Source organism: Panicum virgatum, chromosome 7K (genome assembly GCF_016808335.1).
Source record: "Panicum virgatum strain AP13 chromosome 7K, P.virgatum_v5, whole genome shotgun sequence".
Taxonomy (NCBI): domain Eukaryota; kingdom Viridiplantae; phylum Streptophyta; class Magnoliopsida; order Poales; family Poaceae; genus Panicum; species Panicum virgatum.
In genome coordinates, this window is record NC_053142.1 from 17,217,034 (window position 1) to 17,288,897 (window position 71,864).

A 71,864-nucleotide genomic window follows, 5' to 3' on the forward strand; every position below is an offset into this window, starting at 1 on the left:
GGAAGCACCGCCCGGTGGGGGCGGCAGGAGGCCTCGCCCGGCGCGGACCGCAGGCCTCGCCTGTAGCGGATGAGGGCGGCGGCGGCCGTAGGCCGCGCAAGGGCGCGGATGACGGGATGAGGGGTGCGGCCGCTGGAGTCCGCGCCCGGCGAGGATGAGGGCGGCGGCGGTCTGAGTCGGCGGTGCGGATGACGGCGGGCGCGGCCGGGGGCCGCCCCGGTGCGATTGATGGCGGCGGCGGCCGCACCTGTGCTCCCGGCTCGATTCACGCCGGCGGGTCGCGGGGCTCCGCGCTGGGGCTGGGCGGGTTTCCCGTTTGGTGGGACTCGCGCGGGAGGCGGCGGTCGATTTTCAGGAGCAGAAGAACGACATTTTTTGGAGGAAATTGAGAGTTGGAGTCGGCCGCTGAGTTTCGAACGCGCGCCGCGGGGTGCGCGGGAGTGGGGAAGCGTCGCGGGGTGGAGGGCCGAAGGGGTATCACGCGTTGAAGCGCATGATCCTTAAAACGTGGGTTGTCGGATCGGGTTGAATCCGGTTAGTAGTATTCTGAGCCGTTGATTTTTACAGAGGTGAGATTGTGGGTACGGAATTTTGGGTGCACACCTTGGTGAGGCTCTCAGCGGGGGGAGATTTTCTGTGTGGCCGTAGATTTATTTGCATCGGTGCTTTAGGGGTAGGGAAAATCAAGTTGTGTATTTACTTCTACAAATGCCAGTCCTCCCTTTTTTCTCTCAAATAGTCTCCCTTGTTCAATGAACGAGTGCACGATGATACTTTAGTCCCCCTTGTTCATTGCACAATTGTGCACAATGAAAATTTCTTTCTAGTCATGCAGGCTTCCATTGCTAAATGGTACAATATGTTATTGGAGTAATGTCTACTTGTATATCTCACCTCCTGTACCTTTTAGATGTGCAATATAAATATAATGATTCTAGATGTCTAGCTTACTGGTTGCTTTGTGTAGAGTGTAAACCTCATGCCTATATGTTCCTTGCGGGTGTGAGCACTCAGAGTCTCAGACGCAGCACTGAAATTGATTTATTTACCTATGGGTTCACAGCTGCTATCTTTGCTGGTGTGCTTTTACAGTTGTTTCCCCTTTCTGATAGCTTCTCTTTGCAGATATGGAGTATGAAGCAAGATAAATGTGTATTTGATTTTAAGGAGCATACCAAGGTATGGCAAATCTTCCTCTGCTTTTATGATTCCTTGAACCTATAACTATCTATAATCTGCTGAACTATATTTTGCAGGAAATATATACCATTCGGTGGAGCCCAACAGGCCCAGGAACAAACAATCCTAATCAGCAGTTGCTTTTGGCTAGGTAAGCAGCTGCTTTTGGCTTGGTGAACAGCTGCTTTTCGCTAGGTCAACAGTTGCAGAGATGTAATGTACCCCTGGTACAATGAATACAGTGTTTGTGTATTGTGAAGTTGTTTGTACAAAGTTGGTTATTAGTGATTCTCATTATTTGCTACAATCAATTATCATGCATCTTATGCGTGGCCCACATAAGAATGGTCTGTGGTAACAAAATTTGGCGAGTTTAATTTGGGAAGTTCGGCACTATGTCTAGTTTCAGCCAGTTTAGCATTTGGAACATTGTCTGGTATTGCCACTGATAGCTAATGTACAGAGATAAGATGACTGTTATTGATGTAAGTAGGGTTATGCAGTTGCCTTGAGTTGGTTTCTTGCATGTTACCCCTGCATCGCAGCATTGATTGACTTTTGTTTCATGTGCAGCGCATCTTTTGATTCTACTATCAAGCTTTGGGAAGTTGAGCAAGGACGCCTTCTGTACAGCTTGTCTGGCCATAGGTATTGATACCATGAAAAATGAAGCATTCTGATACTTTATTGTGCTTGTTACAATATTGAACATAGCTTTCACATGGCTGCAGGCAGCCCGTGTATTCTGTTGCATTTAGCCCTGATGGTGAATACTTAGCTAGTGGGTCCCTGGATCAGTGCCTACACATCTGGTCTGTGAAAGAAGGCAGGATCCTCAAGACCTACAGAGGGACTGGTGGCATCTTTGAAGTTTGCTGGAATAAGGAAGGCAGCAAGATTGCAGCCTGTTTCTCGAACAACACAGTCTGCGTGATGGATTTCAGGATGTAGTCCAACCAGTATGTTAGTGCATAACAGGCCTAAAAACAGGGCTATATCTGGGAGGAGCGGCATTGTTAGCTTAATGTACATCTTAGGTGGCTTTAATTTCTCCATCCATGTACAGGTTTCTTCTCGGTTATATTGACCATAGAGTAGCTATGTTGTAATGCAGGTCTTAAAAAGGTTTAGTCTTATGGAAATGTTTTGGTGGCAAAAATGCTCGTCATCCTTCTGACCGCACTTGATTAACTGGCCTAATCTCACTGACGGAGTCAGTTTTGCCCGCCATAGTGGCAAATAACATGAGATAGATTTTGCATGAATATGTTTATGTATTGTGAGATTCTGGGTAAGTTTAGCTTTCTAGTTCAGGAATTAGGATAGACCCACTGGTAGTTCGGGTAACTCTTTTGTCCGGTGCACTTTCTGCTCTGGTCTATCATCTATAGCAAATCCTACTAGAACTGGTCTTTAGCATCCTGTGATTGCATCTTGTATACTAAGTCAATGGTGCAGATAAAACACCATTTTTTGTTATGAAAGTGGAGGGCTGATCCTCTACTGGTTATATATATATATATATATATATATATATATATATATATATATATATATATATATATATATATATATATATATATATATATATATATATATATATATATATAAGACAAGTTTTATAGCAAGACCAACAAGAAAGGAAAGAGAGTTACAACACAATGTTTAGCCATTCTACAATAGAAGGCTGATACTTATTTGCTATGTGGTTAACCATAGCAAATTCGTACTTGAAAGAGGCAGCGGCTAAAGACACTGATGGGACTTTTTGCTAAAGATAAAATCATTTTTTGTTATCCAGATAGCCGAGGACATGATAACAATAATCTCCATGAAGAAAGGCTTGCCAACTAGTCATTTGAGGATCTCAAGTATTTGTACTGGAGAAGTTAGGATATACCTGCAGAGAAATCTTCCGCCAACATTGCTTGCGAAAGTGCAGTGGAGGAAGAAATGTTCAGTTGCCTTTATCTTCAGTGGAAGTATAGAAGATGCAGCTGTAATCTTCTGAGGCCATATTTTTTCCTTTTAGCATTACCCTTGTGTTAAGCCTATCGTTTAACAGCAGCCAAAAAATGACTTTGTGCTTGAGTTGACATGTACTATTCTATAACCATTCCATAACCATTTGTAGGATGCATGTATCTCCTATAATTGTTTTGTATGTTTTCTATAAGCTGTATGTAGCTGACCCCCAAATATATGTCCAGACATCATTGTGACAGAACCGCCCAAATTAAACCGGCTTAAGTGCGCTAACTATCATCTTAATTGTTAATCAAGTTGCCACGCACTTAAAATGGTGTAATCCGGTCGTCTGTCGGGTTAAGGATCGAAAAACACTGGAAGTCTCGCACGAAGACAAGTACAGATGATTACAAACAGACAAAATTTCTCAAATTTAATTTACAAAGAAGAGCTTTACAAAATGAGTTTTAAAAGAAATTATCAGAGTTCAACATGCAGCGAAATTTAAATAGAAGTTTAGTTTAGAAAAAAAACAACAGTAGCTACGATGACGTGAGGACGTCACATTGAGCCCACCGATGTGGATCCTGGTTAGCTCCAACCAGCAGCAGTTACTTGAAAACAGGGTGACAACAAACCCTGAGTATACTAATACTCAACAAGACTTACCCGACACGGGTATACTTAGCCCACTATCTAGACATGCAAAGCTTTTTGGCTCTGGAGTTTGTTTTGCTGAAAAACTACTAATATTGGATCCTTACTTTCAATGTTTTAGCTCAATTTAAGTTTATCAAGTACCAACTAGATTTGCCTGAACATCTAAAACAAGCATGGTTGATCACATTAATCTTTACAGAGTACCACAAACATATCTCATCATACTTCTCTTCCCATTTTCACTTCTTTACTACGATGTGACACAGTGACCAAGGTTCTCTTAACCGAGAGAGATGGCGAATCGATCCGATTTAACCTTGCAAGGTGGACCTAACTCACACGACACGTGCAGCCACGCCGGACCACATATGTCAACCGTTCCCATCATTACCCGAATCACGCCTACCAAAACCCGGGTGAAGGGCCCCTCACAGCGAACTCCCAGAGAACTAGGAGGCGACATACACTCCAACACCCGCCATCATTCCACTCCCAGAGTAGCAGGTCGTGATTCAAAGTATCGCTGCAAATCAGGTATTTAGCTTACCGGTTTCGACTACCTCATACTTCCGGCATATGGTTAATACTGTTCAAACTCGGTCAGCAATTCCAACAACGGTACGGTCCTCAATTGACACAGGCGGAGGCTTACTTTCCATCCATTTCATATCCAGAACCAATTCATCTCCGCCCGGTCTTCATTTCTCTTTCCTCATTGATTCATTCTCAAACCACATTGCCACAAGTAACAAGATCTTAAATCTCGTGAGTGACAGGAATCACTCGACTTCTACCGAGATCCTACTTAGCAGAGCATTTTAACGACATCTGCATACTAGTATAGACCCTCGGGTACCTAGGGAGAACATGCATACTAGAGTTCCATACAACTCCTAGAACGTAAATGCACAAAATACTTAAATAAACATTGAATACTTAAAATTAGGATTATGCTCCGGGGCTTGCCTGGGGTAACACTAAGTGTAGCGAAAATGACCTCTCATGCCATATTTCAATATAATATTTTGGTGATTGATATAGACAACACAACACATGGACTAATATGATTGTCAAGATGATCATTCTCAGGCTTTTAGGTTTAAGTGATGACAAAGAGAAGATAGGCGTAGCTAGGCCCGAAGGGCCGCCCCTACGGTGGTTCCGCTAGCCGATTAGCGGACGGGGGTCGAGGGGGAGCCACCCCTCGCGGGTCTCAGGGCAGCCCCCTGAAACCTCTTCGGTCCAAGGGACAAAGAATTGAAGAGACCGTGAAGAAATCAAGTCAAAACGAACAAGACAGAGACAATTTACTATCACCGGTTGAACCGACAATAGACAAATTGTACTCATCGGTGCAATGGAGTGGAGACCAAGTTAGCAGAGTGCACCGGATGAATCGACGATGGGAAAAATGAAGGCATCGGTGCAATGGACCCAGAAGCTGAGGCTAAGGTTTAGCACCGGTTAAACCGACGATGCTCAAAATTGAGTGTCGGTGCAGTTGTCCAGAGACTCCATTTTTCGGGGGTTTCTGAGCTTGCACTCACCGGTTAAACCGACGGTGATTTCAAGAGCGTCGGTCGATTGATCAAGTAGCCGTTGGAAGACTGTAACGGCTAGAAGAAGGGAAAGTACACTCACTAGTTGAACCGGTGTTGGCAAAACTGGAGCGTCGGTTTAACCGGCGTTAAGGAATTTTGTCAGCCTTTCCCAACGACTCTTTTGGGGTGTGTGGGCTATATATACCCCCAAGGCCGGGTCATTTGAGGGTGCTGAAGTTGCTGAAGCATACTACACTTGGAGAACATCTCCAACCACCATAGAGCTTCATTGTACATCATATAGGCTTAAGCACACTTGTGAGAGTGCTTAGTGCTTGTTTAGGCTTAGTTCTTGAGAGAACTAGCTTGAGAGAAAGTCTTGCTGTGGCAAGCATCTTGTGTACTCGTCGTGTGACCCTCCGACTTGGTGTGGAGCGGCAACGACACTTTGTGCGGGGAAGGAGACCCCTCTTGGTGAGAAGCTCCAATAGTGAAGACGGTGCCGTTGGTGACGCTTCAAGAGAGACGGTGGCGGTGGCCTTGTCTTGGTGACTTGGGGTCACTTAGCCTTTGCTTGCCGGGAGCCTTGGTGGCGAACGCAAGACGGTGATCAAGCGAAGAGACTCGGCATCACACTTGTTCGTGTTGGACAAGTGGCCGTGGACGTAGGGAGGGACTTGGTGTCCTAACCGAACCACATTAAATCGTGTGTCTTGGTGTCTTCACGGGAGTTTGCATATTCTCTCCCTTACCTCTTTACTTACCATATTACGTTTCCGCATTCACTCTATCTTGTGTGCCTTTACTTTCCTAGTTAGTTTGATTAGGATTGGCTATAGGTTGCAAGTCTTTTAGGGGTAAGTAGAGAGTAGCATAGATAAACCTTAGTCATAACTAGCATGTATAGTACATGTTAGGTTTATCTTATGCAAATAGATTGAGCCCTATGATAGAAAGCGATTAGCGATCCTATTCACCCCCTCCCCCTCTAGGGTCGGACACCCCGGTGATCCTTACACTAAGTCAGTGTTAGTTAGATGATACTCGCTTAGCGAGCATCGGCCTTTAGTCAGGCACGTCGGGATCCATCCATCCGTCTTCTGATATATCCACCAAACATCGTCTTCGGGTTCGGCTCCAACAGCACGTCCTTCACATGGTTCACCTATCGTACCTAAATTAGATGCAACAATGCAAGAGCATGAATTTAAGGAGAACAACACATGATGCATGAGTGCTCATGATGCAACACAACACAATGCAATTGAAAAGAAAATATGACTGGGCAATCATTTATCGAGTAAACACAATCAACAAGCTCAAAAAACAAAAGGGTTGGTACTGCAATACGAGAGTTCATTCAATTTATTTTAGCTTGAAGTATTTCCTATACAAAGTATTACTAAACTTGTTTAGAAAAGACCAAGCAGATGCAATAAGCAAACTAAGTGACTAATGAATTAGTTAACTAATAAGCAACCAGAACCAAGCTTAGCAAAAACCATCCACGTCCTAGTTCTAGTGTTAGAGCATGAAAAATAATTGAAATAAGAACCCCGCTGGAAACATACACATGCAGAAAGGAATTCCTTTAGCAATAACAGCAAAGAGAGAGAGCTATAACTAGCAACTAAACAAAAACAAACATTTAACTTGCAACCATAATTTAGCACACCAATTAACTGGCATGACAAGAGATTGGTAAACGGTGTAACAAAAACTTACGAACCCTTGATTATAACAGAAAGCATTTAAATTGGCCTCAACAAGACAATTTGAACCATTAAAGATATACAAACATGCATAGAACTTATGGGCCTGGAAATTTTTACAGCGAGATACACATGCAATTATGGAGCCACTACACTAATTTCATAATTTTTTGACTTCCAGAACTGTAGATATTAAATAAACAAGCTAAAACAAGCATTACTCATGATTAAATCAATAAAACATATAAGCATTAAACAAACAGCAGGTTAAATATTTTTTCTGAAGTTCTACATGCCAAAATAAAACTAACCCAACTGGTTTTATATTTTTACCATTTTTCTACTATTTACTATGCATTTTCAAAGCTTGCAACCACTTAAACTAACATTTAAACTAGAGCAAAAACTATTTAGAAACTGAAGATCAACCTGTAAGGAAAGTTGTATATATTAGAACAAGGAATCCAACAAATTTTAGTTTGTATTTTTCTGATTTTTCTATGATTTACTATATTTTTTCAAAGTTTCAGTCAAATTTATTATAAAAGAACCCTTCGCAGCACTATTCATATGAGTCATAGACTTCGCAGAAAACCCCCTGGAATTCTATCTATTCTTGCACGAGGCCCTTGGGTGGAAATTGAAACAGAGGAAGCTCATGGGGAGCTCGATTCCGGCGAGGTGGTGGCCGGCCGGCGGCAAGGGAGGGGTGGGTGAGCATGAGGGCGATGAGAGCTACCTGTGGGTGGTCCCGGTGCGGCAGGAGGCGGTCGGAGGCGGGCTGTCCGCGGTGGCCGTGGCCTGGCAGCCGTAGTGGCAGCGCACGGCGGTGCTCCGGCGATGGAGGACGAGCGGGTTCAGGCTGGGAAGCTTCAGCGCGACGAGAGGAACCTGTTCAGAGGCTTGGCTTGGGTGGGGGATGGTCGGAGGTGGGGGCGCGGCGGTGAGCAGGAGCTTCGGGCGGCCATGGCGGGCGGCGCGTGGCTCTGCAAGGCCGGCGGAGCCGGCACGCTTGGCGGCCAGCACTGGACGGCGCTCCCGCGGCCCGTGACGGCAGTGGCGGTGGCGAGCTCGGCCGGCGCGGCGGCGGCACAGCTCGAGCGCAGGCAGGCGGCCATGGTGCACGCATAGGCGGGCAGCGGCGCGGCGATGGCGTTCGCGCGAGCAGAGCTCGGCTCGGGGAGAGAGCGAGAGTGGAGAGGGAAAAAGCGAGTTGGGATGGCACGAACGCCGTGGAAGGCCGTAGAAGTGAGCGTCCTCGGGCGGCTGGTGCGTGGAGGTCGCCGGCGACGACGTGTGGGCGTGCGGCATGAGCGCCGGGAGCAGTGAACAGAGAGAAAATGATTCAACGAAACTTAGCTCAATTTTGACCGTCCAAAACTCAAAATTTCATATAGAAACTCGAAAAATTCCAAGAATGAAAGTTGTTCAAAATTTGATTTCCTCCAACTTTTGTTTTAGGCAAAACTTCATTTGAAAATCAAATCATGGTTTAAAATTTGAAATGTTAAAACCAAAGCATTAATGTCCTATTCAAAGCAAAATTAAAAGTTTTCTTCAAATTTTGTGCTGAAACTTAAAAACAACCATAAACACAAAAGTTTTTCACCACTCCAAACTCTACAAGTTTGTTTTTAGGCAAAAGTTTATTTGAGCAAGAATTTAAAAATTATTTTAAAACATGTTTCATTGGATTTGAAAAATAGTCATCATTTCATGTGTTAACAAGCTAGCAAAAATATAATTAAAAATATTTTATGCATGCACGGTTAGTGTTAATGACGATACCAAATACATGATTAACCTTAACTACAGGTGATTAACACCTGGGGTGTTACAATCATTGGCCTCATTTAAGTCACAATGGTCAAGTCTGCTGTTAAGCTAGTGAAACTGATCAAAGGCCTGATTTTTTTTTTGATAAGGATCAAAGGCCTGAGTTGATAAAGTCAGATGGAACAATGAATGGAATTGATCCATCATGAATGCTGAGTGCAGAGAGATAACTTTTTGTCTAGTGAAAGAGTATAATTCAAGAAATTCCAATTTAGGTTCTGAATTGGCCCAAAGAGGAAACAAATTTGCCATTATGTGGGATTTGAGCGGCTAAACCTTTATACTGAGTGAGCAGTTTAAGAAGACTTTTACAGCAGAAAGATTCTTTATTCCCTTATCCAGGGAGCTTGCCATTTGAATAAGATTAGGTTCACCTAGGTTAAATTGTCATGGTTGAAAAATTTATGGATATTGTTCATTAGCAGTGCATCATTCTGAGCAGTGAGGTCAAGTACTCTTAAACCCCCTTCTTCCTTAGACAGACATACCATCTGCAAGGCTGCTTTTGGAGGCTTTTTATCTTCTAGACTAGAACCACTCCATAGAAGGTGCTTTCTGTTTTTGTCTAACTGTTCAATAATAGCAGTACAATGAATTTTCATTGGTACACATCAGGAATGTTGGGAAGGAGGATCACCGTGTTTACTAGAATTAGCTTGCCTTCTTAGGATAGAAGATTAGAAGTTACCAATATTTTATTTTCACATCTTTTCACAAGAGGGCATGAAGTCTTGAACAGTTGGCCTCTTAAGACTTAGTGGCATTCCCAGCATGAAGTCTTGAAAAGTAAAGAAACATCACATACACAATAAATGATGAAAAACTGGAAAATAACAAGAAACATAAATAATGGGGCATGATAATTCCATGAATTAACTGCAAAAGAAAGAAGTCTTCAAGAGGTTCAGAGAAAGGAAAGATGATGAAACTGTTTAGGATTAGACATAACATTGTTTAGAAAAAATAACGATAATAGATATGGACGTGCACAGCCCCTCTGGTAGAGGGCTTATTGCTTGGAGTCATCCTCATCAGAGTTTTTTGCTTTCTTAGCTCCGCCTTCTTCATCAAGGACTGCTGGTTTGGCTTCTTGTCTGTTGAAAGTATTTTTCTTCACCTTGGTGCTCTTCATGATTGTTGCATCATTAACTTTCTCTAAGCTCATGTTGCCGAAGGTGATGCCTAAGTTTTTCACCACTGGTGAAAGTGTGTGTGTGTGTGGGGGGGGGGGGGGGGGGGGGGTCCCTCACTGCAGGCACACAGTTTTTCTCATTGCAGGTAATTTTCTCGAAGCATTTGTTCTGCTTTTTAACCCTGCAGTTTCTTCTTATGGAGTCTGATTCCACTAAGATTCAAAATGTATGTTGTTTGCATGAGGAAACAAAAATGCGGCGTCAAAATTAGATACTTTTACCAACTAACGGTTTGATGTAGTATAAAGATTTGTTGACTAGTCATCGTAAGTAAATATGCATACATTTACTGACGAACAATTTCTCATTAAAACAAGAATTACCGACAGATCGTTCATTGGTAAGCTTTGCCTACGGATTGTCAATTGATAATATTGTACTTTTACCGAAGCCCGACATTAATATGGTGTTGTGGTGTAGTGCTCTTGGAATTGTATTGTTATTCACTTTTAAAGAGAAGAATTGACGTTGTACAGTTGCACTTGCACATGGATGGAGCCCTAGCTGAGACAATACTTAATATATATATACTACTCCATCCGTTCCAAATTATAAGTTGTTTGACTATTTTGACCCTAAATTTACCACTTGTCTTATTTAACAATTTGTGCAAAATATCATTTCTTTTGTTGTGACTTGCTTTATTAATACAAGTTTTTTAAGAATAACATAAATTTATATTAACTATATTTGCACAATTTTTTTGAATAAGACAAGTGATCAAAGTTAGAGTTAAAAAAGTCAAACAACCTATAATTTGAATAATTTGGAGTGAGGGAGTACCAAGTAAACCGTTTGCATAATTGCAAGTGCACTGACAGATGAGACACCATCTCGAGCCTACACACTACCGGACTTCTGTACTTTGCCGAGTGCCAGAAACACTCGGCAACAAGTTTGCCGAGTGTGGCTCACGGCGAAGCGCACACGACTTTTTATTTGTCGGCGAAGCAGGCTTTGCCGAGTGCTATTTTTCAGGCACCCGGCAAAGCGTTGCCGTGTGCTAGGTCGCACTCGGCAAACAAGTGTCAACGGGACGGTACTCCAGGAAACGGGACGGGCGAATGGCACGAAATGGGCGAAATGGGACGGGCAAAACAGGGTGGGAACGGGGGACTTTGCCGAGTGCCCCCAGGAAAACACTCGGCGAAGTTAGGAGCTCCAACTTCGCCGAGTGCTGCTAGGTCGGCACTCGACGAAGTTTGAATCTTTGCCGAGTGCCATGCGTCTGGCACTCGGCAAAGCTCCGAACTTCGCCGAGTGTCTATGTAATTTCACTTGGCAAATCCTTCTTCCAGAAAATAGAAAAATGGTTGCTTTGCCGAGTGTCAAGGTAATAACACTCGGCAAAGCTTGCTATTTTTTTATTTTTCTGTTTATTATGTAATAACCACATCCATCACAAATAAAGCATATATACATTCCAGATATTTAATATAGCATATATACGACACATCCATCACAAATATCGCATAATAGCACAAATATCTCACGGTACATAGCACGAATATCACAAATAGCACAAGTCCAACATCGATGCCATAAGTGTAATGTTCAACAAGCACAAGTCCAACAAATTGAACAAGCACAAGTCTGTAGAACAAATACCATCACAAATATCGCATAATAGCACAAATATCTCACGGTACATAGCACGAATATCACAAATAGCACAAGTCCAACATCGATGCCATAAGTGTAATGTTCAACAAGCACAAGTCCAACAAATTGAACAAGCACAAGTCTGTAGAACAAATACCATAAACTACTCTAAATCAGCTCGGTGGCCACTGTGACGCCGCCGGTGCCGGTGAATGCTCATTCGGAGGCTCATTTGACCCCCAATCGATTGATTCTGCAAAAAGAAATTGAACTATGATTGCATCTAGAGAAAATTGTAAGAGTTCATGTCCCTCTTGATAGTATGACATTCCTAAACTCAATTTTAAAAGATAAAATATTAAATGAATTGCCGCTTTTCAACTTTCATATCCTTGACTTAGCTCATCTATATATCAGCTGTTATACCTTCTAATCATTCTTATTAAACACATTAGTCCCACAAGCATGTGTCATTAATCAACCAACCACTAAGTGGGTCTAGATGTTCTTTCAGATATAGTACATGATATATTGACATAAAGTATCTCAAAATTTGAAAATAATCCGACTCCTCAAATAAGTCTAGAGCTAATGGAGAGGTAAAAAAAGAGTTATATATCTGTGGACAGCTCCAACATCCCTGGAACGACATATGGGAGGTCAAAGACACGATCTATATATAGCCAAGCTACAGCCTCTCACTACCGGACTCACAGGAGTGAATATGTATGCGCAAGCAAGTAAATAGATTCATACTCACAGGAGTGCCTGTAGCGCCATGTGGAGAAAAGATAGAAGGAAAGCCTATCTGTGGTAGCGATGGTGGAGGCCAGGGCACCATTGGCGGCGGTCGATAGTTGATCGACGCGCCAAGACCTTCGAGGCGCCAAGGCTTTGCATTTTGGGCAGTAAGCGTCTTTCTCATGCTCCTTCCTAAATAAGATACACTCATTTGGACAAGAATGTATCTGCTTAAATGGCATCTTAAGTGCATCGAGAATTTTCTGTGCCTGATATATTGACTTTGGCAGAATGTGATCTTCTGGAAACATGCTTCCAAAAACGGTCAACAGACTGTCGAAGATGTCTCGACTCAGGCTAAACTGAGACTTCAAAGCCATTAGCCATCCGATGCTGTCCAGCTGAGAAACCTTTGTATGCCCGTGAAGTGGTTTCTGTGCCGCCTCCAACATCTCGTAATACGCCTTTGCTGATGCCTCTGGCTCCTCCTCCTATGGTCCTTCACCGAAATGTGCTTCATGATAGTCATGTAACATGTCTCCAACCCCACCATCAGCATCACAATCATTGATGCGTTGCCTCACGACCTCGTCCCTCATACGGTGGGCTTCACCATGGAAGGTCCACCGGGTATAGTCCGGCATAAATCCATACTTGCAAAGATGTTGGCCCATAACCTTCTTCGTTTTCCGTTTCTTATTTCCACATCTGATGCACGGACACCACAAGATACTGGATCCTTCAGCCTGACCCGATGCCCTTTCCAAAAAATCGTTGGTCTTTCGAATCTATTCATCAGTCATGGTAGCCTGACTTGGACGGCCCGTGTACATCCACTGACGGTCATCCATCCTCTAGACGGCATTGAGTACAATAAAAATCAAATGCATCTACATGTTGTCCCTACATTCTAATAGGTGAAGGTAGGTCCTAATCCCACCCGAGGATGCGTAGATACGGTCAGTTTTCATGATCCACTACCATCCGAGACAAATTTTTGGTAGCACCTCCCCGCTGTTCTCCAGATACACGTCCCGGAAGGGAGATTGTGTATCCGGAGAACAACAGAGAGGTGATGCTGAGACTCTATCTCGGATAGGAGTGGATCATGAAAACCATTGTTCGCCTAAACAGTCGTTTAGCCCATTTAAACACCGTTTAAACGCTACACAGTGGCACACCGTTTCTGTTTAATTGGTTGTTTTCACCATTTAAATGGCCGCTTTTCCCATTTAAACACCCGTTTTGCCCGAATAATGGGCTAAACGGTAGGTGACCGACTGTTTACCGTTTAGAGTTTAGGATAACACTGATGAAAACTAACCGTATCTATGCATCCTCGGGCTGTCCAAAAAATGTGGACAATTCAGAAAAGATATAGTTATAGATATGCAAAGATCCGCATATCTCAATTGTATCTCTTCCAAACGGGAGACACCTAACTGGGTGGCGGTTGCATGATCTACGAACATTATCAATAACGGGGGAGGTTGCATTCCTTACCGAGGGTCGGCGGTGTAGTCGTGGCCGGCGTGGTGTGGACTCGCGGTACCAGCTTTTCGCCGAATATGTCACAGGCGGTTGGGAAGACAGCACTATGAACATAATAATCACAAAGAATAAGTTTAAATTGTAATTGAAGACTAGGAGCAACAGTCGTTACTTCAAACTTCAAAAGATTTTATCCTTGGCAATATCTCAACATGCAGAATCAGTGACAAGGCTAATGAAAACATTAGTTTTTATAACTTCAAAATTCTCACAAGTTGTCAATTATTAAAAGCATTGATTGATACCACTAGGAGCAGACAGAACCATCCGTCCCTGACTAATGTAAACAATTAATAAGTTTCAGCTAATTCACCAAATGTAAGTCTGAATGTTGGCAGATAATTCAATTTTCAGGCAATATAAATCAGAAACAAAACAGGTAGCTCAGTTAACAAGCATCACAAGATTGCAGCACATACAATGAGATAACAAGCAGGTAGCTCAGTTATGTGTGATACCGTTGGCAATCGAGGCCGGGCCGGGGCGGGGGCGGGCGCCGGGGCCGAGGACCTGGCACCGGAGGGTCCGGGGGCGGACGCCGGGGCCAGGGACCAGGTGCGCCGGGGGTGGGGGCGAGCGCTGGGGGTGGGGACCGGGCGCTCCGGGGCAAGGGCGAGCGCCGGGGGCGGCCGCCGGGGTCGAGGATGGGGACCAGGGGCCTGGCCACTGGTGCCGGCTCTGGAGCGAGTGTCGGGGGCGGGGGAGCCGAGGAGCCGGGGGGCGCTGCTGCTATTCGCGCCGGCCTCCGGGGTCGGGGAAAGCTCCGGCCGGGGGCAGGGATGGGCGCCGGGAGGAGGGCCGCCGGTGCCGGCTCCGGAGCGGGCGTCGGGGGCGGGTAGTCGGGGAGCCGGGGGCGCCGCTGCCGCTCGCGCCGACCTCCGGGGGCGGGGCGGTGCGCTCCGGCCGGGGAGCCGGGGAGTTGGGCAACTCTAGCCGGGGGCTCGACTGGCGACGTGGAGACGGCGTGAAGGAGCTGCGGCGACGTGGAGGCGGCGCGGCGGCATGGAGGCAGCGGCAGGTGGCATTGGTGGCTAGCGAGTGTGTGTGCGTGAGTGTGCGGGGCGGCTAAGTGTTTTTGGGGGAGCGGGGCCTCTTTGCCGAATGCCCAGATCTGGCACTCGGCAAACTAAGGACCTCTTTGCCGAGTGCCCAGATCTGGCACTCGGCAAAGTCTGGATTTCATTTACTTTACAATTCAAAATTTACTTTCACATATTTCTTTGAATATAGTTCTACATTTCATTACCAAAATATTATTTAACGCAAAAGTTCTTATATAATGCTTTAAAAAAAGTATTATATTATTTCAATCACTTCTAGCTATATTTTAATTTATATGAACTAATTCTCTGCATTTGACAAAAAATTTAAAAAATACAAAACAAATTCAAAATTAACCAAAATTTAACATAAACCAATTTATAATGTCTATTGCGTATAGAAGAAATTTAACATACCGTAGACAAAAAAAATTCCATTATTTCATGCATTATAAGTTTAAATTCAAATTACATTAATTGCAATAGTATAGTACAAAAAAATTAATATTCTCAGATGGGCACAAAAAATAATGAAAATTTAACATACACCGATCCATCATGACCATTGCCTACACAGAAAGTTTTGAAGTCAAATCTCAATTTGATGATCACTTGGACTCAAAATCTTAACTGAAGCATTCACAACTCTCTGGAACTTCTTCGAGATACTTCATCTTCTAACCAATGTATGTGATAACTTTTTACAAAATCTCCTCAATTTTTTTCCACAGCCTCCACTTATGATATCATGATTTCACGATAAATTTCATAATTTTCGGACTTCGTTTGAGTTTTATAGAATTTAATTAAAATCTACTCGGCCACAAATTCATTGCCATGTCTCCCGAATAAGATCTTCGAATTTTTCTTGGAATTCTTGGACAACGCATCAAATTGGACTCAACAACATGAATATAATTTTCCATTAATTATCCACGAATTGAACTACATTTTGCAGTTCTAATTTGAATTATCCACAAAATATGCTTTTAATGAAATAAATAATGTAAATATAGTAAACGTAAGGGATAATTTACCAAAATTATATATGATGTCCATCACATAATATAATAACAGAGATAAAAGTTTGGAGGGCAAATGAAAAAGTTTGTGTCTAAGTTTGCCGAGAGCCAAAAAAGACACTCGGCAAAGGTGTCTGAATGCCGAGTGCCCAGGCTCACGCACTCGGCATTCAGACAACTTTGCCGAATGCCCCATAGCTGGCACTCGACATGGTGTCATATATCTGGCACTCGGCAAATGAAAATGGTATCGGTCATGTGCGGTGCACGTGATATGGTTTGCCGAGTGTCCCGTAGCTGGCACTCAGCAAATAATAACGGCCCCCATGGTAACGGGCGTGTGCGCGACACGTGAGGCTGTTTGCCGAGTGTCTTTTTTGTGGCACTCGGCAAAGTTGGCTTCGCCGAGTGTCAACTGGCCGGCACTCGGTAAAGATTGGCTTCGCCGAGTGTCAACTGGGCGGCACTCGGCAAAGATTGGTGTCGCCAAGTGTCAGGTTTTTGCCAAGTGCGTTTTGGCAAGCACTCAGCAAAAAGGCCCTTTGCCGAGTGCTCGATATTCTGCACTCGTTAAAGCCCCTGGCACTCGGCATAAGTGGGGTTTCCGGTAGTGACACTTCATTGCCCTACTTGTTTCCTGCCTGCAGCATCTATCACTACGGGAGACCCCCCCCTTTGCCGTGTGCCAGGGGCACACGGTAAAGCCCCTAAAGCCCACGGCAAACCTTTTGCCGTGTGCCGCACACAGCAAAGCGCACACGGCAACCAGGGATCGGCAAAGCCGGCCTTTGCCGTGTGCTATATATCGGGCACACGACAAAGGGTTTGCAGTGTGCAACTATCGACCCACGGCAAAAAAAAGTCGCCACCTAGGAACGATGACGTGGCCAGTCCTTTGCCGTGTGCCTGTAGACGTGGCACATGGCAAAGTTCAAATGTTTGCCGTGTGCCTTGGCTTTTGCACACGGCAAACATTGGTTTCTTTGCCGTGTGCCATGGTTTTTGCACACGGCAAAGGTCCCTGATCCTGTATTTTCTTTTTGTTTATTACGTATATGGTACCCCAGATAATACAAACAGTTGACATATATCATAATAATCATCGCATGCAATCCAAATAAGCATCGGATGCATTCAATATTATCCATAAATGCACAAATACAAATAAACTCTAGTATCGTTCATCGGCAACCACAAGTTTAAGTCAAATCCATACAAGTCCATACAAGTTCAAGTGCAAAGCTTGTCTCTAGAAATGAAGTCCATACACTTCATGGGGCCGATGGCGGGTGCTGCGGCCACGGCGGGGGCGGCCATGTAGGCGTCTACGACCAACCTGGCTGCTGCTGCTGAATCCAAGCCACCCATTGAGGCGGTGGCCACACAAACTGCTGAGGCTGCTGAGTCTGCTGCACCGGAGGCGAGAAGTCAGGATTCACTGGTCCATCATTGGATGCCGCCGACTGATTCTGCACATAAGCGAATATATATTGAGTTACATAAGAATGAAACTACAAGCATTAGCCTAAGTTCTAAGTCATTGTAGATGTATCATAAGATATTATTTTTAAGTAAATCTAGGTTAATGCTAAGTCACTAAGACATTCCGAAACTCGATAGGAGTCAAAACCACTTACGGTAGGAGGAGTTTCTGCAGGACGAACAAGTGGGGCCGGAGGGAATTGTGGAGGCGAAACACCCATCGCCAAGCCCAGGCTTTGCATAAATGTTAGAGTTTGATCCAATTTTTGCTGGATGTCGTCCCGCTCGGCCCTCCACCTCTCCTCAGTCGCCTCTTGCCGTGCTTGGAAGGATGCTTCCATCTGGGCCTAAAGGATTTGATCCCAAGGTTAGAATTCAAAGCGAACATATGTAAAAACGGAGGAACGACGGATGAAACAGAAATAACCTTGACAGCCTCAATCTGAGTCTGTGTAGTGTCTGGCCGTGGGCGTATGGCAGGGCTTGAGCTGGTACTCCTGGCTCGAATCTGTGAGAGAGTGGGAGTAGTCGCCGTGTCGACTAAGCTGTCGCCAAACCAGTACCGTCCATGCTTCTTGCCTCCTCCCGCCCTCATGACGACTTCTCCATCAATGGGCTCATTGATCGCATCAAACTCCGGCCCATGAACTTCTTGTGCCATCGAGGTGTACCCACTGAGGCGGCTGTGAACGCTTGCGTTGCTGTACACTTCGGGCGGATCCTGCGGGTTGAAGGTGACATCGGACGTCGCCTTTCCTTTGTGGGCCAAACAGTATGCCTGGACTTGGGTGCAAGGCACACCACCATGTGACGCCGACTGCGAAAAAAAGAATATGAATAGAAATTATGCAAAATTGAGCGTTAGAATAAAAAAATTAATTAACATACATATCTAGCCGCGTACGCCTTGAGGTTACGGTTGCCCTGATGGTGCGATGCACCTGGCATCAGCAAACGCCGCTGCCGGGCAGCCTCGTGCATCTCCACGCACTCTTGCGAGCACCACCGGTCCACTATCATTTCCCAGCACGGATAATCATTGGCAATCCACCACGGAGGCACCTGCATATCATAAATATCTAATACATTTAAGAAGAACAAATGGAGCATAGTTGATAACTCCTTAAGATTGAATCTTTACCCGCAAGTATTGTTCCCGGGTAAGTCTGATGTCTCTCGCAGGTCATTTGTAGATCCTCACTTTTTCGATCCTGGCCTTGTAGTCGATGATGGACTGGATGCGCGCCTCGTAAAGCATATCCGCCACCAGCTTGTAACAAGGTCTGCTAGCCACCTGCATCGCCCTGGGCATCATTCCCTCCTCGCATCTGTAGAAATCCTGCACAAAAATGTGAACAAAGTCATTATTACCAAACCTGGTGCAATGAATATGATGTATTCGTAAATGTAGTTCCATGAAGACTTACCCATAATTCGTTCAACACTCGGTGCGCCTTGTTGTCAAATGCCCTGCCTTCTTCATCTGGTCCATCCGGTGCGGCGATGTAGTGCTCCCACGAAGAGGCTGGCTGACGTACCCCAGCAATATCCATGGCGTCTGGGTAGTGTCGCTTGCAGAGGAGGCCTAGGATGCCATTGGCCATGCGGTTGTGAGCAACACCTGGAACAACTATGTCAAAGTTCCTACTCAAGTTATTGAGAGATAGTATTAGTGTCAATTGTGATTTTGAATATATCAAAAGGAAACGTATTGAAATCTTGTAAACTTACTTACCTTTTCCCATCAGGTCGGAGGACCGGTCGGTGCTCTAGAGGTATCGGACGATCCGGGAGCCTCGAGGGGCCTCGCTGCCAGACGACAGGTACGCCCAAGTCCTCCTCCTCCTCCTCGTCCGCTCCATCCTCCTCCTCCTCCTGCTTGTGCTCGTGCTCCTCAGCACCGGGATCCTCCTCCTCCTCCTCCTCCTCCACCACCACCACTTCCGCCTCCTCCTCCACAAGAGGAGCACCTCTCCTGTGCCTGCTCCTCCTCCCAGCCCTCCCTCCTGAAGCCGTGCCGGAGCCCTCAGCGGCGTCACGCATCGACGAACCCGCTCCACTCCTCCAACTTCTCCTGCCTGTCCGTCGAGTCCCCTGGGAGGACTCACCTGCCTGGGTAGATCTGCCGCCCAATAGGTCTGTGAGTGACCTCATCAGACCTCTGCCGCGCCCCGCCATCGCCAAACAATCTCCTAAAATTAAAATGAGTCAATCAATCAGCAGATGTCATTAAAAATACTACAATTAGTATATAAAGTAAGTACAATGACTAAAATAAACAAAAATAGTACAGAAAATTAAGTAGTACGGTTCTTACATGTATTAAAAATAGTCATCATGATCCGGATTAGCCGGATCATATGTCTCATCATCGCTATCACGTGTGTCGATATAATCACCATCGATCTCCATAGGAGGAACACTGTCATCATCACTGTCATTGTCTAAGCGTAATCGCTCTAGTAATTCTAAGTCCTTGACATTGTGAACCTCATCCCATGCATCGTCGTTATCAATTCTTTCATTGTCCTGTTCCATTCCCATCGCTTCGGTTAAGTCTATTTGAAAAGTCCCATCTAGCCCATCTTCTTGAAAGAACTCACCGACATATGTGTTTGGGTCTATGTTGTAATCTTCATTGTTCGGGACAGGTAATTTACCGTGTGGCGATACCTTATACACAACATCCCAACCCTTGAGACGATTGTCGGTTTGGCACGGATATGAGAGATAATAAACTTGCGTGGCTTGTTGAGCCACAATATAGACATCATCTCCTGGATACACGGACGCTTGTTGAACTTCAACTAGCCCAAGATTCGTAGTCCATCTCACAGCATGAGGATCAAACCAATGGCATTTGAATATGACAGGTTTCAGAGGTTTCGACCCATGAAACGTGAGTTCGTATATTTCTTCGATTCTTCCATAGTACTCGAGCCCATTGTCTCCTGGCGCAAACACTCCGGAATTTGTGGTCCTTCTATTCGGCCGACTCTGCTCGTGACTTGTTGTGTGGAAACGATATCCATTCACATCAAAAGCTCCAAATGACTTGACTCTATAGGCACAACCATTGGCAACCTGACGCAACTCGGCATTCACTAAGGCATCAGTTTGGGTCTGCAAGTTCAAGCAGTCCAAATTATTTACACGTCCGAGCAACTTGTAAAATCATACTACGAAAGAGCCACGACGTAGACATTACCTTTTGTTTGAATCAAGAAATAAAATCAGGCTTTCCATTTCCCGCACCCTGTCTAAGAAGGGTCTCAGCTTCCTGGAGGGTAGGTATCCTTGATCGATGCCAGAATTGCACATGAAATTCCCTGGTCGAAAGAGAAACGAACGGGTTGGATGCCGAAAAAGTACTCGAGAACTAAATGAGTGTAGATAACTTACTGTATGTACGGCTGCACTTTGGATAGGTTGGTCAACACATATAGCATGACACTGCGCCACTCTTCAAAATTTAAGGTCTTGATGCTCGCAACACTTGCACTTCCGAGTTGCCCTTTGAAAAGGCTGAGGTTCGAGTCAGCCTCCCCAGCATTGTAACGTGAGGGTGGATTATGCACGCTTGGAAGATTCTCAGTATAATATTTCGATGTGAAGTTTGACACCTCCTCTAGAATGTATGCCTCTGCGATGGAAGCTTCAATTTTGCATTTATTTTTACATTTAGTTCGAAGGACTTTTTGACATCTCTCAATTGAGTAGCACCAACAATCTTGCACTGGCCCCCCCAATCGTGCCTCGTACGGTAGGTGCAAAATCATATGCTGCATCGGGTTGAAGAAGCCTGGTGGAAATATCTTCTCCAACTTACAGAGCAACATAGGCGCCATTCTTTCCATTTCTTCAATCACGGTCAGAGATAACTCCTTAGTACAAAGCTGGTGGAAGAAAAAGCTCAACTCTGCCAGCACTTGCCAGAGTTGATCAGGGAGGTATCCTTGAACCATCACCGGAAGAAGCCTCTCTAACCATATGTGATAGTCATGACTCTTGAGCCCGTTGATTCACATAGTAGACAAGTTGACTCCCCTCCTCAGATTCGCTGCATACCCATCAGGGAACATTAAGGTTTCAAACCACTCTAGCACTTCCCTCCTCTGGGGCCTCGTCAGGACAAAATCGGCCTTAGGCTTTTTCCATGCCTTGCCTGACGCAGGAGGCCTCATGTCTAGCTTCGGTCTATTGCATAATGTTGCTTGATCCACTCTGGCCTTAACGTTGTCCTTTGTCTTCTCTACAATATCCATGATAGTTCCGAATAGTGCCTCGGCGACATTCTTTTCAGAGTGCATCATATCAATGTTATGTGGAAGGAGGAGATCTTGCATGTAGGGAAGCCTACACAAGCCCGACTTCTGCGCCCATGCATGTTGCTGACCATATCCCTCAAAACCACCATCAGCATTAGCCACAAGACTATCTAACTGAGCACAAACACTAGCACCTGTCATAATATGAGGGGGAAGGTCCAGAACTTTGACACCTTTCATGAAGTTCTTCTTATCGCGTCTGAATGGATAGTCAAGAGGGAGGAATTGTCGATGTTTGTCGAACGAAGAATATTTCCCACCCTTCCGCAACCATATGAACATCAGAGCTTCCTTGCATACTGGGCAAGGGAACTTTCCGTGAACACACCAGCCGCAGAATATTCCATACGCCGGCAAGTCATGCAGGGAATAATGGTACCAAACATAAAACCCCTTCCTCCCAAGCACTGAGCAAATCATCAATCAGAGGCTCCATGTAGACACTCATATTATTTCCCGGACGTCCAGGAATTATCAGCGACAAGAATATGTTCTGTCGTTGGAAAATCACGCCGGGAGGGAGATTGAGGGGTATAACGAAGACAGGCCAACAAGTGTAAGGTGCAGCCGACATTCCATATGGATTGAAGCCATCTGTTGCTAGGGCAACACGCACATTACGAGCTTCATCTGCTTTGACTCAATGAATCCCGTCAAAGTGGGTCCATGATTCAGCATCGGATGGATGTAAAAGCTTATCAGGATTGTATCGAGTTCCCATTTTGTGCCATGACATCTGTTTCGCGGACTCCTCGGTCATGAATAGCCGTTGGATCCTCGGTATGGGCGGAAGGTATCGTATGACTTTCACGGGGACCGCGAGCTGCCTCTTCTGACCATCACTAGTATCTACCTCTACGAACCTAGAAGATTCACACTTTGGACAGTACTTTGCTTCCGCATGTTCTTTCCTAAACAAGATGCATCCCTTCGGACATGCATGTATCTGCTCATACGGCATCTTCAATGCATGAAGGAGTTTCTATGCCTCATACATGCTTTTTGGAAGAATGTGACCTTCCGGAAGCAAAGTGCCAATAACTGTCAACATAACATCAAAAGCATCTCGACTGAGGGTAAACTGGGACTTCACGGCCATCAGGCGCGCAATGGCATCCAGTTGTGAAACCTTAGTATGCCTATGAAGGGGTTCTTGTGCTGCACCCAACATGTCATAGTACGCCTTCGCGGTTGGCTCTGGCTCCTCCTCGCTACGTTCTCCCTCGAAGTGTGCTTCATGAAAGTCATCTAACATATCTCCTACCCCCGCATCAGCATCATGATCTTCAATGCGTTGTCTAACGACCTCATTTCTCATACGATTGCCTTCACCATGGTAGGTCCACCGGGTACAGTCTCTCGTAAATCCATAATTGCAAAGATGTTGTGTCATGCCTTCCCGTGTCTGTCGACGCGTGTTTCCACATTTGGTGCAGGGACACCAAGTGCATGAGCCTCCTTTAACCTTTGCAAATGCTCGATCCAAGAAAGTCTCGGTCTTCTGAATCCATTCCAAGGTCAACTCCCCCTCTTGTTTCCAACCGGAGTACATCCACGCACAGTCGTCCATACTCTATCATATCAACGAGTAATATAATATACAAGAGAATGTTTGCATCTACACGATGTCCAAACATTCTACTAGGTTAAGATAGGTCCTAATCCCACCCGAAGATGCGTAGCTTGAGTCGATTTCTATGCTCTACTCCTATCCGGGACAGAATTTCGGCAGCATTTCACCGCTGTTCTCCAAATACACGTCTCGGAAGAGAGATTGTGTATCCGGAGAACAACGGGGAAATGATGTCGATACTCTATCTCGAATGCGAGTAGAACATGGAAACTAACTCCATCTACGCATCCTCGGGCTGTCCAAAAAATGTGGACAATTCGAAATAGATACTGTCATACATATGCAAAGTTTTGCATATTTTCATCCGTATCTATTTCGAACGGGAGACACCTAACTAGGTTACGTGATATACAAACATGCGGTACGAAAAGCGGACTACTCTTGTATGCCTCACCTTGCTATATGGTCCGGTGACGGAGGCCGGCAATGGGAACTAGGTGGCGGTGCTCGGTCCTGAAAAAAAAGAATAATATGTGTGAAATTATAATCAATAATTTGTTACTGTTGGTCATCTCAATAAAAAAAGTATTGAACTACTGTTGTATGCCTCAGATATGTTTCGTTTCATTTGATCTTGAACTTGCAGCATAAGAAATCATCTAAAAAAAGTTCCTGATATACATGGAACCATGTGACACATCCAGCCCAACCATCATATCAACACAAACGAGAGTTTGCTTTGGGCATGGATGTGTCACATGGTTTGATGACAATCATGAGAAATATAGCCACAAGCTCAAGATCATCATATGCTACCTAGACCAAATCTAGGTAAGAATTTATATCATCACGGGCAACGAGGTTATGTAATGTACTACGAACATTAGACGGAGGCAGGGTCTTTTGCACGTGCTCACCTAGGGCTCGACGGCGGGCGAGACAATCAGCCGTGAAGTAGTGGACGTTGGCGGCGCGTCAAGCGTGGGCGTGGGGAGCGTCGGCATGGCGAACGTGGGCACGGCGAGCATGGCGGCGGCTAGCAGGGGCGCGACGTGCGTGGCCGCTGCTAGTGTGACCGCGGCGAGTGCCGAGCCTGGGTGCAGCCAGCCTGGGCGCGGCGACCAGCAACCGGCGGCGAGGGCGTCGGCGTTCGGGTGGCGAACGCCGGCAAGGCCGAGCCCAGGTGCGAGCATGGCGGGCCCAGCTCGAGCACCGATGAGGGAGGTGGCGTAGCAGCCCCGCCGGCCGGCCACCCTTTCGCGAGAGGGCGAGGGCGTCGACGTGGGCTCGCGAGCGCCGTCGAGGCCGTTGGCGGGCCGAGTGCCGGCGCCGGGGTGGCGAGCCCGCGGGCGTCTGGGCTCGGCGGCGTGGCTTCGGTGACCGGGAGGCGCGGACGTGGCGGGGCCGGCGTGCGGGTGAGGGTGGCGGCGGCGGCGTGCGGCCGAGCGTCGTGGCGTGGGCGAGCGTGCAGGTGTGCGGCGTGCGGGCGAGCGGCGGCGGGCTTGCGGGCGTGCTGCGGCGGGCGGGCGTGCGGCGGCGGCGTGCGGGCGTGCGGCGTCCGGGTGGCGTGCGGCGTGCGGTAGCGGCGTGCGGGCGAGCGGCGGCGGGCTTGCGGGTGAGCGGCGGCGGGCGGGCGAGCATGCGAGCGTGCGGCGGCATCGTCCGGGTGGCGTGTAGCGTGCGGGCGGGCGGGCGGCGGTGGCATGCGGGCGAGCGGCGGCCGGCTTGCGGGCGAGCGGCGGCAGGCGAGCGTGCGGGCGTGCGGCGGCGGCGTGCGGGTGAGCGGCGGCAGCGTGCGGCCGTGGCGAGCGTGGTGGCGTGCGGGCGTGGCGTACGTGGCGAGCAGAGTGTGAGTGTGTGTGGCGTGTGTGGTGTGTGAGCCAGCCGGCCGTTGGAAGGGGATAAGGAGGAGGCCTTTGCCGTTTGCGCCGATCTGGCCCACGGCAAAGACACCACCTTTGCCGTGTGCCCCCGATCCGGCACACGGCAAAGGCATGTCTTTGCCGTGTGCCTGAAGGCAGGGCACACGGCAGAACCTCTTTTTTTTTCTTCAAAATTATTGTTTAATTAGTGTTTCCACTATTGTTTAATTACTATTTGAACTGCTGTGGTGAATAAATAATTATTCAAAAAATGTATCGTTCATTTGGTGCAAGAATAAATACTTCTTGCTTCATTATCACGTGCTGATTAAATGTACTATTTCATGCTATTAGAATCCGATATGTACCAACTGAATCACCATTACACTGAATCACCATTACGTGTTTAACTAAAATTTGTTCAAAACACTCTAAATATAAAAAAAATCGCTCAACCTTTTCTGTTCTATGATTGCACTGATTAAATCATTATTTCATGCAGTTACAGCTCCATTTCAATGTATATCACATGTTACTATTTATTGGGGACAAATTATAAAAAATAACAAATACATCTAAAAAATTATGAAATTTTGGCATGATAGATTCTAAGATGTGTATTGCATGTACAAAAATTTTGCATCCATTTTTTAGATTAGAGCTAAAATGGGAAAAAATGATGTGAACAACATTTTTTTGCTTCATTATCACTCTATTTAAAATTAGTGCAGTTCAAAGTTGACTTATTCTATAATATTCCTTTTCACGAAATAGAAATGTTAAATATAGCAAAATGACCGAGAAATTTACCAAAACGAAATTTACCAAAACCTAATGTAGAGTCCCACATATAATATAGAGATAAGCAAAAAAGTTTCAAACACAGAATTAATTTTTTTTAAATCAAATTTGCCGTGTGCTTAACAAAAACACACGGCAAAGAAGCCTCTTTTGCCGTGTGTATGTGTTTTCCGTGTGCTGTATTGATCGGCACACGGCAAAGATGGGGCTATGCCGTGTGTCCATCTGTTTGCCGTGTGCTAAACATTTGGCACACGGTAAAGATCCTATTTGCCGTGTGCCTGAATGTTTGCCGTGTGTTACCTTATATGCACACGGTAAAAGTTGAAGCACACGGTAAACAACGGGTTTCCGGTAGTGTATAGTAAGATCCTTCAATACAACTGGTCTTCTATAGAGTGCAAGACAATTGTGTTCCAAGAATATAATTACAACAGTAAAGTTAATCATCAGTGCCTTCATTCCATAGAACTAATCTTCGAGAGGGATGATTTTCGAACAGAGAGTGAAAGGCATTTTTTTCCTTTCTTGCGGTGTGGAGAAATGAATCTAGCCTCTAACCCATGATCCCACATGCATGCGCCATCTATCATGCTTCGCTTCGGAGTCCAGAATAATCTCTTTCAGATGATCCACATGACCACATGCACTGATTCCAAGCTCGAGAAGTATTATTGCTCACAGCACAGAACTTCCATGGATTTCATTCTTCTGGTCACCCATTGACATTCGCATGGAACTGAGATGCCGCCGCACAACATCTGACTGAAATAATGTTCATTCTTCCTGTACATACTGAAGATGAAATCTTTTGATTAACCAGAGGAATAAGAGGATGCAAATTCTTGTTTCATCCTCATCATGTCATTTTTGTAATGTAATTTAATTAGACAAAAAAAACAGCGTGTTACTCATCCCATAAATTCTGTCTACAGCAGCTCAACAACCGCATCATACCAAAGAACCAAAGAATTTCTCGCTCTTCTATATTCCTGCAATTTCCATGATGATCTACATGCATCTATGCATATTGGCTACATCGATGAAATTAAATTAGCTGCAACGAACCCACCGCGTTGGTCCGGCGGCCGCCGCCGCGGCGCCTCGACTCCTCGAGCGCGGCGACCGTGGCCTGGAAATCCTCCTCGCGGCAGGGGATGCGGAGCCCGCCGGCCTGGTCGAAGCCAAACTCCTCCGCGGCGCGCTCCATCAGCTCCCGGAACGCCGGCTGGCTGAGGTAGCTCGTCGGCACCACGAACCGCCGCGCCTCCGCGCCGATGTACACGGCGAAGTACCCCTTGGGCACCGCGCCCGCCGCGGCCGCTGCCTCGCCTTCGTCGACGAGCAGGGCAGCGCTCAGGCTCTCCCGGTGCTGCCCTCTCTCCGGCTTCCTCCCGTACAGCCGCCTCGGCGCCCTGAAGTACCCCATGGCCATCATTGTCACCACAATCCAAGACTTCCAAGAACGAGTCTTAGCAAACCTCAGCTTCTTGGAGGCAACCGATGAGATGGTATGGGAATTTGGAGGATGGAAGGGATGGAGAAGAGAGTTCTTGGTGATTGAGAAAGATGGAGTTCTTAGCTTGGCACTGGCCACGCGGTGCCAAAGATCGAGGAGGAGAAGAGGAACAGAAGAGAGGTGGTGGGATCGAATCATCTGACCACTGGGTTCTTCTTATATTGTTGCTCGTACAGCTGTAGCTGGCCATTTCTTTTGGAGGAATTGAGTCAAATAGCTGTAACAACTAGGTTGCTGTTTTCAGCGAGCTGTTCCTTTAATTTTCTGATCAACCGTTGTTAGCTAGAATGATGCATGCGTGTTGCCAAAATGCAAGAACGCACCCACACGCAACAAGCTAGATTATTACAAAGAGAAAAATTGTAGAATAATGTGGAACACCATCAATTTATTGACATTATTGTACTTGCATGTGATAGAGTATTGGAAGAGGACAAAATGGTACGAGTGAAATAAGTTTTTTTTTTTGGTTCTTGGATAGAGGGTACGAAGTTGCGTCATGAAGTACGGAGGAATAACGTTCCATTTCCTATTCTTGCAAACAACACATGCCTACATTAAGCTAAGCAAACCTACATTATTGCACAAAGCTTCTCTTGGATCTCCAAGAACAATGCTGTCAAGCCTAGTTTGTCTTTTTATAGCGGTTGCGTCGAGATTATAAGCTAAGAACGGATATATATGTATGAACTTGCTAAAGTAGATTGCCAGCATATATATGTTTTACTGTCAAATAAACATGACTTTCTGTATGTTACATGCAAAGCTTAATCCACTCTTGAACCATCACTGGATGTAGAGACGATCCACATGTAACTATTATTGCTGATACGCGTGGAGCATCAAGGAGCAATTAGCAGAGATTATCTAAGATATGCACCAAATAAATGATCTAAGCTGGAGATTTGACGCATTCTTTTTCTTCAGTTGAGGAATGAGTCAGTTAGCTGTGCAAGCTGTGCTGTTCTCATACACGCAAGATCGGTTCAAGGAATTCTCAAAGATTATATAAAATTAAACAAAGTTTAATTTACTGAACATGTGACTTGGCTGTACAGACTACAGAGTGGCTGCAACAGGACGAAATGGTACGAACGGAATAATGTTTCTTTTTTCTTGGGTGTATGGAAGGCCGTACGGATTAATATATGTATGATTGGGTAGCCGGCCACTTTCTTGCTTCTTGACCTGATTACTTTTGTCTTGCCCGCTAAATAAAGGCCGTACCATTCTCGGTTTCATAGAAAATAATCTCCTTGATCTCAGTTTCTTTTTGTCAGCATTAGCCTTTTTGTCAATAATAAGATCATAGAAATAACCGAATGATCCTAACTATTACTCGTACATACTTACAATCTTACAATGAGTACGTTATATAGAGTCAGGGTTGTCGTTGGATATTTGTCCTTACATGCTTCAGAGTTAGATGGTTGGGATTCTTATCTTTTCTGGAAGTTCTATGCCATCAGTTAAAATTGTTCGGTGTCCACCTTCTGCTAAAATTAGCTAAGTTAGCAATGGCTGGCCCCTCCTTTCACATGCCTCATGTTTCGCCACCGTGGATGCCGATACATTATTTCGCCACCATGGTTGTCATCTTTTAAAACAGGTTCTAAATTGTTAAATATAAAAAAATTAAGGTATAACTTAACTTTTTTATTACCAAATATTTTGAATATGTTTGATAGTAAATTACTATATTCTTATTTATAATTTTTATTTTGAAACTATGTTCTCCCTCCATGAACATCTTTACTATAAAATATAAAATTATTATTTACTAGACTTTATATGAATATAAATGTAAAGTTATTATTTAATATATTTTTTATTACACGTACGTGCCTACGTCTCCACTAGCAAGTATAAAGGTTGTTTAATATTAGACGCTACCAGCAAGGTTTATGGTTCAAGGGACTCGATCAGGTAGGAGCTAACGTTTTCAAAAGGAAAAAAAGAAGAAAACGGAAACGGGTTATAGCCTTTGCAAAGTTAAACTACTACTACAGAACTTATCATCACAAATGTCCCATCACCACCGGTTTAAACTAAACTACCGTCGATAATTTACCAATGCCAGTTCCATAATGAACCGGTGGTGATAGTGGACATCACCACCGATTCATAATACGACCCGTGCAGATGGGTTAAGATATCACCATCGGTCATATTACGAACCCGCAGTGACGAATGATACGACCCGTCCGTGATGAAATTGTCCTCTATTTCTCTTTTCCCCCTCTCTCCCTCTCGTTTCCCCTCTCTCCCCTGGTCCTCTCTTCCTCCCTTGCCACATCTCGTCTCCTCCAACCACGCTGTCGTCCTCGCCTACCATCCTCTCTATCGCTGCCACCCTCCCCTCCACAACCGCCGTTGCCCTCCCCTGCTCCCCTCCACCCACGCCGCCGCTCTCCCCTCCTCATCTCCTCTTGCTCAAGCCTCTCTCCCTCCCCTCCCCTCCCCTTCTCTCCAAGGATGTTGCCATCCCCTCATTTCCTGTCGCTGGACTCCTCTCCTCCCGTCCCTTCCCCTCCCTTCCCTTCTACGGTGCCGCCTCCCCTCCTCTACGCGGTGCGATGCGCGGGGTGCGGTCTCGCAGCCGCGACGTCCGCGGAACAGCCTCGCGGGCGTGGAGCAGGGGCGGTGGCGCACACGGACAGTGGTGGCGGCAAGCTGGTGTGGAGGTCTATTTTTCATATTTTACTCTCTTTTATTTCCCAAAAAGAGTATGACCTCCGGGTGTACATCTGGTGGTAATGGGTCAACCCATCACCGTCCACCCAAATCTAAAAGATCTCGCAACCGGAGGTGATGGGATTTTTGACCTGGCGGTGATAGTCTTGTGTGGAGTAGTGTTAGCACACAGGGAAGAGGGAGCCATGTGTTTCTCTCTAGCTAAATTGTTCTGTGAGTCTGTAACTGCCTGTGGTCATAAGAATGCACCGATCAAGGACTTCCAAAACTCTGTTCCCTTCTTTTATGCCATGCTAGTTTCACATTCCATCTATATAGTACAGCAGCACTGCTCTACAATACCAAAGAATCAAAAGAAATGTGTTCTCCTACGTATGAAATCAGCATGTCCATCTACCAAGCCTTGACCGTCGTATCCATCTTGCCCCCGCTCCTCGTGCTTGGCCGTCGCCAATGGCGCCGCACCTTGAGCGCGGCAACCGTGGCCTGGAAATCCTCCTCGCGGCAGGGGATGCGGAGCCCGCCAGCCTGGTTGAAGCCAAACTCCTCGGCTGCGCGCTCCATCAGCTCTCGGAACGCCGGCTGACGGAGGTAGCTCGTCGGCACCACGAACCGCCTCGCCTCTGCGCCGACGTACACCGCGAAGTACCCCTTGGGCACCTCGTCCGGGGCGGTGTCCATAAGCAGGCTGGCTTGCAAGCCCTTGCCGTTGACGTTGAGCTCCCTCTCCGAGAACTTCCTCCCGTACAGCCGCCTCGGCGCCCGGAAGTATCCCATGGGCATCATGACTGGAGACTTGGAGAGTAGGATAGAAGATGTGTTCTTGGTGATCGAAGAAGCGTTCTTGGCGTGGCCCGCTGCACAACCAGCAGCTATTAGCAAGAAGGGTGGGAGGAGAGGATGGATCAAAGCATGTGAGCACCTGGGGCTCCCTTTATATTGTTGTTTGGAACCGGCTTGCGTAGCTGTAGCGTTGTATAGAAGTGAGCATTTTCTATTATTCTGCTGAAGCTAGCTGGAGAGTTGAAGTTATGTGGACTGTGATGATTATTGGTTCTATTCTTTTGGGTTATTCTTCTGCTGAGGAATGAGTCAACTAGCTACCAACTAGCTAGCTGTGCTTCCATTGTTTCATCGATTCTGCAGATTCAGTGGCCTGTTTTTTTTTTTCCTACCCCTGACCAACTGCTGTTAGTTAGTAGTTGTTCACATAACGCAAAAGCCAGCGCCCAGCGGACCCACACGCAACAAGATCATACAGAGGATTCTCAGAGTATACTATAACAAGTCATTGAATTTATCGAATTTGTCTTCAGTCGGCAAGAGTGGCCGGACAGATGAAAGTACAAATGGAACATAGTTTTTTTGCCCCTTAATTTATATTTAGGGGTACGAAAGCACCTCATCGGAGTACGGACGACACTAGGTGACTTGGTTTAGGCACGAAGCCACATGATCTCGTTTCTTTTTTATGTTTTCCCCCTTGCGTAGGTAGGTAAGACCGAGGCTTTAAGATCGGACTATTGAACCGTACAAACATCGTAGTAATAATCGAAGTACTGGACTAGTCGACTGTTATTTCAGACAGTAGAATTGCTATTTCACAGAGTAGAATTGTCATGTTGGTCGTTGAGATTAACGTAGGTTATCTTTGTCAGCGTTTATTAGCTAGCACGCAGGTTCTCATTGCTGAACTGTGGCTGCATTCTGGTGGTTTGATTTGTACATTGGGCACGAAAGAGCCGTGTCCGGCGAGTATTTGCCGCCGCCGCCCACTGCACTCGCGCCTTTGGCTCGCCCACTATAGCAAATCGTGGGCCAGCATATCAGCGACCAAACTTAACGGTGCTGCTAACAGAATATAACAAGAGTGTCAAATAGGCAACAGAAACTCAACTTGAGCACATATAGATAAGATTTTAAGTTTGAGTGTTACATAGGCAAGTCCCATTATTTTTAGTGTCAAATAGGCTATTCTCTCATGATACTTACGTTAGAAATCTCTGAAATGTGCCCGGGTTCATCGCGTTGGTGGGGGCGAGGTCTTGTTTATGTTTTTTTTTCTGGTGAACCGGTTGTCCCAAGGGTACGGTGGCCTGTATGCCATGGGCCTGAACTATGGTGCTCTTCACTATTTTTAACCAACAGATTCAGAGGTCTGTATGTCGACTATAACAATTTGGTTCATACTGTTGTTGACAACTAAAATTGGCAGACCGGTCTGACCGGTGCCCATAGGCGATTTGACTGGTCGGGGTTTTCCTGTAGCCGGTCTGGTACAACCGACCGGTCCGACCGGTGGGTCTGACCGGTTAAGGCAGAGCCCTAGTACAACTTGTATTTTTCATAGATTTAGATCTTGTAATAGAATTTCGTGCGTGACAAGTCCACTCCATCCTATAAATATAAAGGGCCACGGCCGATTAAGGATACAACTCAATCAAATCTATCAAATCGTCTTTTACCTTTTATCTTTACCCCAGCTTTTCCAATCTCGACATGTTGTTCTTCCTCCGTCTCCATGGCGTTTGAAGACGTTCTAGCTGGCCTGCCGAGCCTAGGGCAACCCAACGCGCACTTGCCCTGACGGGGTCCCTCCCGGGTGAGCGTTCGTCGGATCGTCGTCGTTCTGCACGGCGACTGGTCTGACCGGTCCCCTTGACCGGTCTGACCGCTCCACGCAGGAGGCGCTGCAAGGAGCCCCTCCTCGCGCCGCGCGATCTAGCGCGTTCGTGTGTTGACCAGAAAAGGCGTCAACACAAATTGGCGACTCCGCTGGGGACGAGAATCTGGCCATTATGGCCGATCTATCAAACTCCAGCGACATGATTACGCTTGAAGGATTACCTAAAGACCTACGCAAGATCATCGACATAAATTTGCATTCTCATTGTTATCGGGTAACGGAGCAAGGCGTCATCATGATAAAGATATATGTCATCAATGAGTTGAGGATGTACGATCTACCAAAGCATAGTAAATCCACAGCCAATTTTATAAGTGGTTTGCTTAATTTTGTGGATGATCTGATTGATAAAAAAAAGTGTAGATCCAATTCCTATTATTCAAAAGTCGGTTATTGAGAAGCCGGCTAATAATCCTTGCAAAGATTTGCCTATTTGTAATGTTGCTGGTCAAGATACAATTCGGCCGTCTCAAGCTGAAATTGTCGAACCAAATTCCCCTAGTAAGTATACAGAAACTAATTCTAGTACTTCTACGCTTGGGGGGCAACAAAACAAAGGCAAAGGCGCCGGTTGTACTACAACCGGTCTGACCGGTTCTCGAACTGGTCTAACCGCCTCATCTAGGGTTTCGCAAAATAAATCAAAGCCAAAGATGGTTAAACCCAAGAAATCCGAGATTAGTGTTTGGAAAACTGTTGAATCCAAAAGCCATCATGAGCATGAAAAGGAAAGGCCGAAGCCAAATTAGAAGCTTCCGGCTAAATCTTCAAAACAAAAAGATATCAAATATGCTAGTCGGGCTAGAAGTTTCAACAAAACTCCAAGACATCAAGTTCATCGGAATCGGCAATGGAATAATTTTTCTACATCAATGCCGTTTTCATCATGTAGATCACCTATGAGTATGCCATGGGGTACTTATTTCAGTTTGTCTTATTCTTGTGCATCATAGTTTCATAATTCATATATGCCGTCTCTTCCTACATATTTGTGCCCAAATTATATTACCTATAGGGAGCCGGCAATTAGTAAGCCATCACTTACCAATAATGACCGTTTTGCTTAGAAAAATCGGTCTGTGCAGAAAAAGAAACACAAGGTGATCAAACAAGTCTATCGTGTCAAAAAAGATGAACGATTGAATAAAAATTCAGATTTGACACAGGATAAAGAAAAGCCGATCGTTGAAGAAACATCAGCTAGTTCTATTGATAAAATTGCCCCTGATATTGAACATGTTTCAAATGATATGGCTGAACAACATTCAAGTTCGGCTGGGGAGCAAGACAAGAAAGAAAAGACCGGCGACAAGCCAACCGGTCTGACCGGTACTCAGACCGGTCTGACCGGTGCGTCTAGTGAATCTGAGAGTTCCTCAAAAAGCAAGATGAGGCTGAGTTTTAATGAATTTTTGGCCAAATATGAGAAGCAAGGAGCTACTCAGAAGAAGAAGAAGCAGATGGGACGGCCAAGCAAAGCTAAGGATGAGATATCATCAAGATCTTGCGAGCAATTGGATCCTCGTTCGTCTCAAGATAACTATGCTGCTATGTCATAATCTGGACCAGTTGTTCTATGGTTTTGGCCGTATCCTTCTTATTATACACTTTTGGATTATAGTAGGATGTATATACAACCATATTATAGTCAATATCCTTCTATGTATCTACTCCTGGGAATGGATTGGACAAAATCCAAATCCAATTGGATTTTGACACTTGGATTCTATTGGACTTGGATCTAGTGGATATGGACATCCAGTTACTTTAGATCCAATAGAGTTGGATTCTATTGGATAAAAAATAAAGGATAATCCAAATCTTTTTGGATTGTGAACCATGAAACGCTAGCCCGTGGAAGCTTCACTCTGGCCACCGGCCGCCGAGCCACGACCTACTCATCAGGCATCAGCAACCTCCTCCACGTGCGTACTGCTGCCGCCTCACCGCGTGTCGTCCCCAACTCCAAGCACGTGCTCGGCTTTTGCGACCAGTCCATGATCTAGCTGCCTAGCTCCGACCCGCTCTCAAAGATCTGCATGGTGTCATGGCTTGCATCGTCTTCTCCGCGCAGCCTCGTAGCAACGTGCGCTATCAAGGATCGGAGCGGATGGTGCGAGTTCTTCGAGGCCGCGTCGGCATGGAGTGGACGTCGTTGAGGAGGCCGTGAATGGAGGTGTGACCAACATCGCGTATCGAGCGTGCTCTTCTCTCGGTTGACGTCATCGACGTTGGCTTGCGGCACAGTCGTGCCGGGCCTGCAGACGACGCTCATGGAGGAGCTTACAACGTCCATTGCCAGGTCGGCAGGTTCAAGTACGTGACCTGCAAGGATGGCGTTGCGGTGACTGATCACCTGGGCAATATTTTCTGGGACAGTATCATCAACTGCTGGCTAGTCGAGGCCTTTTCCTCCTCCTCATACGTGAATTGTATTGAATGGATGGATAATTATGTATGTGTGGTTGTATTGGATAGGATTGGATGATGAGTACTATCTACTAGGATTGGATTGGATGTTAACATAACTTCAATTGGATGTTAATTGGATATCATTAGTTGGATTTTGGATGATGATCCATTCCCAGGAGTATATGTATCCAAGCTGTATCTCCGAAAGACCGATTAGCAATAATCTGATCGAAAAGGATCTTAATTGCAGCAAGAGGGGTGAGAAGGACGAGAAGGAAAATTCAAAGTACTTACAGCCGAGGTGGTGTCCCTCAGGCTTAACTCACACCCAGAAGAGAAGATTGCAACGTTTGTGCAAGCAAGAATCGATGGAGCAATAAGTGGAGGTCGAGCCAACAAAGCCAACAACTATGAAGAAAATTTGGTGGCCGAAGTAAATTATTTCATCACCAACTTGAAGTAAAAGCAAGTCATGGCCGATAGTTTGTTATCGCTCTTAACACAAAAAATGGCCGATGTATTAGTAATTAGGCAACATTGATTCTATAGCATTGAAAGATCACAAGAATCAGAAAATACCATCAAAAGATCTATGCTATGTAAAATACCATTCAAAGACGCAAACGTTAATCGGAAGTAGCATTCCATCACGTTCCATCACATTTGGAGCTAACGACGTCCATCTCAACCCGCTGGGAGCTAGGGACGTAAGCTCCTTCTGTTAAGTTTCTAGGATCACACAGTGCACGAATCGAGTAGGATTTCTCTTCTTTTCTTCACATCAAGTGCAAGAGTCCCTAGATCTATTGCATAAACAATAAAAGAATGAACACAGTGAGGAAGTAGAGAGAGACCATCACCACCAGTGCTTGAACTCGATCCGGCGGCCATCTCTGGTTCGCTGATGATGATCTGCTCTAGGGCAGCGACGAGCGGTGCAGTGGCGTCGTGAGCGTAGCGTCGAAGTCGAGGGCGATGGCAGGGGCGACGGTGTCGACGGAGTTAACTGCAGCGGCGGCGGAACTTCCCACTGCTCCAGCGCCCCCTAGTAGATCGGCTTAGGGTTTCTGTAGGTGAGGGTGTAGGCGGCGCGGCGAACCTTGTGCAACGTGCCCCGGCCCCTCACCCCTTTTATTTTGGCGCTGTGCAGCGGGGCCCCACCAACCATTAAGGGTTGGGCGCCCCCGATCAGGGCGCGGATTAAGGCCCTAATAGACCGTTGGGTCTATTAGGAAGGAGATCAATCCAATATTCTCCCCCTTGATCTCACTTTGTACTTTAACTTTATACTTTAACATGAAACTTTTTCCTTTAGTTGTTCCATCACAGATTGATAAATAGAGCATGCTTTATCGTCACGGTCCAAGACCGATAGACTCAACAGCTACCATATACATCACTGTTTTGAAACAAATTCTTTATGTTTTGGGCCCTTTTGTTTTCCAGAAATCACAGGCTTTCCCTTAAACCCATGCCGGCTATGTGTTCCATGAACACATTGGGTGGTAAGCCTTTAGTGAGCGGATCCGCAAGCATTTTCTTTGTACTTATATGCTCGAGTGTAATAGAGTGATTCCGGATTTTCTCCTTCACAACATAAAACTTTATGTCAATGTGTTTGGCAGCACCACTTGACTTATTGTTGTGAGCATAAAACACTGCTGGTTCATTGTCGCAGTACATTCTGAGTGGTCTTTGAATACTGTCTACCACTCTTAAACCGGGTATAAATTTCTTTAACCATTCAACCTGCCCTGAGGCCTCATAACATGCTACAAATTCAGCGTACATCGTCGATGATGCAGTGACGCTTTGTTTGGAGCTTTTCCACGATATAGCTCCCCCTGCGAGTGTGAACACATAACCGGACGTGGACTTTCGGTCATCGATGTCCCCTGCAAAATCCGCATCTGAGTACCCTTCTATCTCTAGGGAATCGGATTTTCTGTATGTTAGCATGAGGCCTTTTGTGCCTTGCACATAACGTAATGCTTTCTTTACCATAATCCAGTGTGCCTGTCCTGGATTACTCTGATATCTGCCAAGTATCCCGGTAACAAAAGCTAAGTCAGGGCGTGTACAAACTTGAGCATACTGTATGCTTCCTACAGCTGAAGCATATGGAACCGCTTTCATTTGATCGATCTCATACTGGTTCCTGGGACATTGAAATTTCCCAAATCTATCGCCCTTGACTATTGGAGCAGGTGAAGGCTTGCACATATGCATACTGTATTTCTTTAGAACTTTTTCTAAGTATGCCTTTTGTGACAGTCCTAATACCCCCTTTGTTCTATCTCGGTGAATTTCAATTCCCAAAACAAATGAAGCTTCACCGAGATCTTTCATATCAAAATTCGAGGACAAGAATTTCTTTGTCTCCAGTAGCAGACCAACATCACTACTAGCAAGTAGAATGTCATCCACATATAGGATCAGGAAAATAAATTTTCCACTTCTAAACTTTGCATAAATGCAATTGTCCTCCTCATTTTCTTTAAAACCAAATTTTCTTATGGTTTCATCAAACTTTAAATACCACTGTCTAGAGGCTTGCTTTAATCCATAAATGGATTTCTTTAAGCGACACCCCATATGTTCTTTTCCTTTCATGATAAAACCTTTTGGTTGTGCCATATAAACATTTTCATACAAATCCCCGTTAAGGAATGCCGTCTTTACATCCATCTGATGTAACTCTAAGTCATAATGTGCCACCAATGCCATTATAATTCTGAAGGAATCTTTACACAAAACCGGAGAAAAAGTTTCGTTATAGTCTATCCCTTCTCTTTGCGTGAAGCCTTTTGCCACGAGTCGTGCTTTGAACCTTTCTACATTCCCTTTGGAGTCATGCTTTATCTTGTAAACCCATTTACAGCCTACTGTTTTGGCTCCTTTAGGAATTTCCTCTAAGTCCCAAACACCATTGGAACTCATTGATTTCATCTCATCCTTCATAGCTTCCAGCCATTTAGATGAGTGAATACTTCTCATGGCTTCTTCATATGAAGTGGGATCACCCTCCATATGAACCTCTTCTGTATTATAAACTTCATAGTCGCTAGAAATAGCCGACCTTCTTTCTCTTTGTGACCTTCTAAGGGCCACTGCTTGTGGCACATTTTGTGCCTCAACTTCTGGCACATTTTCCATAGGGGGCTGTAGCACCTCCTCCTCATGTCCAACCGCGGGTTCAGGCGGTTCCTGGATGACAGGTTCCAAACCTTCGCTCACTGTTGGTATGGGTGGAGTTGCGACAGGTGTTGACACCGTAATAACTGGAATAGTTGGCTCAGCAACAACCGAAGAAGGTACTGACGTCACTATTTCAGGAACTTTTGGTGCAGCATCAACAGGTAGTGAGAAAAATGGCTCTTGAATCATAGGAGTAGGCACATACACCCGCTTCTCCTCAAGATCAATTTCTCTAGGTACCATGCTCCCCCTCATCATTTCACTTTCTAGAAAGACAGCATGTCTCGTTTCTACAAACTTTGTATGTCTGTCTGGGCAGTAGAAACGAAAACCTTTCGACTTTTCAGGATAGCCTATAAAATGGCAGCTTACAGTTTTGGAATCCAGTTTTCCAATATTTGGATTAAACACTTTAGCCTCAGCTGGGCTCCCCCAGACCCGTAGGTGAGTCAGTGAGGGTTCTCTTCCTGTCCATAGCTCATACGGTGTTTTGGGCACTGATTTGCTTGGCACTCTGTTGAGAATATGGATGGCGGTTTTCAACGCCTCCATCCACAGACTCAATGGCAATGAGGAATAACTCATCATACTGCGCACCATATCCATTAGTGTACGGTTGCGCCTTTCAGCTACTCCATTTTGCTAAGGCTCCCCCGGTGTAGAGTATTGGGCAACTATACCATTTTCCTGTAAAAACCTCGCAAAAGGTCCAGGAACTTGTCCATAAGGGGTATGTCGACCGTAGTACTCCCCTCCACGGTCTGATCTTACTATTTTAATCCTTTTGTCAAGCTGATTTTCAACCTCAGCTTTGAATATTTTAAATTTATCCAATGCTTCAGATCTTTCTTTAATTGGATAAATGTAACCATAGCGGGAGTAATCGTCTGTGAATGTTATGAACGAATCATAGCCATCCACACTTTTCACAGGAAACGGTCCACATATATCAGTGTGAATTATTTCTAACGTTCCTGCACTTCGTTTGGCACCCTTTTTAATTTGCTTTACAAATTTTCCTTTAATGCATTCAACGCATTGTTCGAAATCAGAGAACTCTAGCTGTGGAAGAATTTCACTTTTCACTAATCTTTCAATTCTCCCCCTCGAAATATGGCCTAAACGACAGTGCCATAATTTCGATGAAGTATCTTGAGTTCTCTTTCTTTTCTTTGTTTCTTTCTCTGACAAGGATTCATTCACATTCACATTACATACAGAATGCACTTTATCACGCATAGATAATAAATAAAGATCATTGTAAAGGACAGCATCACCAATACAATTATTATCAAACCATAGTTCACATTTGCCATTGGCAAAATGACAACCAAAACCATCTGTGTCTAAGCGTGATACACTTATCAAGTTTCTTTGAAGCGAAGGAACAAATAAAACATCTTTTAATACAAGCATGAAACCATTAACTAGCTCGATGGAGACATCGCCAACAGCTTCAACATCTGCTTGTACTCCGTTCGCGACTTTAATGTGTCTTTCGCTTCTTTGCGTAGTCCTTGTCGAACGGAATCCCTGTAAAGAATTTGCAACATGAACAGTTGCACTAGAATCAATCCACCATGTAGATTTAGAAAACTTTAAATACAGGGATTCATTAACAAATGAAATTACATTCTCACCATTCTTTGCCATTATCATCTTTAAATAAGCGGGACAATCTGCTTTGCGATGCCCCTTGTCAAAACAGTGGAAGCACTCATCTTGAGCTGGAGTGCGCTGTTGCTGACGCTGTTGCTGATACTTCTGTGGCATAGGGGCTTTGTCTTTAGCTTTAGAGAAAGAAGCAGCTTGGAAAGGCCTTTTCTTGTTATTATGCACAAAATTGATAGACCCACCATTCTGTTTCTTGAGTCTATCTTCCTCTTGTGCACACATTGCAATTGTCTTTTCCATGTTCCACTTCTCTGGCTGTGAGTTATAGTTTACAACGAACGTTGCAAACTCTTTTGGCAGAGAGGCGAACACCAGGTGCACCATAAACTCTTCTTTGAGATCCAAGTCCATTGGTTTGAGCTTGGAGTTCAAAGCACACATCCCCATGATATGATCTCTTATTGTACCGGCATTGCCATAGTACCTTTTTGTGATCAACTGCTCTATGATCTGTGTAGCATAAGTCTTTGAAGAACCAGTAAACTGATTCTTTATCTTTGCAAGGTACTCAGCAGCTGAATCACACTCTCCAATTGAACCCAAAATGTTAGGATCAATTGTGTTCTTTATAACTGCCACACATTTCTTGTTGGTGTTATTCCACTTTGTCTTTTCGAGATCATAAGCCATCTTTAAGGGAGCATAGTCCCTTTGCTTTTTCTGCCACTCAGCATCAGTGTCAGATTCCCCTCTCACTGGAGCCGGTGGCTCAGTGGGCTTTGGAGTGGTGATCATCTCATCCACCTCTCCACAGACGAAAGCAAGATCAACCTTCTTGATCCATTCGCCATAGTTGTCTCCTTTTAAAGTCGGGATGTGACTGATGAATCCCATCAAGTTCATCCCCGCTGAAAATTTCAAAAAATAGTGAGAACATAATAACAACAATTGTATGTGATAATTCCAACGTTGGTCAAAAATAGAACATACAACTGTTTATGCAATTAAATCTATATCACCGTTGGGCAGAAATAGAAATAAATGCACAAAAAACTATGAAATTACAGTATTGTAATTAACAACGTTGGTCAGAAAATTAACAATACCATAATCCTTAAAATAAGCTTTTAACCATGCTCTTAAACTTTAATTGTCTCGTTGGTTCGAATTAAAGTAAAGAACAACTGTAATGACTTTTGCAGCGGAAACAAGTAGGAATTTCTATTTTCAGAAGCAAAAATATAAACTTTTATCTCTAAACAATAAACACGTTGGTGCAAAATTGAATAGAGATCAAACTATAATCAAACTATTCAAAAACTGCTATTAAAATGCTTCTGGAAAATAGAAAAAAAACAATGTAAAGCTTCACTGTTGAAGTAGCCCAGTCACGAAATCGGCCCAGCCCGCTCGGCGCGCGCGACGCTCGGGCCTTCGGCCCAACAGCCAATGGCCAGGCCGCCAAACCGGCCCGGCGCCGCGCCCCTCTTGGGCCCAAACTGGCCCGTGACGCCGCGGAGCTCTCTCGGCCGTCGGATCTGATCCTACGGCCGGCCGCGACCTTCGCGGGATCAAAACCGGCGACGCCGGTGTTTCCCGAAACCCTAGCGACTCTTTCTCCCTCCCCCTTCTCTCTCCACGCGACGCAGCAGCAGCCACGGAGCGGAGGCGACGGCCATGGCGGCCGCGGAGGAGAGGACGAAGCGGCGCCGTCGCGGCTTGCTCGCCGGTGTGCGCGCTCGCCAGTGGGTGAGCGCGCCGCCGTCGAGCTCGCCATGGATGGCGCCTTGCTTTCGAGCCCACGCGCATGCGCCCCGGCGTCCCGGCGGCGAGCGGCGGAGCATCCTGTCCCGCGCCCCGACGAAGCGGGCTGTGCGGGTCTGTCCCGCACGAGGGCGGCCGACTGTGGGGCGGTGCAGGTCAGTACCCACCACCCTTTGCTCTAGGGTTAGGGTTAGGGTTTCGACTTTTCTTTTCTTTTTCGATTTGCATCGAATTGCTTTTTCTGTGTCTTGATTCTTTTGATTCGTGACTGAATCTACACTTCCCATCTCGATCTACACTTGTGTAGGCGACTGATACCATTGTTAAGTTTCTAGGATCACACAGTGCACGAATCGAGTAGGATTTCTCTTCTTTTCTTCACATCAAGTGCAAGAGTCCCTAGATCTATTGCATAAACAATAAAAGAATGAACACAGTGAGGAAGTAGAGAGAGAGACCATCACCACCAGTGCTTGAACTCGATCCGGCGGCCATCTCTGGTTCGCTGATGATGATCTGCTCTAGGGCAGCGACGAGCGGTGCAGTGGCGTCGTGAGCGTAGCGTCGAAGTCGAGGGCGATGGCAGGGGCGACGGTGTCGACGGAGTTAACTGCAGCGGCGGCGGAACTTCCCACTGCTCCAGCGCCCCCTAGTAGATCGGCTTAGGGTTTCTGTAGGTGAGGGTGTAGGCGGCGCGGCGAACCTTGTGCAACGTGCCCCGGCCCCTCACCCCTTTTATTTTGGCGCTGTGCAGCGGGGGCCCACCAACCATTAAGGGTTGGGCGCCCCCGATCAGGGCACGGATTAAGGCCCTAATAGACCGTTGGGTCTATTAGGAAGGAGATCAATCCAATACCTTCTTCCTCCTCCATCCATCTACTGCACGTGAACAAGAAGAGCCGGCGACATGGTGAGCAGAGCAACAGCGGTGCTGCTAGTGGCTCTGTGCACGACCATGCATGCTGTCGCGGTCCAGGATCGCTGCCATGCAGCCGGCAACCTCGCCGTGCTGCGTGGTTCTCGGCAGGCCTCGACGTCGCGCGGCAGTCGACGGCTGGCCGACCGCTGCTTGGTTTGTCGACGATTGATTCCAGCCTGTCGTTCTCATGCCCGTGTCCATTCGTGCATCGTGAGAATCACTTACCTGGGCATCTATATATAGTGCTCATATAGGGCGTGCACATACGCATTTCGGCCAGCTTCGAGAGCTCTGTCACGTTTTAGCCGATGGATCAACTTCCTAGCTTCCTTCGTTCCAAGTCAAGGACCAAGTCACAGGCAATAAGCTAATTAGGATCTCATCCGCGAATGGGATAGCTAGGCGGCTGCCGTCATGCCTGCTGATAGAGCTCATCGGGAGGCAGGAGCAAAGGTCAGTTTCAGGAGCTTAACAATGGCCTAAATATATCAGTCATCGGAGCAACCGCAGAGTGCAACAGGGAAGCACCGGGGATTCTAGACTACAGGGTGACTAGGGTACAACAAAAATGGAACGCGTCTTGGCGGCTTATGTAACGACCCGGCCTAGAAAAACGGATAAGATTTACTCTACACGTTGAGTAAACCACACCTGCTAAATAACTCTCTTACGCTTTCATCCTCGCTTCGCGCAAAAAGGGTTAACCCAGAGTTACTAGTCTTCCTCGAGCTCGGTATTTAAGCTGGTCAAGTTCCTATTTGGGTTTTAGGGTGGGACTAATGGTTTTGGAAATACTGTGCCACGGGGCTACAGCAGCGTGCTGCTACAGTAACCGAGCTAAGTACTCGAAGTTCATCCCATCCCGTTTTTGCCCATTGGTCCCCATTTGGGCTGGGATGTCACAGCTTGCCGGAGAGATTAAGCACCCGGAGCCCCGCGAGGCCGGCGAGCGACGTGGCCAGCTGCCCCGCAGCGTCCAGTTGGGCAGCGCGAGCCTGACGAAGGCGACGACCGCCGCCGCGCCCTTCTCGGCCTCGCCGCACGTCACATTAGTGTGCTCTAGTCATTAGGTTTCAAATTTGTAGATTAGGCAATACTAGTCTAGGCTAAGGACTCTCTAGAAATTTGAAAAAGTCCCAATTCAACCCCTTCTTCTTGGGCCTCGATCCTTTCAATTGGTATCAGAGCGTAGGCTCTCTTTTCATAGGCTTAAAATCCTAGAGATGGCCCCGGGGAGTAGTGGACCCCCCAAACTTGATGGGAGAAACTATAGCTATTGGAAAGCCCGCATGACGGGTTACCTAGAGGCTCTCCATGTCATATGTTGGGAGGTCACCGAAAAACCTATTGTTGGTAATTGGATTGAAGACCAAGTTAAGTACCATGCTAGAGCCAAGAATGCTTTATTTGATGCTCTTTGTGAGGACATCTTTGCGCATGTCTGTAGCAAGAAAATGACTCACGAAGTTTGGAAAGAGCTTGAGACCATTCATGTTGGGTCTACAAAGCTTCGTGAGGAGAAGTACCAAGTGCTTAAGGAAAAACTCAATGATTTCAAAATATTTCCCAATGAGTTAGTTGAACAAATATATGCTAGATTGAATGTACTTGTTGAGGACATTAATGCTCTTAAAATTTCTCCTTTGGCTACTAGTGACATCATTCGGAAGGTCCTACATTCTCTACACAAGCCCAAGTACAACATTGTCACCGCATTGCTTTATGAAAAGAATCTTGCAACACTTGAAGTTGGTGAGGTCATTGGAAAAATTCGGTCTCATGAGATGTTTCTCATGGGTGAAGTTGATCCTCCAAATGCCAAGAAGGATCTTGCACCTAAAGCTACGAGTGATCACAAGTCCAAAAAGAAAAATAAGTGCAAGGCTCCCTCACCAAGCTCAAGTGATGATGAAGCTAGTGAAGATTCAAGTGATGAGGATGGTGATGTTGACCTTGCACTCCTCATGAGAAAGACCTCCAAGATGATGTCAAGATTAAGGAAGAAAGGGTACAACTATGATCCAAAGAAGAACAAATTCCGTACCCGGAAAAGCAATGACAATACCAAGAAAGTATGCTACAATTGTGGCAAATATGAGCATCTCTCCTATGATTGTCCCGAACCCTCAAAGCTCAACAAGAAGCAAGATGATGATGATAATCATAACAAGCACTCAAAGAAAAGCCATGAGAAGAAGGACTTCAAGAAGAAAAGGTCTTTCAAGAGAAAAGAAGATATCAAGGCTTTTCTTGGAGAATGGATCACCGATGGGGAATCCTCAAATGAAGATTCAAGTGATGATGAATCCAAAAAGAAGATAGTGGAGATTGACATGCATGATGACGGTGATGATGAGCCACCTCTACCTTCACCACCCATGTGTCTCATAGTAAGAGGTAACTCTAAGGTCAGCGATGATGACAACTCATGTAGTGATGAAAGTGAACATGGTTTATCTCCTAATGAAGTGAAAAATATCCTAGATGAGTACCAACAAGTGATCAAGAAGTACAAATCAAAATGCAAAGTTCTTGAAAATGAATATCCTAAACTTAAGGCCTCGAATAATGAGTTGCTTATTAGACACAATGAGGTAGTAGAAACCCATGATACATGTATTGTTTCTAGCAAGTAACTTAGAGAGAAGCATGACAAGTTACTTGCTAAGCACAATGAATTGAATGTTAAACACGAGGAAGTAGTTGTGCTTAATAAGTCACTTATTTCATGCAACAAGAAACTTAAGCTTGATTATGGCAACTTAAGTATGAAGTATCAAGAACTTGACCTTACCTTTGATGCCTTGGATGAAGAACTAAAAGAAACTCAAAAGGAAGTCATCAAAGTCAATATATCTACTTCTTGTGATGATTTTGTGGATTTGCCTCACCATACTACTTGTCATCATACTTCTCCTTCTTGTTCAAAGACTAACCATGATAGGGAGAAACAACTTGAGAAGGAACTTGAAAGCATGACCAAATGCATGTTTAATGTGACAAGGGGAGAATACTTGCATAAGGAGATTCTCTTCCACAATGCAAGGCACTTTGGGACAAATGGACTTGGATCATTTCCCAAGTCTCCGGAAAATTGTCCCAAGTCGCCGGAGCTCAAGGCATGCTTCAACAAGGAAGTTAGCTCATGTTGCCAACATTGTCAAATCACCGGGCATCATACAAGGGAGTGTCCAATTCCTACTCGCCCACCTCCTACCTTGCCTCCTAATTACAAGTCTCAATACAATGAACATCATTTCTTGTTAAGCAAGCTTAAAAGTGGCAAGGTTGAGGCAAAGTGCATTAGCACTCACATGAAGGGAAAGCTACCACGCCAACTATGGGTTCCTAAAGTTTTAGTAACTGATGTCAAAGGACCAAACTTGCTTGGGTTCTCAAACCTCAAAAGTGATTCATTTGTGTGTAGGTGAACTACAAAGCCGATGGAAAGCATTGGGTGCTTGATAGCGGATGTACACAACACATGACCGACTATGTAGATGTTCACCTCACTAGATGAAGATGTGGGAGATCATGAACATGTCACCTTTGGTGATAACTAAAAAGGAAAAGTGGTAGGTTTGGGTAAGGTAGCAATTACCAAGGATCTTTCTATCTCTAATGTGTTGCTTGTTGAGTCGGTTAGTTTCAATTTGTTATCTATTGCTCAACTTTGTGATTTAGGACTAATATGCACCTTTAGTGATAGTGAGGTTGTAGTGACAAGCAAGGAGGACAAGAGCTTAATATTCAAAGGATTTCGACATGGTAACATTTACCTTGTTGATTTCTCATCTAATGATGCAAGCTTGGCGACATGTCTCTTCTCCAAGAACTCTATGGGTTGGCTTTGGCATCACCGCATTGCTCATATTGACATGAGCCAACTCAAGAAGGCCTTCAAACGAGGTATGGTGGTTGGTGTCAAAGATGTTACATTTGACAAAAACAAATTGTGTAGTGCTTGTCAAGCCGAGAAGCAATTTGCATCATCACATCCCATGAAGGTTTATTTGTCAACATCAAGAATCTTGGAGCTACTATACATGGATATCTTTGGGCCAACCACCTACAAAAGTCTTGGCGGTAATCTCTATTGTCTTGTAATTGTTGATGATTACTCTAGATATATTTGGACTTTCTTTTTAGAGGACAAGAGCAAGACTATGGGGATCTTCAAGACTTTTGTCAAGCAAGCTCAAAATGAATTTGAGTCAAGTGTTGTGAAGGTCCAGAGTGACAATGGAATGGAGTTTAGAAACACTCAAGTTGAAGAGTTTTGCAATGACATTGGCATCAAGCATGAATTCTCATCAACTTACACACCCCAACAAAATGGAGTGGTGGAGAGGAAGAATAGGACCTTGATCACTCTTGCAAGAGCAATGTTGGATGATTATGACATCTCACAAAGATTTTGGGCGGAAGCCATCAACACCGCATGTCATGCATCCAACCGCATGTCATGCATTCACCGCTTCTTGAAGAAGACGCCCTATGAACTTCTCATTGGAAGGAAGCCCAACATCTCATACTTCCGGGTCTTCAGTTGCAAATGCTACATCTACAAGAAAAGGAAGCACCTAGGCAAGTTTGAAAGTAGATGTGATGTTTGTTTTCTTGTTGGTTACTCATCAAACTCCAAAGCATATCGAGTATTCAATAATGCCACACGCATGATTGAAGAAACTTGTGATGTGGAGTTTGATGAGACTAATGGCTCCCAAGGGGAAGAATTTTCTTGTGATGATGTAGGTGATGAACCATTAAGGGAAGTCATGAAGAACATAGCCATTGGGCAAGTCAAGCCAAAGGAGGAAGTTGAGGAGCTACCAAGTTCATCCACCCAAGTTGAAGCCCCTTCCAAGGATGACTCCAAGGTTGAAGAGAAGAGTATATCATCACATCACCATTATGAGTCATTCGATGAAGAAGATGGTGCCTCACATCCTCCTCATGACACCCAAGATGAATAAGTGATTGAAGAACAACTTTCATTTGATGACACACACATCACAAGTGAACAAGCTCAAGCTCAAGCCCAAGATGTCGAACCACTAGAAGATTCATCGTCTCAATCACAAGAGAGGCTCACAAAAACTTCAAGAAATTATCCCATTGACTTGGTCATGGGTGACCCCTCCGGTGGAGTAAGAACTCGTAGACGTCAATATGCCTCTTTTTGTGAACATTACTCGTTTATTTCTTGTTTGGAACCCACAAATGTAGATGAGGCTCTTGAGGACCCGGATTGGGTGATGGCCATGCAAGAAGAGCTCAACAACTTCACCCGCAATGAAGTTTGGGTTCTTGAAGAACGTCCTCAAGACAAGAATGTCATTGGTACTAAGTGGGTCTTCCGCAACAAACAAGATAAGCATGGTGTAGTGGTTCGCAACAAGGCAAGATTTGTGGCAAAGGGCTTTGCACAAGTTGAAGGGTTGGATTTTGGCGTACTTCTTTTAGCGTATCCGTATCCCCATTGCAAGACTTGATGCCATCTGTATCCTTTTAGCGTACGCTTCACATCACAACATGAAACTCTTTCAAATGGATGTGAAGAGTGCATTCTTAAATGGCTTTATTAATGAGTTGGTGTTTGTTGAACAACCTCACAGGTTTGAGGACCCTAGATATCCTAATCATGTTTATAGGTTGCACAAGGCGCTCTACGGGCTCAAGCAAGCACCAAGGGCTTGGTATGAACGCCTTCGTGATTTCCTTCTCAACAAGGGCTTCAAGATCGGGAGGGTGGATATAACTCTATTCACAAGAATCATCAATGAAGAGCTATTCGTATGTCAAATCTTTGTTGATGATATCATTTTTGGTTCAACTAACCCCACTCTTTGCAAAGAATTTGGAGAATTGATGGCTAGGGAATTCGAGATGTCCATGATCGGTGAGCTCAATTTCTTCCTTGGGTTTCAAATCAAGCAATTGAAGGAAGGGACTTTCATCCATCAAGAAAAGTATACAAAGGATATTCTCAAGAAATTCAAGATGGATGATTGCAAGCCGATCAAGACTCCAATGCCAACAAATGGACATCTTGACCTGGATGAGGGAGGTAAATCGGTTGACCAAACTCTCTATCATTCCATGATTAGGTCGCCTCTTTACCTAACCGCATCTAGGCCCGATATCATGTTTAGCGTATGCATGTGTGCCCGCTTTCAAGCTAATCCTAAGGAATCACACCTTACTGCCGTTAAGCAGATCCTTAGATATCTCAAGCATACGCCTAGCATAGGCCTGTGATACCCCAAAGACGCTAGTTTTACACTCTTGGGATACTCGGATTCGGACTTTGCCGGATGTCGTGTGGATTGCAAGAGCACTTCGGGTGTGTGCCTGAAGCGTCCCCTCATAAGAGAAGACTTAAATGTGATACCAACATCAGTCCCAGAAGGCTGATGACACATTTATTACATCAGATGGTTCATCGCCGTACAACTCTACGAGGTAATGGGCAATGAAGCGCCACTATCGCGAGGATTACAACTAAAACCCACACAACTACATTAACTACGAAGAGGGGGTCATTAGAGTCTTGTGCCATACGGAACTTCCTGCGGGTGACCCTATCCACAGGCAAGGCTGGGTGCAGCATGGTACCCCTACTCAGCATCGTCAGGAACGAAGTCTGGATCTTCCTCTATAAAAATAAAGGATGGGGTAAGTACAAACGTACTCAGCAAGTCCAACCACACCCACGGAGGGGGAATAAACAGAATATAATGCACAAGGTAATTCAAGGATAAGGTTAAGGTTTACTTTTGCGGAAAGCTAGATTTTATGCAAGGGTTCATTTGAATGAAAGCATTTCCAAAACTAGTTTTCTTGTACCGAGTAACACGAAGGGATGATCCACACATGATCCAAGTTTTAAGCTGCTACCGGACTCCTCATCCGCCGTAGTACACGGCACAACTGCCGGAGACTTTTCCAAAACAACTCACGCCAACCCATCCCGAAATAAACACTAGTTATGTGACCACACCGTAACTCGCCCAGTACCATGGGCACGACTATTCGAATAGATTTTAACTCTGCAGTGGTGTGCAACTTTACCCACAAGCGGGGTACCACAACTCGATCACCTTAGTGTCGGTGCAAATCCCAACAAAGCCATTACCCACCTTAGCTAGACCTGACTAGCCATCACGGGATGCACCAAGGGGTCATTGACCTTTCACAGAGGTTTTAATCGGGGCATAAGTCACACATAGCTAATCCCTTCTCCTTGATCACCCGTTGCTCTCAGCTCTCCTGATGGCTATCAGACTAACTAGTGGGGTTTATGCTAAGTCATTGCCCATTCAACGGTCGAGTGGTTTGCACGATAGTGGAGTTAGGTGAGATGACACACCAACTCGGTCCTTAATTGTGACAAGATGGATATCTTCCTTCCTTGCTCTGCCACACAGGCACAAGCACACCAATCGGCAAACCACACAGAAATGCCATCCATCCCATCTAAACTTTATCTTTCGAAATTCCACATTTCTCCCTTCCCACACACGCACACATTTTCTTTATAAAACAAGTTGTATTGTGTATAAGGTCCTAAGCATTCTAGCAGCGATTAACATCCAAACAAGACACATTCAGACATTAATCTAGGTGGTCAAGGTATGGTTATAACAAATCAAGGGATGGCTATCCAACCATGTTTTCAGCAGGCAAAACATATGTAATTTTATAAAACAGGCCAATAGGTTGTGTTTATGAAAACTAGGACAAAAGCATGCATCAAAGGATGGGATTGAACTTGCCGTCTTCGAATCCTTCCGAGAGGTCCTGATCGAAGTACTGTCCTTTGGGTTCGGGGTTGTGGAACTGGTCCTCGTTCTCTTGCTCGCAGTACTGCTCGTCGATGGGCTCTCCTTCGTTCACACAGTGATCTACGACGTATTCAAACAAGCACACAATCAAGAAAAAGAAATAATATCTTTATCATTGAGCTCGAATCGGAAACAATTAAGATATGGAGATAGAAGTAATATTTTTGGGCAGTTTCCTAATGGCATGGCCAAAACTATGTTAGAAATGGCGTGGTAAAGTTTCATGTCGATCGGAGGTCATTTGGTGCATGAAATGATAGGTTACAGAGAGGTTTATGGATCGAGCGGGGTTCAAGGGCCTTTTTGTAAATATTTTTGAGGGGCAAGGGCTTGGTTGTAATTTTCAAAAACATCGGGGCCACTCTGGAAAAGTGTAGGGGTATAATTGAAATTGTGCTTTCATGGTGGAAGGGTTTATTTGCAAATATAATAAAGGCAGGGATTTATTTGCAAAAAGGTAAAAGAGTGGAAGGGCTCTTTATAGAATAGAGGAAAGGGAAGGGAGGTTTTGGGCAAAATAGCCCTTCTTCAACCTCCCTCCCGTTCCTCTCCTGTGAAACAGAGGAGGGGGGGTCTAGGGCGCCGGCGGCGCCTGGCCGGCGGCCCTGGGCCGCGATGGCGGACGGGAGGAGGGGGAAAGGGGCCAGGCGGCGCTAGGAGTCGATCCCCCTCCCCAATTTCAGAGGAGGGGCCCCACAGGGAGGGGTGTGGCGGCCGTGGCCGTGGCGGGCAGGCGGCGGCCGCGGGCAGTGCCGGTGGGGGCAGCTCGGAGCGGGAGCTAGTGGGGGAAAGGGAGAGGGAGGAGCGAGGACTCCATCCCCCCGCTCACCATGGGCGGAAGCGGCTCAAGGAGGTGGCGTGGCTAGGACTAGTGGAGGGCGGCGGTGGCGAGTGTGGAGGTGACGCTGCAGGCCGGGGAGCGGGAGCTGCTATGGCGGCATGGCTTGTGGACGGTTGTGGAGCTCGGAGGCCTCTTTATAGCCGAGGAAAGGCGGTGGAGCGGAGGGGCACCGATGGTGGCCGGCCGGCGTCCATTAATGGCGCCAATGGCGTCGCGGAGCGGCGTGACGCGCGATTCGCGGCGTCGATGCGATGTCTCGGGCAACGGCACGGTGTGCAGGAGGAAGGCGAGCACGTGGAGGGCCCCCCGAGGCGCTGTGCTTGTCGCTGGTGGCGGCTCGAGCGGCGAGGCGGTGCTGTGTGGCCGGCGGCGAGGGCGGGGCGGCGCACGTGGCTCTGCTCGCGGAGCGGCGAGCGGCGCGGCGGAGATGGCGGCCCTATGGCGTGCGCGTGGAGCGCGTGGAGGCGGCCGGGTGCGGGCGCGCGAGCGTGGGCGAGGAGTAGGGCCAGCGCTGGGTAGGCGGCCACGGCATGGCGCGGGCGTCGCGGCCCGGTGCGCCGAGCGCCGCGTGCGTGCGCGCGTGCGCGTGCACACGTGCAGGCCGGGGGCGGTGCGCGCGCACAGGGGCGGGGAGCGGCCGGGCATGCGATCATGGTCGGGGCGGTGAGTAGGAGGCCGGGGCGTGCACGCGTGGTGTGCGGCAGTGAAGGGAGGAAGGAAGGGAAGAGAGAAGGAAAAAGAAAAATGGAGAAAAGAAAAGAAAATGGAAAAAAGGGAAAAGAAAAAGAAAAAGAAAAAGAAAAGGAGAGAGAGAGAAAGAGAGAGAGAGATTCGGGGAATTAGGGTTCAAGGTTTTAGGCGGATTTTGAGCTCAACGATGAAAAGTTTTTGAAAAAAAAAATATTTTAGCGTGTGATTTAATTTTGATAGATTTTCGGGATGTCACAAACCTACCCCACTTAAAATGAATCTCGTCCTCGAGATTCGGCTGGCTCCTAAACAGATGGGGAAACTCCTTCTTTAGAGCGTCTTTGTGTTCCCACGTAGCTTCTACTCCGTGTCTGCTCCACTGGACTCTGCAAATCCGTACCTTGGAGTTTCTTGTCCTCCTAGTGACTGTGTCCAGGATCTTGACCGGTATTTCCTGGTATCGCAGGTCTGGCTGTAGATCTATCGCTTCTATTGGCACGTGTTCTGCCTCGGGTACTCTCAAACACCTTCTTAATTGCGAGACATGAAACACTGGGTGTATATCCGACATTTCTTCTAGTAGCTCCAGACCGTACGCTACTGCCCCGACTTTCTTCAGAACTTGGTACGGTCCAATGTACCGAGGAGCCATCTTTCCTTGTACTTGAAATCTTCGAGTTCCCCGAATGGGTGAAACCTTGAGATAAACGAAGTCTCCTGGGTTGAAACTTATTTCTCGTCTTTTCTTATCTGCGTAGCTTTTCTGTCGAGATTTGGTGGCCCTCAGCTTTTTTTCTAATCTCAGCCACTCTTTCTTCTGCTTCCTTTATGAGTGCGGGTCCAACTAGGGCACGTTCTCCAACTTCTGACCACATCAGGGGGGTTCTGCATTTTCTCCCATAGAGAGCTTCGAACGGTGACATGCCCAAGCTTGCTTGGTAGTTGTTGTTGTATGAAAACTCGGCGTAGGGTAAGCTCTGCTCCCAATCCTTGCCATAGGTAAGGACACATGCTCTCAGCATATCCTCCATGATCTGATTCACCCTTTCTGTCTGGCCATCCGTTTGCGGGTGATAAGCGGAGCTGAAATCCAACTTGGTTCCCATGGCTTTATGCAAACTTTTCCAAAATCTAGAGGTGAATTGGGTCCCTCTATCTAAAACAATTCTGCTAGGCACACCATGCAGCTTTACTATGTTTTCCACATAAAGCTTTGCTAGCTTTTCTCCACCGTAATTTGTCCGTACGGGTATGAAATGAGCCGATTTAGTGAGTCGGTCCACTATTACCCATATGGAGTCGTGTCCTTTCTGTGTTTTGGGAAAACCCACTACAAAGTCCATTCCTATCTCATCCCATTTCCAAACCGGGATGGGTAGGGGTTGCAATAATCCTGCTGGCTTCTGATGTTCGGCCTTGATCCTTTGACAAGTATCGCAATGGGCGACAAACCGTGCAATATCCGCCTTCATTCCTTTCCACCAATATTTTTGTTTTAAGTCCATATACATCTTGGTGGATCCTGGGTGGATGGAGTAGGCCGGGTCATGGGCTTTATCCATAATTATCTGTCGGAAGTCTCCTTTCCGGGGCACACAAATTCTATCTTTATACCATAAGGTTCCCTCATTATCCACTCTAAAATCTGGCGCCTTATTTTCTCCAGTTTGTGTTCGGATTCCCATCAAGTCCATGTCCGAACTTTGTGCCTTTTTAATTTTATCCTCTAGAGTGGGTTGAATGCTCATCTTGTGAATAGAACCTCGAGGAACAATGTGCACATTCAATCGTGCTATTTCTTCCTGCAGATGGGCATCCTTGGGCCCATAAAATTTCCGGCTTAAGGCATCTGCTACCACGTTAGCTTTGCCAGGGTGGTAATGAATTTCCAAATTATAGTCCTTAACCAATTCCAACCATCTTCTCTGCCTTAAGTTCAAATCCGGTTGGGTGAAGATATACTTCAAACTCTTATGGTCGGTGTAAATCTTGCACTTATTTCCAATCAAATAATGTCTCCAAATCTTAAGGGCATGCACTACGGCTGCAAATTCCAAATCATGGGTTGGATAATTCTGCTCATGAGGCCTGAGTTGGCGGGAAGCGTACGCAACAACTTTCCCGTCTTGCATCAGTACACAACCCAATTCTTGTCGGGATGCTTCACAATAGATGACAAAATCCTGATGAATGTCCGGTAGGGTCAGCACTGGGGCGGTCGTCAACCTATTCTTCAATTCTTGAAAACTCCTCTCACATGACTCTGTCCAGGTGAATTTCTTCTCATTCTTGAGCAACCCTGTCATGGGACGAGCTATCTTGGAAAATCCTTCAATGAATCTCCGATAATATCCAGCTAATCCAAGAAAATTTCTGATTTCACTAACATTGATCGGTTGCTGCTAGTTGGAAACTGCTTCGACCTTCTCGGGGTCCACTACTACTCCTTCTGTGGTTAGAATATGTCCAAGAAAAGCTACTTTCTCAAGCCAGAATTCACACTTGCTAAATTTGGCATATAGCTTATGTACTCTCAACTTTTCCAGCACTACCCGCAGATGTTGCTCGTGTTCCTGAACACTCTTGGAGTAAATAAGTATGTCGTCGATAAAGACTATGACAAACTTATCTAACTCGTCCATAAACACCTTGTTCACACGGTTCATGGAATATGCAGGTGCATTGGTGAGTCCAAAAGACATTACGGTAAACTCAAACTGCCCGTATCGGGTGACAAAGGTTGTCTTTGGGATGTCGCTTTCTCTATTCTTAAGCTGAAAATATCCTGACCTTAGATCAATCTTGGAGAAGTACTTGGCTCCTTTTAGTTGATCGAAAAGGTCATCAATCCTGGGAAGGGGGTACTTATTCTTGATGGTAACTTCGTTCAGCGCCCGGTAATCTACACACAACCTCATACTCCCATCCTTCTTCTTGACAAATAGAACTGGGGCTCCCCAAGGCGACGAGCTTGGCCTGATAAAGCCAATTCGTGGTAATTCTTCCAGTTGCTTCTTTAATTCTGCCAATTCGGAGACTGCCATCCTATAGGGTCTCTTGGCTATAGGGGTGGTTCCAGGGACAAGGTCGATAACAAACTCTATATCCCTATCTGGTGGCATCCCAGGAAGTTCTTCCGGGAAAACATCTGGGTACTCATTTACTACTGGGACTTCTTCCAAGGACTTGGCTTCCATGCTAAACACCATTGGGTCTGATCCACTTACCCGGGTATGGCAGGTCACTTGATGTCACCTCCAGGCGTCCGGGTTAATAGGGGTGTTTTTAGTAGTACTGTAGGTATATTGTGCTTTTCCACAAAACTCGAGGATATGAACAAGTGTGATGCTCCAGAATCAAATAGTACTGTTGCAAGAGCTGAGCTGACTAGGTACTCACCGAGCACTACGTCCTGAGCTCCTTGAGCCTCCTGCGCGTTGATGTGGTTGACGTGGGCTCGTCCAAATGACTGCCGTGGCTGCCTCATCTGCTGACTGCTGATGTTGGTGTTGCTGTTGTTGCGGATAGGCACTCGGTTGGCACCTGACAGAATTGGTCTTGGTCCATTCACTGTATTGGAGAAGACTGATGTAGCAGGCTTGTTCTTGGCATATGGGCAGTTAGCAATGAAATGCCCTATCTCTCGGTAGTTGAAACAGACCCTAGCATTGCTGTTGTTGGTGGTGACTTGACTGGCATTGCTCTGTGGGGCCTTCATGGTGTTCTAGCTCCTGAACTGTGTGTTAGGGGCCTGTGGGCCTATTACCTGAGACTGGGTCCTATACTGCATTGGGGCCTGAGATCTTGGTGCAGTGTAGCTAAAGCTTCTTGGTTTCTGAAAGCGATCCTGCTGGTGGGCCTTGCTTTCCAGAAACTTACGCTTGTTATCCTTCCTTTCTTCAGTTTTGGCCCTTTCTGTAAGAATGGCCTTGTTCATCAGGGTGTTGAAGTCCGGCTAGATCTGAGGGGTAAGCAGGGTCCGGAATTATGGGTTTAGTCCCTTCTTGAACATGTCCTGCTTCTTCTCATCATCATTCACTTCTTTTGGTACATATCGGGCTAGCTCCATGAACTGGTGGGTGTACTCTTCTACTGACATACTCCCTTGCTGAAGTGCGCGGAACTCATCTGCCTTGCGTTTCATGGTGGCCGAGGGGATATGGTAGCGGCGGAACTCCTTCGCGAATTCCTTCCAGGTGATGGTGGAAGCATCTTCGGCAGCGGCGCAGTAATTCTCCCACCAGGCCAAGGCAGTCCCGGTGAGCTGGTGGGCTGCCAGGAGAACCTTGTCTCGATCCTGGCATTCGAACGGCTCGAGCTTCCTTTGGATCACATGTAGCCAGTCGTCTGCATCCAAGGGGTTGCTGGATCTGGCAAAGGTGGGCGGCTTGGTCCTCAGAAAAGCTATCAGCTTGTCGTTCATGGTTTGCTCTCGTGGCCGCTTGTTTACAAGGGCATTGGCCAGTGTTTCTAGGATGAGGGTCTGGTTGTGGATTATCTGTGCCAGGTCCCTGAAGGGTGGTGGTGGTGGCAGTGGCCCTTCTACTTGGTTTTCTCCTCTGTCCTGGCTCACTTCCTGTTCTTCCTGAGGAGGGTTCTGCCCATTAGGCTGCACTCCTGTACCAGCGACTGCAGGGTTCCTAATGCGGGAGGCCCTCGTAACGCTTCGGGAAGCCATCTGTAGATTGGGTAGAGTTTTTGTGAGATTGAGATTAAGTGATGTTTAAGTTGTTTAATTCGTATTTTTGAAAAGGCAGAATCTAACTTCTGCTGAAAAGCACACCAACTAACAAGCACACAAACATAGCAAACAACAAGCACAAACAACTTTATTACTGCAAGGGAGGGTACAACATGGGGACAAGACTAAAACGCGTACTACACGTCCGGGTACAGATTCACACTTAAGGGTACAACTTAAGCCAACGGGGCTGGAAGGGTTCAACACTAGGGTGGTGTCGGGTATTCTACTCGCGAGGCGAGCCTTCTTCTGGGATGGAGTGTGCGAGTAGTCCTTGCTCGCCGTCCTCTAGGTTTCTATTTTCCAAGGGTTGCGTAGCAGCTTCTCCTCCATCGGCGGTAGTAGACCTTTCAGGGTTCTCGAGTGGGGCTTGTGGGGTTATCACGAGTGGTCCCCATCCTATGATGGTCTTCTCTAATTGCCGGGACTGGGGTTCCACTTCTGGTCCATTCTTGCATACGCCGGTCTCGGGCTTGCCTGAGGCTCTCCTGAGCAACTGCTTCACTGCTGACTGCAGCTGCGTCTCTTGCCTCGGCTTGGGCTGCTCGTATTTGTTGCAGTCTCACCACGAGCTCTACTTGCTCGGCTCGATGGGTCTGCTCCCCCAGGATGTTGGCTTGCTCGTCAAAGAGCTGATCCAAGGAGGCTAGGTAAGTAGCCACTTGGTACAGGGGGTCTTCTTCATGGCGGCGCCGTTCCAGACTCCTCATGTGTGCTTCCCAAATGGGGGTCCTGATGGCTGGCGGAAAGAACCTCATTGGTGTGGGAGCGAGGTGTCTTTCAAAAATCCGGCACAGGTAACAGAGCGCCTTTTTGATGGCCAAGGGATAGGTGTCTTGGTTCCTAAACCCTGTAACGGTCACTCGCCACGGCTGAATGTCGGGGTAGCGGTCACTTCTGGCGATGACCAGGATCACCCTGCAGCGGAGGGTACCAAGGTGCTCGTACTCTCTGTTGTAGTACCTTGGGCATTCCGTAACGCCAAGGTTTTCCAGGGCATTGATCAAAAGGCTGGGGAAGCCATGTGCAGCTTGGCAATCGCCCTGGGTCCATCCTTCCTCAGCCATCTGAAAACAAGGATAGGGTGAACAAATGTTGTACGAGTATTTGGGTACAAAGGGGAACAGATGATACTTATTATTTTAACATGAAGGTGTACAGTTTCCACGGATACATGGCTATTAGGATAGGGTTCTAACTTGGAGTGCTACCCCTATCATGGGGACTCTTCCTCGATCCTGATAGGGCGCTTCTTTAGTAGAAGACACTGATCCATCACATCATCCTCGGTCTGAGTACCTTTATCCCAATGAGTTTCTTCGGGTTCTTCTTCTTCGGTCTGAGTGCCTCTATCCCAATGGGTTTCTTCGGGTTCTTCTTCTTCTTCCTCTATCCACCCACCTATTCCTCTGCGAGCCTCATATTCTTGCATTTGGGCTTGGAGAGCGGCTAGTGAATACTCAGCTCGTGCGGCTCTTGTCCGTTGCTCCTCCAGTTCTTGGGTTGCCTTTTTTGCCCTGTGGATTTGTTGCTTCAATTGTGCCGCTTGTTCGCGGTAAAGTTCATCCAGGCCGGTGAGGTAGATGGATAGGTGGGAGACCGTATCTTCCAGGTCTTCTTCTTCTCTTCCGAGTCCTCCTATTCGGGCAATCCATGTGCGTCCTCTTCCTTCGGTAGGCGGGAAAAATCCCATAGGAGTCTGCTGAAGATGATGCTTGTAGATCACACGCAGACGTCGCTGAGCTTTACGGGCGGCTTCTCGGTAGGTGTCAGGGAAACGAAATCCAGTGGTGGAGATGAACCAGGGATCCACAACAGGGTAGCGGGTGCTCTTTCCCACGAAAATCAATACGTCGCACCGAAGAGTGCCCCTGGAGTTGTACTCCCGGTAGACGTACTCTGGTGGGTCCACCACTCCAATGCATTCCAGGCTGAGTGTTAATAACTTAGGAAGGCCGGGCTCTACGTGACAGATTCCGCCAATCCATCCATTGTCAGCCATCTGGAACAGGGCAAGAACCAGTGGTGAGTGTTTGTGTGAAAGAAGGATTAAGGAAGGAAAAGTCCTAGTGTGAAAGGGCCTGAAAAGGGTTTGGCTCCTAGGGTCACGTCCTATGGCCAACCTACGGCTCTGATACCACCTGAAGCGTCCCCTCATAAGAGAAGACTTAAATGTGATACCAACATCAGTCCCAGGAGGTTGATGACACATTTATTACATCAGATGGTTCATCGCTGTACAACTCTACGCGGTAATGGGCAGTGAAGCGCCACTATCGCGAGGATTACAACTAAAACCCACACAACTACATTAACTACGAAGAGTAGGTCATCAGAGTCTTGCGCCATACGGAACTTCCTGTGGGTGACCCTATCCACAGGCAAGGCTGGGTGTAGGACGGTACCCCTACTCAGCGTTGCTAGGAACGAAGTCTGGATCTTCCTCTGTAAAAATAAAGGATGGGGTGAGTACAAACGTACTCAGCAAGTCCAACCACACCCACGGAGGGAGAATTAACAGAATATAATACACGGGGTAATTCAAGGATAAGGTTAAGGTTTACTTTTGCGGAAAGCTGGATTTTATGCAACGGTTCATTTGAAAGAAAGCATTTCCAAAACCAGTTTTCTTGTACCGAGTAACACGAAGGGATGATCCACACAGGATCCAAGTTTTAAACTGCTACCGGACTCCTCATCTACCGTAGCACACGGCACAACTGCCGGACACTTTTCCAAAACAACTCACGGCAACCCATCCCGAAATAAACACTAGTTATGTGACCACACCGTAACTAGCCCAGTACCGTGGGCACGGCTATTCAAATAGATTTTAACTTTGTAGAGGTGTGCAACTTTACCCACAAGCGGGGTACCGCAACTCGATCACCTTAGCGTCGGTGCAGAGCCCAACAAAGCCATCACCCACCTTAGCTAGACCTGACTAGCCATCACGGGATGCACCAAGGGGTCATTGACCAATCACAGAGGTTTTAATCGGGGCAAAAGTCACACAGAGCTAATCCCTTCTGCTTGATCACCCATTGCTCTCAGCTCTCCTGATGGCTATCAGACTAACTAGTGGGGTTTATGCTAAGCCGTTGCCCATTCAACGGTCGAGTGGTTTGTACGATAGTGGAGTTAGGTGAGATGACACACCAACTCGGTCCTTAATTGTGACAAGATGGATATCTCCCTTCCTTGCTCTGCCACACAGGCACAAGCACACCAATCGGCAAATCACACAGAAATGCCATCCATCCCGTCTAATCTTTATCTTTCGAAATTCCACATTTCTCCCTTCCCACACACGCGCACATTTTCTTTATAAAACAAGTTGTATTGTGTATAAGGTCCTAAGCATTCTAGCAGCGATTAACGTCCAAACAAGACACATTCAGACATTAATCTAGGTGGTCAAGGAATGGTTATAACAAATCAAGGGGTGGCTATCCAACCATATTTTCAGTAGGCAAAACATATGCAATTTTATAAAATAGGCCAATACGTTGTGTTTATGAAAACTAGGACAAAAGCATGCATCAAAGGATGCGATTGAACTTGCCGTCTTCGAATCCTTCCGGGAGGTCCTGATCGAAGTACTGTCCTTCGGGTTCGGGGTCGTGGAACTGGTCCTCATTTTCTTGCTCGCAGTACTACTCGTCGATGGGCTCTCCTTCGTTCACAACGTATTTAAACCAAAGCACACAATCAAGAAAAAGAAATAATTGCTTTATCGTTGAGCTCGAATCGGAAACAATTAAGATATGGAGATAGAAGTAATATTTTTGGGCGGTTTCCTAATGGCATGGCCAAAACTATGTTAGAAATGGCGTGGTAAAGTTTCAGGTCGATCGGAGGTCATTTAGGGATCGAGCGGGGTTCAAGGGCCTTTTTGTAAATATTTTTGAGGGGCAAGGGCTTGTTTGTAATTTTCGAAAACATCGGGGCCACTCTGGAAAAGTGTAGGGGTATAATTGAAATTGTGCTTTTATGGTGGAAGGGTTTATTTGCGAATATAATAAAGGGCAGGGATTTATTTGCAAAAAGGTAAAAGAGTGGAAGGGCTCTTTATAGAATTGAGGAAAGGGAAGGGTGTTTTGGGCAAAATAGCCCTTCTTCAACCTCCCTCCCGTTTCTCTCCCGTGAAACAGAGGAGGGGGGGTCTGGGGCACCGGCGGCGCCTGGCCGGCGGCCCTGGGCCGCGATGGCGGAAGGGAGGAGGGGGAAAAGGGGCCAGGCGGCGCTAGGAGTCAATCCCCCTCCCCAATTTTAGAGGAGGGGCCCCACAGGGAGGGGTGTGGCGGCCGTGGCCTTTGCGAGCGGGCGGTGGACGCAGGCAGTGCCGGTGGGGGCAGCTCGGAGAGGGAGCTTGTGGGGGGAAAGGGAGAGGGAGGAGCGAGGACTCCATCCCCCTGCTCACCTTGGGCGGAAGCGGCTCGAGGAGGTGGCACGGCTAGGACCAGTGGAGGGCGGCGGTGGCGAGTGTGGAGGCGACGCTGCAGGCCGGGGAGCGGGAGCTGCTGTGGCGGCGTGGCTTGTGGTGGCGGTTGCAGAGCTCGGGGGCCTCTTTATAGCTGAGGAAAGGCGGTGGAGCGGAGGAGCACTGATGGTGGCCGGCCGTCGGCCATTAATGGCGCCCAGGGCGTCGCGGAGCGGCGTGAGGCGCGATTCGCGGCGTCGACGTGACGTCTCGGGCAGCGGCACGATGTGCAGGAGGAAGGCAAGCACGTGGAGGGGCCCCCGGGGCACTGTGCTTGTCGCTAGTGGCGGCTCGAGCGGCGAGGCAGCGCTGTGCGGCCAGCAGCGATAGCGGGGCGGTGCACGTGGCTCTGCTCGCGGAGCAGTGAGCGGTGCGGTGGAGATGGCGGCCATGTGGCGTGCGCGTGGAGCGCGTGGAAGCGTCCGGGTGCGGGCGCGCGAGCGTGGGCGAGGAGCAGGGCCGGTGCAGGGCAGGCGGCCGCAGCGTGGCGCGGGCGTCGCGGCCCGGTGCGCCGAGCGCCGCGTGCGTGCGTGCGTGCGCGTGCGCACGAGCAGGCCGGGGGCAGTGCGCGCAGGGACGGGGAGCGGCCGGGCGTGCGAGCATGGTCGGGGCGGCGAGCAGGGGGCCGGGGCGTGCGCACGTGGTGCGCGGCTGTGCAGGGAGGAAGGAAGGGAAGAGAGAAGGAAAAAGAAAAATGGAGAAAAGAAAATAAAATGGAAAAAGGGAAAAGAAAAAGAAAAAGAAAAGGAGAGAGAGAGATTCGCGGCGAAACTTTCGTCGGCGACCAAGACGTCGGTCGAGCACGCAAGGTGGTCGCGGGCGCGTGCCGCGGCTTTGGCGGGAAGCGGTTTGCGGGGAATGAGGGGAACAGAGGGATGGAATGAGGACTGGATTCGAGGGTCGGGACAGGGGAGGATTTCGGGGAATTAGGGTTCAGGGTTTTAGGCGGATTTTGAGCTCAACGATGAAAAGTTTTTGAAAAAAATATATTTTAGCGCGTGATTTAATTTTGATAGATTTTCGGGATGTCACAGTGCCACTTGCTAGGGCATTCCTTAGTCTCCTGGTCGTCAAAGAAATAAAATTCCGTGTCCTTGTCAACCGCAGAGACGGAATATATTACCGCCGGGGCTTGTTGTGCTCAAATCCTCTACATGAAGCAAAGCCTCTTGGACTATGGTGTAGTATTAGATAGGATCCCGCTCCTTTGTGATAACGAGAGTGCCGTTAAGTTTGCTAATAACCCGGTTCAACACTCTCTCACCAAGCACATAGATATTCGTCATCACTTTCTAAGAGATTATGTGGCAACGAATGATATACTACTTTGTGGTGTTCGTTCCGAAGATCAATTGGCGGATATCTTCACAAAACCTCCAGATGAGAGCACATTTTGTAGGTTGCGAAGTGAGCTTAACGTTCTAGATGCTTCTAACATCATGTAAATGTCTTGTCATATAGATGCATTTCATATGTATAGATGCTAGGGTCTTGCATGAGCCGGTGATCTTTGGTTTCGCTCATGGCATGAAGAATGGTTCATCAAGAAGAATCTTGCCAAGGGTTCAAACTTGACAAGATATATTTAAATTCTTGCGATGCATGTGCTTGTCATATAGAATGCATTCATGTTTAATTTATTGCTTTGCATTGGCATTGCATCACGTTAGTAGCATCACAAGGGAGCAAATCACACTTCGAGAAAGATATTCATGCTAAATATGATATATCAACTCTACAAGGGTGATAAGATCAATGTTGCGCTTTCATGTCTATTGAGCCACGTCCTATCGAACTTAAATTTTCAATCTCTAAGTTCATAGGCAAAGTGGCTCATACATTTGGTTTTTGTGTTTTAAACCTCACTTGAATCTTAATTTGCCTATGTTTATGTAAAAGCTTGCGAGCACTATAAGTATGAGTGTTTGAGGGGTGAGGTTGTCTCTCAAAAATGGTCCAAATTGAGTGTTTATGGCTTTGATTTGGAAAATTTGGATCAGAAGTAGAGTTTGTAGTTCAGCAGAAAATTCTCTTAACCACCGGTTAAACCGACGCCCTGTTTTCCCCTGCATCGGTTCAACCGGTGCTTAAGTCTTTGTGGCTCAGTTTCTGCATCTTCTCTGGACTGAAAACCGGCGCTTACACCGATGGCCGCCGGTGCATCCGATGGTTGACGGATGAACTGATGCCCCTGCAACGGTTCTTCCGGTGCTACTGTGTGGGAATCTTGGCCCAGCAGCGTCTTTGGACAACTCTCTGGCCAATACATCGACGACCACCGGATACTCCGATGCTTCGCCTGCGGATCTTCCGATGCCCCTCAGTTTACCGTGTTCAAACTCTCTCAGATCTGGTCAAACTTAAACCGATGCTTACACCGATGCTTAAATCTCTGCACCATCGGTCTTTCCGATACCTAGGGTTTGTGGGCCCGCATGCACCATTTCTCTTATATTTCTCGCGGGCCCCACACGTCAGTCACACCGTCTTCCTCTCTCCAAATCGAACCACCACCGCCGCCGCTGCACCCCGCGCCTGTGCTCCACGCCACCGCCCGTACGCCACCGCTCCACCGCTCGCGCGCAGCTCCGCTGCCCGCATGCCACCACCACTGCAGTAGCTCTGCTTCGACGCGCCCGCTACACGCCCGCGCCTCACGACCACGCCGGCTGTGCCCGCACCCGCGCGCCGCCACTCATGCCCTGCGCAGCCACGCGCCGCCGCCTATGCCGCTGCTCGTAGCCACCGACGCGCCTCCTACTCGCATCTCATGCGCGTAGCTTCCCCTGCCCCACGCTATCACCCACTCGCACGCACTCGAGTTCGTGCTCTGCACCTCCCTCTATCAGTTTTGTTTGTGCCCGCCAGGTGTTCGACATTTTGCCCCAAAGGCAAATTTCGTCGTTTTCTCTTCGGGTTCTTCACTGCTCAGTCGGGGTATGGTTTTAACTCTCTAGGCCTGTGTCACTTCCTCGGTTCTTATCCTTTCCACACATGTCTTCATATGACTCTTCCCTTGCACTTTGCACACACACCTGGTTCTTTTTTAAAGTCTTTCGAGTGTGTCATCGACATCAAGGCTGTTATCCACTAGATGTTCCTGATTTAGGCTCATATCACTCCATTCTATGCTTAAGGACACCTTTATCTCTAGTATATATCTTGTACTATCCATAATTCCCTGTCTTAATTCTGTAATCTTCCATCAATTCTCTGTGACAGATGGCAGGAGACAAAAAGGGCAGGGGCAAGCAGGTGGTGCAGCAGAAGAAGAAGCGCACCCGTGAGGACCGAGAGTGAGAGAGAGCAGAGGCAGTTGCAGATGCAGCAGACAGGCAGGTTCGCTCAGGATTAGGGATCCTCAGGCTCAGGGGGAGCCACACCAGTTGTTACGCCGCTCAGGGTGTACTCGTCAACCTGAGGTCACCCAGACCACACCTCAGTCCCGCTCTGGACCCCGGACTCGAGGTAGTAGTACTCAGAGGGGAGCAGGCCGTGCATAGCAGCAGCACACCGGTAGTGGCACCGAGGCAGGAGGTCAGGACAGTGGTGAGGAGCTGCCCGAGGTTGAGTTATTGGATCTCAGGGGTATTCCAGGACCTAGGGTCAAGAGGTTGAGATATGTCACCCCTAAGACATGGTTTCCTGAGCAGAGGAATATTGGAGTTGACTGTCGCTTTCACGCTCTGATCCAGGAGTCCTTTTACCACGCTTATTGCCAGATGGACATCAAGATCAGTGAACACAAGATGCTTCACTGGGTGGCTATGCGTGTGGCAGCCGGTGGAGTTCCAGTACTCCGCTTCTTCGAGCACTACGATGGGCTGCCGGCACTACTCAGTGAGAGGTCCAGATACATCCGCGAGTGGGTACGCGTGTTCTACGCTAACTTGTTTGTGGAGGAGGACAGGCAGTTTATTGATTTCATGTTCCAGGAGAGGCACTATCGTTTGACTCGCGCCAGATTGGCTACCCTGCTTGGAGTTCGGATTGCCGAGCAGCCCCACTACTTGCACTATCAGGCTTATGGCAACACAGTGCCCCCTCATCGCCCTCACGAGACTCACTTCCCGTATGACAAGGAGGTCAGTGTGCTTTTCCAGCAGCCATTTTTGCTTGGCACTCCTAGGACTCCGGACAGGCTGACTCCCGTGGCACACACTATCCATCTTGCTCTGAGGAAGAGTCTGCTGTTCAGGATAAGCTACAATGAGGGGATCACAGCGCTACAATAGTGGCTATTACTGTACATCATGACAGGTCGAGACTTTGACCTTGTTGACTTCTTCATCTGCGAGCTAGAGGACATGATCATGGATGGGATGACAGTTCACCGTTGTCACTCCTTCGCTCACTGGATCTGCTGGATTCTTGCCCAGCTCAGTCAGAATGCTCATATGGATAAGCTGGCACAGTCGAGGACGCACTTCACAGCTTACTCACCTACTACTCCTCGAGACGGCCGCCGCAGCCCTAGAGGCCAGTGCAGAGCACAGTAGGTTTTAGATGAGCGTGCCTTGGCTGAGGGCAGAGTTGCAGATGATCCCACGGCAGCTGAGGACGCTTCACTCGCCGCTGCTGTGGCCCAGCTCCCGCACTACTTGGTCACTGACTCTGAGGACGACGAGGACTACATACCCACTGTTACCATCCCTCGAGGTGCTCATGATGATGAGGCAGGATCCTCTGGTGCAGCCCGAGTCCCTGCTCCTCCAATTACCGCTGCTCAGGTCACTCAGCCTGATTCACTCGCTGCTATTCTTCAGAGGCTCTCTGACCAGCAGAACAGATTTGTTGCAGCTCAGCTGAGCATGCAAGCTGAGCAGGCTCGCCAGCAGGAGGCCCAAACACTTGTACTTGAGGGGATCCGGCAGCAGCAGGAGGCCATGAGGTTACAGCTTCAGCAGTAGTCCCAGATTCAGCAGCAGATGTTCACATTCTTCTCGGGATGCTTCGGTCAGCTGTACCGTCATACTAGACTACCTGAGCCTCAGCTCCCTACACCCCAGCAGCTCCAGTTCGACTCCACTGCTCCTGCTCCACCTGTTGGCGGTTTTGTGCATACACCCTTGGCGTCCTTCCCGATGTAAGGACTTCAGACCGGGGTGTTTGCTAGCCCTGCTCCTGCTCCGGCGCCTGCTCCACAGCCTAGTGTCTGGACTGCCAAGCAACGTGCAGAGTTCCTCAGGCAGCAGCAGGTTCTGCATCAGCTATAGCACCCCTCAGCTCAGTCCCTCACGTTCGAGTCACCCTCACAGCCTGAGGTGCTCCGTCCGTCTGCTGTTCGCCCTACTCAGCCAGACATGACTCCCATCACGCCTGCTCCTCCGACGGACTCCACGGTCGTCACCGAGCCAGTTGCTACCTCTACTCCGGCTACTTCTGTTGCTCTGACGACTCCGGTCGAGCAGAAGTCCACTTCGGCCGATGAAGACTGGACGGACGACGACGCCGACGACTCCGCCACTCAGTTCTCCACCGGACCGAGCATGAAGACCCCGCCTTCTCCAGCTCAGGACTAGATCGCCTTCTTTTTTGGTGCTTTGTTGCCAAAGGGGGAGATAGATAGGGGGAGTAGAGATAGGGGGAGCTTGGTGGTTTGTGACGTGATTGGATCTTCATGGATTTTGTGTATGGACATGTTTTTTGGATATTGTGTATGCTCTGTGTTGACATGCCCCTATATGTGCTTTATTTCTAGTATTGCATGCTTATTTATCGTTTTTAATTTCATATCTTGTGTATCTCTACTTTGTGTTATCATCAATCACCAAAAAGGGGGAGATTGAAGCGCATCTAGGCCAATAGATGCTAATGGTAAGTTTCGGTGATTAATGACAACCGTATGCGACTAACATGTGTTTTGAAGGAAAAATCAATGATTAGATTAGTCTCATATTAAATATGAAAGGAGACTCCTCAATTCAAAACAATCATGTGTGCCAAGGACTAAATTCCAAAGATTAAGGACCTTTCTAGTCTCAAGTGTCACAAGGAGAGCTGAAGGACACTTGATTTAGCTAGGGTTTATAGTTTTTAGTTCTTGACCGTACTATTAAGAGGGGTTCATGAGTTAGTAGCTTGACCAAAATTGAGTTGGCCTTAGAAATCTTGCACACTCGCTCAAAAACTGCTCAAAATAGTCAAAAGAAGTCAACAAAACACTTGGAAGAAGAAACAATCAAAGTAACATTCAAACTTCAAGTCAATTCAGCTGAAAATCAAGAAAAACAGTAGCACCGGTTTAACCGATGACCCATGCATCGGTGCATGCGATGCTTGGCGGAAGGACCGACGTCCTGTCGGTCTATCTTCTCTGGATGCAAGCAGAAATCAAGTCAACAAACTCTATAGCACCGGTTGAACCGATGGTCAAAAAGATAAGCACCGGTACAATGGACGGACTTTGTTCCAGAGAGCATGTTTGGGTGGCTGTGTTTCGCCTTCAGCACCAGTTGAACCGACGCTTCAGAATCAACCATCGATGCATTGGATGTTTTATGTTCCAGAAAGCTTGTTTGAGTTGATCAGTGAACCTCTTCAGCACCGGTTGAACCAATGCACCTACGGAGCATGCACCGGTGCAATGACACAAGCCTAGATACTGTGTCAGAACCCCCAACGGCTACTATTTGGACATAGAGAGATCGGTTGAACCGACGCCTTCAAATTCTCACCCGTCGGTTCTTCCGATGGTCACGATTTTTCTGCAGTGGACTTCCAACGGCTATGTGACCCTCTCTACTCTATATAAGGGCACCCTCTGGCTCATTTGAACTGCCTTTGACGCATTGAATACCTGAGGCCACCCTTGAGAAGAAGAGAGAGTGCTTTGAGCAAAAGAGTGAAGATCTAGTACATTGATTATGCTTCAACCTTGAAGAATTCAACCTTTGCAAGTGTAGCAAGTGTGCTTGAGCTAGGGCCAACTGAGTGTAGGTCAAGTGAATGCTTAGGAGCTTGTTACTCTTGGTGTTTGACGGCACCTAGCCGGTCTCGGTGATCGGGAGGTTCTTGGTGAGCTCTTGGAGTTTGTGGGAGCCCCAAGACAAAAAGCTTGTACACGGTGTGAAGCTCACCGTTCCGGAGATGGAGAAGAAGCATTCTTAGTGATCACTTGCTCCTTTGTGAAGCAAGGGAGCGATACCCTTGTGTGTGTGCTCGAGCGTGGATTAGGGGGGGAGCGTCAACTCCTCGATAGTCGATACCACGTGGATTAGGGGGGAGCGATACCCTTCACATTTACATTCAAGCATTAAATTTTCTTTATTGTGATCTTGCTCTTCTTGGCATGATAGTTTGATCTCTTGACTAGAACTTGTTTTTGCTAAGTGTGGTTCTTCTTAGGAAAGATGATCATGTTAGTATGTTCTCCTACCTAAAGACCCTTTGCTAGTGTGCTCTAGTCATTAGGTTTCAAATTTGTAGATTGGATAATACTAGTCTAGTCTAAAGACTCTCTAGAAATTTGAAAAAGTCCAAATTCAACCCCCTTCTTGGGTCTATCCTTTCAGAATCAACTAGCTACTTGTACGTCTTGTACAACTAGCTAGCTGTGCTTCCATTATTCCATCGATTCTGCAGTTTCAGTGGCCTGTTTTTTTTTCTATCCCTGATCAACTGTTGTTAGTAGTTAACATAATGCAAGAGCCAGCGGACCCACACGCAACAAGATCATACAGAGGATTCTCAGAGTATACTATAACAAGTCATTGAATTTATCGAATTTGTCTTCAGTCGGCAAGAGTGGCCGGACAGATGAAAGTACAAATGGAACATAGTTTTTTTGCCCCTTAATTTATATTTAGGGGTACGAAAGCACCTCATCGGAGTACGGACGACACTAGGTGACTTGGTTTAGGCACGAAGCCACGTGATCTCGTTTCTTTTTTATGTTTTCCCCCTTGCGTAGGTAGGTAAGACCGAGGCTTTAAGATCGGACTATTGAACCGTACAAACATCGTAGTAATAATCGAAGTACTGGACTAGCTAGTCGACTTTTTTTTCTTTTTTTGCGAAAAGGACTAGCTAGTCGACTGTTATTTAATACAGTAGAATTGTTATTTCACAGAGTAGAATTGTCATGTTGGTCGTTGAACTTAACGTAGGTTATCTTTGTCAGAATTTATTAATTAGCTAGCACGCAGGTTCTCTTTGCTGAACTGCGGCTGCATTCTGGTGTTTTGGTTTGTTGGGCCTGAACTATGTTGCTCTTTACTATTTTTAACCTGCAGATTCAGAGGTCTGTACGTTGACAGTTGATTATGACGATTTGGTTCATACTGTCTTTAATCTTTTGCTCCAAAATGGGCGAGTCATAAATAGTTGTCCGATATATTACAGCTGTCTTTCTATAAAGGAAAAAAAACTGCCATACTGTAGTTTGGTACTTTAAATATGTGTACACCCATATTGTTGACTTTGACTTGATATAAGGACGGACCAAGCATAAGAACATCACAAACACAAATTAGTTCTTGGTGTGTTTATAAACATATACTCCAATGTGTGTGACAACGTGGTCAGAAGGAGATTTTGTAAGTGAAGCACACATCAATGACAGTTTTCTTTTTTATTCACACATCAATGACAGCTTGCATCCATATATGCCCATGCAAATTATTTCTGTATGTGAAATGGGCCTGCAATCGTTTAGTAGTACTAGTTTTTGCTTGGGACCTTTCTTTGCACAACCTCTGGTAAAATGTTTGTGCAGGGGTCGTCGGTAGGAGTCTGATTTAAGGTGTTCTTCAGTATTTATCCAACCAAAGCTTTCCTGCCACTAGCTACTTGTTCTTCCAGTACAGTTTTGCTAGTTTAATAGCTTGGTTATCTCCGGAGAAGCATGCATGACATGACCTTTAGAGTATTTCCATCCATCCCATCACAAAGTTGTCAACATAGTGCTGGTATGGACCACACGTAAGGTCACATGGAGAAACTTCTTGAGATGTGCATAAAAACACATAGATATATGGAGGTCTAGTTGGCAGTATGTAGCATTACAGAGTGCCCAGAACAGGACAAAATATGGTACGGCATAATTGAATGTACGGAAGCGTGGCTGGTGAAACAAGGATTAGTGGCTATCCACTTTCTTGTTTCTTGATCCATCTTTTATTTTTTTCTAACCATAAGCGGTAAGATTAAACCAAGTGGATCCTTGATTTATCCAAGAACTCGTACCAGATCTGAGGAGCAAGTCAACATCATGTGTGGGGAATGATACGGCTAATATATACATACAATACATGTTGATTAAACTGTCCAGCATCATGTGTGTTCTCTCACACTGGATCGAGCAAGGAAGAAGCTAAGATTGGCAATTAACCCAGCATCTCTATGCAGCACCTTGATTTTAAATTGTTGGGCCAATAAACCCAGCATGTATACTTCTGTATAGTGGCTCAACGGTCCTACACAGGCATTATGTTCTACACAGGATTGAACTATGAACTACGAAGTACATAGTAGATATGCAAGGATAAATAATCAAGTAAAAAAATAATATCTAAACAATCTGGATCGATGTTTGATTGTTATGGCAGGCCCGACAGCAAGCACACGCCGTGCGGCCCACTTAGCTAAGAAGAGAGAAAACAGAGATCACAGAGCATGTCAGCAGCATAGTTGCCAGTTCCGCAACGACTGCCTCTCGCCGCCAGTAGACACATTTGTGTTGTACCACCTCGTCAGAGTCTGAGAATGCAAGAGAGTGTGGCATCCACGTTCTATGGGGTTATTTGGGTTCTGTGGGGTTATTTGGATCCAGGGCTAAACTTGACCACGTGACGTCAAAGATAATCTTAGTATTTAAAAATATTAAATAGTCTAATTATAAAACTAAATGCAGAACCCTAGTCTAAACTGCGAGACGAATCTAATGAGTTATACTAATCGAAACAAATTAGCACTTATCTGTCAAAAAAGTTTTATAAACAAATTTTATTTAATGCTCCTAAATAGTTAGATTTCTTTTAATGTGACATGAACTTAGAAAAAAGTATGGAGAAACAAACAGCCCCTATATAAGCGGCTACAAGGTACAATCAAGTTCCATTTACCTTGGGCCGTTGTAAACTTGCGGGCTGTTAATCCGAATAAATAAGAAATATGGGAATAAAAATGTGATGAAAATGGTGATTCATGAGTGAAAAATGGGATATGAGAAAACTTTTGAGTAAAATGTAAAATCATTTCTGAGAAAAAACGTCGGGAAAATGTAAAAACCTTTCCATTCCCGTAACTAGGATTTCATTACCGTGTCCGAACCGAATTCATTTTTCACAAGACAAAACCGGTGTATGGTCGGGAAAAATGAGATAGTGAGTCTTGTGATCAGGATTGGAATATTCCCGTCCCGTT

General features: G+C 46.5%; 4 protein-coding genes across 5 annotated transcripts in view; 1 reads left to right on the forward strand and 3 right to left on the reverse strand.

Annotated features, from left to right (window-relative positions):
* Positions 1–2,444, forward strand: part of LOC120640045 (WD40 repeat-containing protein HOS15-like) — a 15,898-nt gene extending 13,454 nt beyond the window's left edge. For both annotated transcript variants that reach the window (XM_039915940.1, XM_039915941.1), the window contains exons 11-14: positions 1,126–1,179; positions 1,257–1,330; positions 1,753–1,827; positions 1,911–2,444. In XM_039915940.1, the coding sequence (XP_039771874.1) occupies positions 1,126–1,179; positions 1,257–1,330; positions 1,753–1,827; positions 1,911–2,130 (423 nt within the window). In that variant the 3' untranslated portion in view covers positions 2,131–2,444. The remainder of the gene's footprint in view (positions 1–1,125; positions 1,180–1,256; positions 1,331–1,752; positions 1,828–1,910) is intronic.
* A 15,330-nt stretch (positions 2,445–17,774) lies between these two features.
* On the reverse strand, positions 17,775–18,706 carry LOC120639963. The gene is made up of 3 exons (XM_039915872.1): positions 18,669–18,706; positions 18,416–18,589; positions 17,775–18,344 (listed from the first exon to the last, which is right to left on the reverse strand). The coding sequence occupies exons 2-3, from the start codon at positions 18,545–18,547 to the stop codon at positions 17,775–17,777; spliced, it is 702 nt and encodes a 233-aa protein (XP_039771806.1). The 5' UTR covers positions 18,548–18,589; positions 18,669–18,706.
* A 7,824-nt stretch (positions 18,707–26,530) lies between these two features.
* LOC120642921 (auxin-induced protein 15A-like) lies at positions 26,531–27,722 on the reverse strand. Its single transcript, XM_039919497.1, has one exon. It carries the CDS (start codon positions 27,527–27,529, stop codon positions 27,140–27,142), a length of 390 nt encoding a protein of 129 aa, XP_039775431.1. The 5' UTR covers positions 27,530–27,722; the 3' UTR covers positions 26,531–27,139.
* A 2,842-nt stretch (positions 27,723–30,564) lies between these two features.
* LOC120642922 (auxin-induced protein 15A-like) lies at positions 30,565–31,264 on the reverse strand. Its single transcript, XM_039919498.1, has one exon. It carries the CDS (start codon positions 31,088–31,090, stop codon positions 30,698–30,700), a length of 393 nt encoding a protein of 130 aa, XP_039775432.1. The 5' UTR covers positions 31,091–31,264; the 3' UTR covers positions 30,565–30,697.
* Positions 31,265–71,864: the final 40,600 nt, after the last annotated feature.

Excerpts from the sequence above, each read along its gene's own strand:
- LOC120642922 (XM_039919498.1), bottom strand. The coding sequence starts at position 31,090 with ATGATGCCCATGGGATACTTCCGGGCGCCGAGGCGGCTGTACGGGAGG.
- LOC120642921 (XM_039919497.1), bottom strand. The coding sequence starts at position 27,529 with ATGATGGCCATGGGGTACTTCAGGGCGCCGAGGCGGCTGTACGGGAGG.
- LOC120639963 (XM_039915872.1), bottom strand. The coding sequence starts at position 18,547 with ATGATAGTGGACCGGTGGTGCTCGCAAGAGTGCGTGGAGATGCACGAG. Across the intron at positions 18,345-18,415 it reads AGGCGTACGCGGCTAGATAT|TCGGCGTCACATGGTGGTGT; the intron begins GTATGTTAATTA and ends TTTTTTTCGCAG.